We start from the raw sequence: 72,089 nt of genomic DNA on the forward strand, positions 1-72,089 counted from the left end.
CTTGACAAACAAATATTCAAGAGTTAGTGTAACTTTTATCAAAAACACTTCATAAATTGGTCCTAGTCGGTCTTTGTCTTATTCAAGACATCACAACTTTCCACATTTGATGAATGTTGTAAACCTTTAATACTTTTCACTCATTATCACAATCTTAATTTTAAGACTTGTTATTGGGACGAAATATGATTGACTTCTTGATTTAACCATTTCTTCAATCCTTGATTCCTCTTCTTAGACATACAATTGTACTAAGACTCACTTAGAGGATCAATTGAGATATGGTTCTTAATCATTAAGACCTATCATAAAGCATAAAAGCTACTCTCCCTTCTTCTTAGAATGGAGAAAGTTTTATCTTTCTGCCTACTTGATTCTTCTTATTCGTTCTGCTATTGATCTAAACCCTTTAATCAATTCATAATTACACCTAATCTTGTAAGTATAATCATATTTACCAAACCTTTAGTAAATCATGACGAATATCTTTGTTACTCTTATGGTGGACTTGATCAACACGCAACTTTGTGTATTCGATCTCCAAGTCCTTTACTTGACACTTTGTCAATGAATTAGTCTAAATTTCTAAATATGAAATTTCTCATACATCGTGCAACCAAGTTGCATGATTCCAAATTTCTGTCCAATTGAAACTTGGGCGATGAGAAACTCTCCCTATTTGGTAAATTCTCGACTTTCCATAAATAACATAATAAGAATCAAATCCATTATTGCTAATAATAGAAACATTTTAACATCAATTTTTCATACACGCCATTGTAAGGATAAATAAATAAAATTTAAAATCAAAATTTATTTTATTGCGGAAAAAATTTGTCCTTACAATGCAACTCATTGAAAAACTTATGCTAATACATATTTCTTAGCAATCTAATGGTAACTCTAAGTAGTAGCTCAAGAATCTAATCTTCGAGAAATGCGATCGAAATCCATTCCTTCACGGTTAGATTTTGCTCACTTCTTCCCTTAAGCTTCCTTTCTTTTCTTCGATCCTACAAAACATCAATTGTAATCTTATCACATTATGTATTAAGAATCTAGAATAGAAGCTTAAAAGAGTTAGTCATTGGATTTTACCTAAAGAAAATCCATACGTTTTGACTCTCCCATCTCTTAGATCTCTTAGGTAAATAGGGCAACTTTGTCTCCAATGCCCCTTCTCTTGGCAATAAAAGCAAATTGACTCTTTTGGAACAGAACATGGAACTACTTCAGACATTGCCTTTCTCTTATGATCAAACTTTTTGATCATAGCATGTCTTTCGTTGCCATTTTCTATATCCATAGAGGTCTTGAAGGCAGATTCACCAATCAACTTTGCTTTTCTATTGCGCCAAACCATTGCTGATTCAGCAGCAATAAGCATATAGGTGAGATCTATAAGGGTCACGTCGTGATTCATCATATAGTACTCTCTTACGAACTCACTATACGAGTTGGGAAGTGACTGAAGAACCCAATCAACGGCTATTTCCTCACAGACAACGGATCCCAACATTCTTAGTCTATCAATGTGCGACTTCATCCCTAGGACGTGTGCACACACCGCCTTTCCTTCTTTATGTTTACTTGCCAAAAGGGTTTGAGTGATATTGAACCTTTCAATTTTACAATCTTGTGGGTTAGGGAGAATAATTGGAGGAGGAGGAGGAAGTGAAGCATGATTTCTTGTTCCTCGATCGAATTGTGGAATATCATCTTCATGTGGAATGCTTGTTCCACGGGATTTGAGAAGACCATAGTTGTCAAACTTTGACATCTACAATACGGGAGAAAACGAATTCAAGTTAGTTGATTGATTGAGTCCTTAGTAAATCACCCAAATGAAATACTAAGGCTAAGACCCAACACAATATTCTACAACTCGGGAGAGGGATGCCGTAACCCTAATTGCAGAATATTTGAGGGTAAGTGAATGACGATTCACTAATTTCCACCATGAAAAACGAAAAAGAAATTTAAGTTTTAAATCTATGAAAACTCCTAGATCCTTTGAGATTCATTGAACTTTCAATGGCATGTTTAAATCTCGATATGCCCCTCTTGTTTGTGACTGGGATGCCGAGGATCACAAAGCGGGTGTGAATAACCATGCAAACTTACATGGTGCCCTCACATGTTACAGTCACCTATTCGATGTGTCGGTAAACCACACACGCTCCACCGAACTATGACAAGCATTGAGTCACCCTTTGCTACCTTTGCTTAGAACCATTTAGTGTGCCGGTAAACCACACACGCTCCACTAATGTCTTCGCAAGGGCACAAAGTGTAATTTCATGGAATTGCATCAATTCACTTTTGCCTAAGTAACTAAGATTGGGAATTTTATGAAAACATTTAGTTACTTTTATACTTCATTATACTTATAATGGTAGGTTTCGTCCTATCCTACCCGTTCGGCTAACGACCCTCCACTAGTCAAGAGTGCGGTGGGTAAGAGTGGATACCCATTCAATCGCCATTTTATAGGCAATTTCCTTAAACACCCCTTATAGACCAGCTTCGTGAATGAGGCCTACTAACGGTAAGACTGACTTTTACTCATACATATATATAATGTTAGACTTTTAATGTTATATATATAAATAGTATATGGTGTATTTTACACTTTTAAAATACTAGGTGGTCAAATTTAACAATTATACTTTTAATTCAATTAAATTTTAAACCAAAAACTTTATGGATTTATTAAACCTCTTTTAATTAATAAAACCATAAGGGTGTGATTTGAACTTTTTCAAAACTATACTTGAGTTTTAGAATTTAACATTCCTAATTAAACTTTTAATCAACTTTTAAATTCCAAAACTTGAGGGCAAGTTTTGAAACCTTTTTCAAAACATTAGGGTTTCAACTATTTAAATTTCAAAACAACAAAACTTTTGGGTTCAAATTTAAACTATAAAACCTAAAGGGAAAAATATGAAACTTTTCATAACAACAAGGATCAAATAACAAATAATTCAAATTAACATTTAATCACATAATTATCCATATTTGATTTATTTAATGATTTCTTGCAAAACAATTTATCAATTTACTCAAAATAATTAATCAATTATCACATAAGGAAACAATTATCTTATTAATTGATAAATATCTTCAATTAGATCAAAATTATAGTCAAATATATCATATAATCGGATTAATATTGATCTAACATGATAAGGTAACAATCCATAAGCAAAAACAGCAAGAAAACCCGAGAAACCCTCCATCTGACGAGTTGACTCGTCGAGTCACCTTGGACTCGGCGAGTCCAGCCTCCAAAACACCAAAAAATGAATTTTTCAGATATACAATGCATCAATACAATTGAAACCAAGCTAGGCTCTGATACCACTGATGAGTTTTGGTCAAAAGACATCCTATGTGCTCATACAAACCCTAATGCTCGGATCTAGGTTTCTCTATAGTACATGCTTTGAATCCAAGACTATAAACCCTAATTCTAGCATATGGAAATCAATATTAACATATAATTAGGTTTATGATATTACCTTGATTGTTATGTAGCAATAACAATCCCAATTCCTCCTTGAATTGACTTTGGAAGGCTTAGAGTCACAAGTGTCACTCCTCTAATGGCTTACAAACACCAAGAGCAAGTAGAGAAGGTATAAAGAGAGAGGAGAGAGGTAGGAATTCATCCTTAGGACTTCTTGGGAAGGCTTAGACGAATTCATGAGCCTTAGGGGGTTTATATAGGTGTAAACATTAGGGTTTTAGTCCTTATCCTTATCTAGTTGCTTGCCCACCAAGCAACCATAAGATAAGTCTTAGAAACCCTTATCCTAGTCGAATTCTAAGGCATTATCTCCTTAAATTCGTTCACCCTATATTTAAGATAATCCTTACCTTATTTTGTAACTATCACATAATTACAATTCAGCCCCTCTAGTTTAATTAATTACACTTGATCACAAAATTAATTCTCAATTAATTATTGACCAATATTAATTAAACAAATATGATTTCTCCTTTAATATATTATTCTTATAACATATTAATAAATCATAATAACCTCTCTCTCTATTTATTTCTCCAATCAAGTTGCTTTGGTGAAGGCAACCCAAAAGGACCATGCACCATCGGGTCAAGTACATACCAAAATAGTTATCGACTTAGACACTAATCCAACAGTCTCCCACTTGGATAAGTCTAATAACTATTCTACGTATGACTTCAGATCCTGATCTGCAATCGTAGCTTTCCAAAGCCGCTGTCAACTCTGATCCTATCAGATACGCGTGTCCTTAGATAAGGGATCATATATTCCTCCATTCTAGATATCATATGAGATATGATTTCAAATCATTCTCTTTGTACTATATCTCGATTCTGATTTATGACGACTGACTAATTGAACAAATCAAATTAGCCCTAGCCCGGCCGAGCATTTACGTTTGTCATCACAAAATCATCGAGGGGCCCAAAGATATCGCTTTTATCCTACTTTGAATAAAAGGAATGGATAAACTTTGATACAATGCTTGCTTGCACTCACTAAACAAATCACACACAACAATATGTTTTATAACACCAAGTTACTAGTGCGTTTACATATTATCAATGTGCAACCGATTCGCAAGATACAACTCACACATCTCGGTTTCAAGAATATAAGATGCTATCGTCTCACCAATCACTCGTGATAAAATTTCATGGAGTGATCCAAGTGAGCGTGGGTTTAATCCAATGCTCAAATTCATATTCATAAGCACTCATGAACGTTGCAGCAAACACTTGCTTATGTCTAATACTCTTTTAGACAATCCACACACCAATTCACGACAGTCTTCATTCATATCTACTTCCAACATATGAACAACTGTGGCCCGTTCGAATAATTCGATTATTCTTAATAAATTCAATTATTCTGGAAGTCAAAACATGCAAATGTGAAACACAAGAATAATACTAATCCCATATGGCCTCAAACCTTTGAGTATAAATAAAAATCCTTTTATTTATCACCATATCGATTACTCATTATTTGTCGTTTCGGGTAATCAACTTCTTACTTGAATTACAACACTTGTCCCATGCTCCTAGCATGCACACAATGTTTACCTATGGTTCTTACTTTGTGAAACAGATCAAATTGAACACATTTCCAATCATTCTCACTTCACAACTCCAAATCCTTTTTCATAAGTGTAAGAATATAAAATTCTTATTACTTATAAAATATGCTAGATTCTAACACTTTATGCAATGATCCTTTCATAATGTCACTGCACCAAAGTCACAAAGACTATTGCCAATGATATTACGAAGTCCTCTATCGGACATTGTTACAAGACAATTCCTTAGATATGATGTCTCTCACTCAAAGTACATTCCTTTGAACATCCTATTGCATAAAGGTTTCTAATCTAGACATAGATTTTCAATATTCAATTCCCAATATGGACACGCTTCCATATTTTCCATATGACAACTCATTCTTAATAGAATCTTATCTATTCGTAATAATGTCCATATGGTCCATTCAATACCATGCTTCCAACTACTCACAAGCGACCAATCCTCGTCAAACTTTGGATTGTACTTTGATAGTCGTTTAATTATTTTAGTCAAAACCAATTCTAGTCCCTTTTCCCTCTAAATGCGCTTGACATTTGGAAAATTTTAGAATGGTCAAACATTAAAGCATTTGCAATCGATCCTATACCCGAAGCGTATGGGACACGACGCATAATGTTTTATTTGCTATGTTCACAAAATTCGAATTGTGAAGAGGAATGTCGTAATCATAATCGAAATTTTAAAAACACACTATGTACCCTTGACTAAATTTATTAACATTTCTCAACCTAATTCTTTAGATTTGAAATGAAGCACAATATTCTCTCCCTTAATTATAGCAAAACAACCTTTCAACTCTTACAACTTTGCAAAGTATGACTCTTGTTTTCTATAATTAATATTGCTAACCTTGCAATACTTTCCTTAATAATCATACAATCATAACATTTATGCTCCCACTTTCATGATGATTATTATAAAACATAACACTTATGCTCCCACTAGCTTCGACATGTATTCATAAACATCTTAACTTTCAGAAAAACAATGCTTATTGAATTTCTTAAGTTCATGTTTCTCATACTTAGTGCTTTGATAATCTTTTATCAACGCTTCTTGAACTTATACACCTTTGCCTTCGATAGTTCATATGTGTGTCTAAACACTTAAGACTAATTGCCAAACCTCACAATTCAAATTATGGAAAGGGATACCGTAACCATAATCGAATTCGAGAATGCAATTTTACAATCACTATCTTCTTAAATCTTTCTTAGTGAAAGTATTTCCTCACAATCATTTTCATGAAGGGGGAAATCTTATGACACTTAGATTTAAACGGTGTATTTGTTCCTATCCATGTGAATTTGTTAAAAACAAAGTTTACGACAAATTCAAACTCATATGGATCGAACTTTCTCAATCTCGATTTCTTGCCTTATGGTAGCACAGCTGCCCACCATGTCTTCCAAGTCGTTAAGCAGCTCACTTTTTCTTATCAATGTACTTTCCATTGATCAAGGTCCTTGCCTTTTATGCATTCAAATGAGAACTCATAGGATTCACATGCATAATTAACTCGATTGGATTGGCACAGAAACAAAATAATGTCAACACGATAGGTTGTAAACCTTAACTCGTGTGCTAGTGATGATCGATAAGGTTTATTTGATTTGTTCTTGAAACCTTTCAAGACCATTAAGGCTCCCACTGACTCCTTGACATATAAGATTCTTTTGTCAATAAACATTTCTTGACAAACAAATATTCAAGAGTTAGTGTAACTTTTATCAAAAACACTTCATAAATTGGTCCTAGTCGGTCTTTGTCTTATTCAAGACATCACAACTTTCCACATTTGATGAATGTTGTAAACCTTTAATACTTTTCACTCATTATCACAATCTTAATTTTAAGACTTGTTATTGGGACGAAATATGATTGACTTCTTGATTTAACCATTTCTTCAATCCTTGATTCCTCTTCTTAGACATACAATTGTACTAAGACTCACTTAGAGGATCAATTGAGATATGGTTCTTAATCATTAAGACCTATCATAAAGCATAAAAGCTACTCTCCCTTCTTCTTAGAATGGAGAAAGTTTTATCTTTCTGCCTACTTGATTCTTCTTATTCGTTCTGCTATTGATCTAAACCCTTTAATCAATTCATAATTACACCTAATCTTGTAAGTATAATCATATTTACCAAACCTTTAGTAAATCATGACGAATATCTTTGTTACTCTTATGGTGGACTTGATCAACACGCAACTTTGTGTATTCGATCTCCAAGTCCTTTACTTGACACTTTGTCAATGAATTAGTCTAAATTTCTAAATATGAAATTTCTCATACATCGTGCAACCAAGTTGCATGATTCCAAATTTCTGTCCAATTGAAACTTGGGCGATGAGAAACTCTCCCTATTTGGTAAATTCTCGACTTTCCATAAATAACATAATAAGAATCAAATCCATTATTGCTAATAATAGAAACATTTTAACATCAATTTTTCATACACGCCATTGTAAGGATAAATAAATAAAATTTAAAATCAAAATTTATTTTATTGCGGAAAAAATTTGTCCTTACAATGCAACTCATTGAAAAACTTATGCTAATACATATTTCTTAGCAATCTAATGGTAACTCTAAGTAGTAGCTCAAGAATCTAATCTTCGAGAAATGCGATCGAAATCCATTCCTTCACGGTTAGATTTTGCTCACTTCTTCCCTTAAGCTTCCTTTCTTTTCTTCGATCCTACAAAACATCAATTGTAATCTTATCACATTATGTATTAAGAATCTAGAATAGAAGCTTAAAAGAGTTAGTCATTGGATTTTACCTAAAGAAAATCCATACGTTTTGACTCTCCCATCTCTTAGATCTCTTAGGTAAATAGGGCAACTTTGTCTCCAATGCCCCTTCTCTTGGCAATAAAAGCAAATTGACTCTTTTGGAACAGAACATGGAACTACTTCAGACATTGCCTTTCTCTTATGATCAAACTTTTTGATCATAGCATGTCTTTCGTTGCCATTTTCTATATCCATAGAGGTCTTGAAGGCAGATTCACCAATCAACTTTGCTTTTCTATTGCGCCAAACCATTGCTGATTCAGCAGCAATAAGCATATAGGTGAGATCTATAAGGGTCACGTCGTGATTCATCATATAGTACTCTCTTACGAACTCACTATACGAGTTGGGAAGTGACTGAAGAACCCAATCAACGGCTATTTCCTCACAGACAACGGATCCCAACATTCTTAGTCTATCAATGTGCGACTTCATCCCTAGGACGTGTGCACACACCGCCTTTCCTTCTTTATGTTTACTTGCCAAAAGGGTTTGAGTGATATTGAACCTTTCAATTTTACAATCTTGTGGGTTAGGGAGAATAATTGGAGGAGGAGGAGGAAGTGAAGCATGATTTCTTGTTCCTCGATCGAATTGTGGAATATCATCTTCATGTGGAATGCTTGTTCCACGGGATTTGAGAAGACCATAGTTGTCAAACTTTGACATCTACAATACGGGAGAAAACGAATTCAAGTTAGTTGATTGATTGAGTCCTTAGTAAATCACCCAAATGAAATACTAAGGCTAAGACCCAACACAATATTCTACAACTCGGGAGAGGGATGCCGTAACCCTAATTGCAGAATATTTGAGGGTAAGTGAATGACGATTCACTAATTTCCACCATGAAAAACGAAAAAGAAATTTAAGTTTTAAATCTATGAAAACTCCTAGATCCTTTGAGATTCATTGAACTTTCAATGGCATGTTTAAATCTCGATATGCCCCTCTTGTTTGTGACTGGGATGCCGAGGATCACAAAGCGGGTGTGAATAACCATGCAAACTTACATGGTGCCCTCACATGTTACAGTCACCTATTCGATGTGTCGGTAAACCACACACGCTCCACCGAACTATGACAAGCATTGAGTCACCCTTTGCTACCTTTGCTTAGAACCATTTAGTGTGCCGGTAAACCACACACGCTCCACTAATGTCTTCGCAAGGGCACAAAGTGTAATTTCATGGAATTGCATCAATTCACTTTTGCCTAAGTAACTAAGATTGGGAATTTTATGAAAACATTTAGTTACTTTTATACTTCATTATACTTATAATGGTAGGTTTCGTCCTATCCTACCCGTTCGGCTAACGACCCTCCACTAGTCAAGAGTGCGGTGGGTAAGAGTGGATACCCATTCAATCGCCATTTTATAGGCAATTTCCTTAAACACCCCTTATAGACCAGCTTCGTGAATGAGGCCTACTAACGGTAAGACTGACTTTTACTCATACATATATATAATGTTAGACTTTTAATGTTATATATATAGTATATGGTGTATTTTACACTTTTAAAATACTAGGTGGTCAAATTTAACAATTATACTTTTAATTCAATTAAATTTTAAACCAAAAACTTTATGGATTTATTAAACCTCTTTTAATTAATAAAACCATAAGGGTGTGATTTGAACTTTTTCAAAACTATACTTGGGTTTTAGAATTTAACATTCCTAATTAAACTTTTAATCAACTTTTAAATTCCAAAACTTGAGGGCAAGTTTTGAAACCTTTTTCAAAACATTAGGGTTTCAACTATTTAAATTTCAAAACAACAAAACTTTTGGGTTCAAATTTAAACTATAAAACCTAAAGGGAAAAATATGAAACTTTTCATAACAACAAGGATCAAATAACAAATAATTCAAATTAACATTTAATCACATAATTATCCATATTTGATTTATTTAATGATTTCTTGCAAAACAATTTATCAATTTACTCAAAATAATTAATCAATTATCACATAAGGAAACAATTATCTTATTAATTGATAAATATCTTCAATTAGATCAAAATTATAGTCAAATATATCATATAATCGGATTAATATTGATCTAACATGATAAGGTAACAATCCATAAGCAAAAACAGCAAGAAAACCCGAGAAACCCTCCATCTGACGAGTTGACTCGTCGAGTCACCTTGGACTCGGCGAGTCCAGCCTCCAAAACACCAAAAAATGAATTTTTCAGATATACAATGCATCAATACAATTGAAACCAAGCTAGGCTCTGATACCACTGATGAGTTTTGGTCAAAAGACATCCTATGTGCTCATACAAACCCTAATGCTCGGATCTAGGTTTCTCTATAGTACATGCTTTGAATCCAAGACTATAAACCCTAATTCTAGCATATGGAAATCAATATTAACATATAATTAGGTTTATGATATTACCTTGATTGTTATGTAGCAATAACAATCCCAATTCCTCCTTGAATTGACTTTGGAAGGCTTAGAGTCACAAGTGTCACTCCTCTAATGGCTTACAAACACCAAGAGCAAGTAGAGAAGGTATAAAGAGAGAGGAGAGAGGTAGGAATTCATCCTTAGGACTTCTTGGGAAGGCTTAGACGAATTCATGAGCCTTAGGGGGTTTATATAGGTGTAAACATTAGGGTTTTAGTCCTTATCCTTATCTAGTTGCTTGCCCACCAAGCAACCATAAGATAAGTCTTAGAAACCCTTATCCTAGTCGAATTCTAAGGCATTATCTCCTTAAATTCGTTCACCCTATATTTAAGATAATCCTTACCTTATTTTGTAACTATCACATAATTACAATTCAGCCCCTCTAGTTTAATTAATTACACTTGATCACAAAATTAATTCTCAATTAATTATTGACCAATATTAATTAAACAAATATGATTTCTCCTTTAATATATTATTCTTATAACATATTAATAAATCATAATAACCTCTCTCTCTATTTATTTCTCCAATCAAGTTGCTTTGGTGAAGGCAACCCAAAAGGACCATGCACCATCGGGTCAAGTACATACCAAAATAGTTATCGACTTAGACACTAATCCAACAGTCTCCCACTTGGATAAGTCTAATAACTATTCTACGTATGACTTCAGATCCTGATCTGCAATCGTAGCTTTCCAAAGCCGCTGTCAACTCTGATCCTATCAGATACGCGTGTCCTTAGATAAGGGATCATATATTCCTCCATTCTAGATATCATATGAGATATGATTTCAAATCATTCTCTTTGTACTATATCTCGATTCTGATTTATGACGACTGACTAATTGAACAAATCAAATTAGCCCTAGCCCGGCCGAGCATTTACGTTTGTCATCACAAAATCATCGAGGGGCCCAAAGATATCGCTTTTATCCTACTTTGAATAAAAGGAATGGATAAACTTTGATACAATGCTTGCTTGCACTCACTAAACAAATCACACACAACAATATGTTTTATAACACCAAGTTACTAGTGCGTTTACATATTATCAATGTGCAACCGATTCGCAAGATACAACTCACACATCTCGGTTTCAAGAATATAAGATGCTATCGTCTCACCAATCACTCGTGATAAAATTTCATGGAGTGATCCAAGTGAGCGTGGGTTTAATCCAATGCTCAAATTCATATTCATAAGCACTCATGAACGTTGCAGCAAACACTTGCTTATGTCTAATACTCTTTTAGACAATCCACACACCAATTCACGACAGTCTTCATTCATATCTACTTCCAACATATGAACAACTGTGGCCCGTTCGAATAATTCGATTATTCTTAATAAATTCAATTATTCTGGAAGTCAAAACATGCAAATGTGAAACACAAGAATAATACTAATCCCATATGGCCTCAAACCTTTGAGTATAAATAAAAATCCTTTTATTTATCACCATATCGATTACTCATTATTTGTCGTTTCGGGTAATCAACTTCTTACTTGAATTACAACACTTGTCCCATGCTCCTAGCATGCACACAATGTTTACCTATGGTTCTTACTTTGTGAAACAGATCAAATTGAACACATTTCCAATCATTCTCACTTCACAACTCCAAATCCTTTTTCATAAGTGTAAGAATATAAAATTCTTATTACTTATAAAATGTGCTAGATTCTAACACTTTATGCAATGATCCTTTCATAATGTCACTGCACCAAAGTCACAAAGACTATTGCCAATGATATTACAAAGTCCTCTATCGGACATTGTTACAATACAATTCCTTAGATATGATGTCTCTCACTCAAAGTACATTCCTTTGAACATCCTATTGCATAAAGGTTTCTAATCTAGACAATTCCTTAGATATGACGTCCTCCACCCCATTACGTTTCCGACGTTCGTGGTTTTGGGGTGTGACACCATGGGGCGAAGGACCCCATTGCTGCTAGACGATGGATTGCAGACATTGAGTTCGCACAACTGACCAACTTCTGCCCCAAGGGGTCAAAGGTGAGATATGCAGCAGGATGTTTACAAGACCGACCTAGAGATTGGTGGGAGTCCGTCGGTGACTCATTGGGAGCCTTGGATGTTGAGGCTATGACCTGGTCGGACTTTGTGACCAGGTTTAGTGCAGAGTTTGCACCGGCTGTCGAGCTTCAGCAGCTAGCCAGAGAGTTTTTAGACATGAGGCAGACTACGGAGACTGTGGAGGAGATCACCGCCAAGTTCCGGGAGAGGGCATTGCTGGTGTCCCAGTATGCGGGAGATGAGGATATGAGGAGGACCCGCTATCATGACATGCTACGGGCTGACATCCGGGAGCATGTTAGCTTTTCAACTCGCCCTACCCTGGAGTCCATGATTGTCAGGGAGAGGAAAAGGGAGATTGATTTGGAGCACATTCAAAAGAGAAAGGCAAAGACGGGGCAGGTGGTTGGGGCTTCGAGGAAGAAGCCCAAGGGATCAGATGGTAGGCCGAAAGGCCAAGGAGGGCCGGGCATTTGCGGGAAATGCGGCAAGTCGCATGAGGGAGCATGTAGATTGGGATCATCAGGTTGCTACAAGTGCGGCAAGGCGGGGCACTTTAGCAGGGATTGTACTGCCCCTGTCTCGGTTGTTCAGACATCTGAGTTGCTGTGTTTCCACTGCAACCAGAGGGGCCACAAGAGGGCCAATTGCCCCCATTTGACAACAACATCAGCGCTAGTGAAGGCGCCAGCTCCAACGACTCTGAGGATCACAGATAGCCGGCAGGGCAAGTCAGAGACTCTAGTGGTGAGGATCCGGGCCTTTCAGCTGACTACAGAGGAGGCACGCGCCACGCCCGATGTGGTGATGGGTATGATTTTTTTTATTTATTTATGTTTTATGTTATGCTGTTGTAATTTTGATATGCTATATGTATGTGCTCTGTTTAGGATCGTTCCATGTGAACGGTATTCCAGTTCAGGTGTTGTTTGATTTGGGGGCTACCCGATCATTTGTTTCTCTTGCGCTTAGCAAGAAGTTTCCTGAGTCTTCGGGCACGTTGGATTACCCTGTAGAGGTGAAGATTGCCGATGAGCGATCAGTGCGAGCAACAACAATGTTCAGGGATTGTGTTCTAAGGTTGTTTGAGGAGCGCTACTTGGTGGATTTGGTTCCCATTCCGTTACGTGGGAACAAAGTGATTATAGGCATGGATTGGTTGAGCTCTAATGGGGCGGTGATAGATTGCGCACAACAACTGGTGCGGATCAGGACCCCAAGTGGGGGAGAGTTGGTGATCCACGGTGAGAGGCCACCACATGGACTCGCAGTGTGTTCAGCAACGAGAGCTAGACGCTACCTTCAGCAGGGTTGCATGGGATATGTCGCGTATGTTATGGACACCTGGGAGGCGGGTAAGATGACGGTGAGCGAGGTTCCGGTGGTACGAGACTACGCTAATGTATTCCCCGAGGAGCTTCCGGGAATACCTCCGGAGAGACAGGTAGAGTTCAGGATCGACCTAGTCCCCGGTGCGGCTCCGATAGCCAAGGCACCGTACCGGTTGGCTCTTCCTGAGATGCATGAGTTATCTACACAGCTGCAAGAGCTGTTAGACAAAGGATTCATTAGATCGAGAAGTTCACCTTGGGGAGCCCCGATTCTGTTTGTGAAGAAGAAGGACGGGTCGCATCGGATGTGTATAGAGTATCGGGAACTGAATAAGGTAACGGTGAAGAACCGTTACCCACTCCCGAGGATTGATGAACTCTTTGACCAGTTACAGGGAGCATCTTGGTTCTCCAAGATCGATTTGCATTCGGGCTATCATCAGATGAGCGTCAGAGAGGAGGATGTGTAGAAGACCACGTTCCGGACGCGCTATGGCCATTATGAGTTTGTGGTGATGCCGTTTGGGCTTACCAATGCCCCTGCCGCGTTCATGGACCTCATGAACCGCGTGTGCAGATCGATGCTGGACCGGTCTGTAATAGTTTTCATTGATGATATCTTGGTTTATTCCAAGACGCAAGAGGAACACGAGGGGCATCTACGAGAGGTGTTGGAGACCCTGAGGAGGGAGAGCTTATATGCTAAGTTCTCCAAGTGTGTGTTCTGGTTGCGCGAGGTGCAGTTTCTTAGGCACCTTGTCAACCAGGACGGGATTTCGGTGGATCCGACCAAGGTGGAGGCCGTGATGAGGTGGGAGGTTCCGAAGTCTCCATCTGAGATTCAGAGTTTCCTAGGACTAGAGGGCTACTATCGGAGATTCATTCAGGACTTCTCCAAGAGAGTCGTACCCCTGACACGATTGACTAAGAAAGTCCTGGTCTTTTGATGGGGGCCTGAGCAGCAGACATCATTCGAGGTTCTGAGACAGAGATTGTGCGAGGCGCCAATCTTAGCCCTGCCAGAGGGCGTAGAGGATTTTGTGGTATATTGTGACGCGCCCATTTCAGGGTTGGGCGCGGTACTGATGCAGAGAGGTCATGTCATTACCTACGCTTCGAGGCAGCTGAAGCCTCACGAGGCGAACTACCCAACGCACGATTTAGAGTTGGGGGCGGTGGTCTTCGCCTTCAAGATTTGGTGACATTACCTCTATGGGGTTCGGTGTACCATTTACACGGACCACAAGAGTTTGAGGTACCTCATGGATCAGCCGAATCTGAACATAAGGTGGCATCGGTGGCTCGATGTGGTGAAGGATTATGATTGTGAGATCCTTTACCACCCGGGGAAGGCCAATGTGGTGGCCGATGTGTTTAGCCTCAAGGCGGCGCCGATCAGGGATATTTGCATGCGGATGATAGTGGTGACTCCGCTTTTGGAGCGGATTCGGGAGGCCCGGCAGGAGGCCATGAAGGAGGAACATCGGAAGAGTGAGTGCATAGTGGGTCAGGTTTCCTCCTTCGACTATGATAGCAGGGGATTATTGACATTACACCATAGGGTGTGGGTGCCGTACCTCGGAGGCGTGCGCCAGGTCTTGATGGAGGAGGCGCACAAATCTCGATTCTCTATTCATCCCGGGGCGACGAAGATGTATAAGGATCTTCGTCTGGACTATTGGTGGCCCTGCATGAAGCGGGATGTGGGTTGGTACGTCGAGCGGTGCTTGACCTGCAGGAAGGTCAAGGCCGAGCATCAGAGACCGCACGGCAAGATGCAGCCGTTGGATATCCCGTTGTGGAAATGGGAAGATATTACGATGGATTTTATCAAGAAGCTACCCAGGACCGCGCGGGGAGTGGATTCTATATGGATCATCGTGGACCGATTAACCAAGAGCGCCCATTTTATCCCAATTCAGGAAAGCATCTCGCCCGAGAAGTTGGACGACATCTATATCAGGGAGATAGTGGCGCGGCACGGGGTGCCAGTATCAGTGATTTCAGACAGAGATGTGCATTTTACTTCCAGGTTTGGAAGAAGTTCCATGATGAGTTGGGTACTCGTCTGCATTTCAACACCGCTTTTCACCCGCAGATGGATGGTCAAAGCGAGCGGACCATCCAAACGTTAGAGGATATGTTGCGGGTATGTGTTCTGGATTTCGGAGGTAGTTGGGATACCTACCTCCCGTTGGCGGAGTTCTCATATAATAATAGCTATCATGCAAGCATCGGCCGTCCTCCCTTTGAGATGTTGTATGGAAGGAGGAGCAGGACCTTGATATGTTGGGGAGAGGTTGGCCAGAGGGTCATGGGAAGCACCGAAGTGGTGCTCCAGACGACAGAGAAGATCCAGCAGGTCCGGAGTAGGCTTTAGATTGCCCAGAGTCGGCAAAAAAGTTATGCCGACAAGCGCCGTTCAGACTTGGAATTCCAAGTCGGGGATATGGTTCTCCTGAAGGTGTCGCCGTGGAAAGGCGTCATCCGATTCAGGAAGCAATGCAAGTTGGGCCCAAGGTTCATCGGGTCATTCAGGGTTGTAGCCCGGGTGGGCAAGGTAGCGTATAGGTTGGATCTGCCAGCCGAACTCAGCCAGATCCACAACACTTTCCACGTCTCTCAATTGCGGGAGTGTTTGGTAGACGACTCGGTAGTGGTGCCTTTGGAGGATATTCAGGTCGATGACAGCCTGAATTACATCGAGCGTCCTGTGGCAATCCTCGATAGGAAGTCGAAAGATCTAAGGAACAAGAGGGTGGAACTCGTGAAGGTGCAATGGCAACACCGGAAGGGATCGGAGTGGACTTGGGAGCCGGTGGAAGAGATGATGGAGCACTACCCCGAGCTGTTTCAGGATCGTGTAGCAGACTTCGAGGACGAAGTCTAAAATAAGTGGGGGAGATTTGTAGCACCTGGTTCCTGGCACGTAATCCTTGTGATTAATATTTTAATTTAGTTCAATTTTTTCCTTGGACTCGGCGAGTTGAAGGACCAACTCGCCGAGTAGGAGCGGGATAAGGCGCAGGGTTTGAACTTTGGACTCGGCGAGTCAGTCCCCGGACTCGGCGAGTAGACCCTGTTTGGACAAAAACCCTAATCCGGGTGTTTGCACCCTATTTAAACACTCTAACTTGGCCTCCTTTGTCCCTAACACTTCCAGAAGAGTTGTAGAGCGAAACCCTAGCCCCTTTTTGTCCTTGTGAGTGATTTTGGCCTTGTGAAGGAAGTTTGAAGCATAAGAGAAGAAGAAGGTGGTTGAAGAGTGCAAGGAGGGGAAGTAGATCCGACATCTACCTTGCAAGAGGCTTCCATTCAGGTAGAAAAGTTCCTACCTTGATCACTAGTTCATTAGATCCCCTTTTTGTCCCAAATTAGTGGCTTTCAATCCCTAAAACCTCAAAATTCATGTGTTTATGCTCTATGTTCTGAAAAGACTTAAGATTTGGACCTTATGGACATCTTAGAAGTGTAAAGTCTTTGTTGTTGGAGTTATTGAGGTCCCTATTGAATGTATGACCTCTTAAAGAGCTTGGGTTTGCCTTCTTGAGCTTATAGGGCCATGCATGCACGTAAAGTTTGCAACTTTACGTGATAAGCATGCCCTAGGAACATAGATCTATGGTTTGGAAGCGTTGCATGTCTCAGATTTGGTCTGTATGGGAAATGGGTCGAAAGGACTCGACGAGTCCCAAAGTGGAACTCGGTGAGTTCCATGAATATGGCCTTAGACTCGGCGAGTTTGATGAACAACTCGGCGAGTCCTATGAAGATTGCCTGTAACTTGACGAGTTATTCTTCAAACTCGGCGAGTCATATGAACTTTCACTAAGTAAGAGGGGTTTAAGTGTTGAAGGTCCAACCCTTCGTATCTGTACGCGGAATTAGCAATTTAACGTGTAGCAATAGTCCCAGAACCCCAAATCCTCTTAAGGGATGCTCTGGTGAGGATTTGGAAGCGAGTAGGAGATCTGCTCGTGGGACTCGGCGAGTTGTTCTTGGACTCGGCGAGTCAGATCAGAAGTCGGTTCTATAATCCCGAGTAGTGAGTTAAAGGTGACTCAGTGAGTGGGAAGAGGGACTTGGCGAGTAGGACCGGGTTAGTAGGAGAAGGACTCGGCGAGTCTGTGCCACGACTCGGCGAGTCCAGTCAACTGGAAGTTGACTTTGACCAAGGAGTTGACCTTGGACCAGGGATGGGTCAGTCAATTGACCTAAGGGTATTTATGAGTGGCTAATCTATGTCTATGGATTTGTAGCCGGAGGATTACCGGTGCAGCAGCCAGACGTCTAGCAGTCAGAATTTCGGTAGCTACTTTTCGAGGTGAGTTTCCTTCCAATAGTAACGGGTCTAAGGCACCAAGGCCGGCCCGTATAGACGATATGTTAGTGTCGGAGTGTGGGCAGAGCCCGTATCTCATGGTTGAGTTTGATTATGATATATGCCAATATGATAGAAATGTTTATACTCGTTGTCTGTGTGATACTTGTATGTTCTGGTTTAGCAGCTGAGTGTGGGCGAGGCCCGTATCTCTCTGATAGTGGAGTGTGGGCGAGGCCCGTATCTCCTAGCTGTTCATTGTATGTTTGTATGGTATGAGGTATTATGGGGGAACTCACTATGCTTCGTGCTTACGGTTTGCAGTTTTGTTTTTCAGGTACCTCTTCTTTAAGGGGGAAGGAGCTGGCGCGGTAGCGGCACATCATGCACGCATCTCGTTTTCCGCACGATGAGTCATTCTGGGATTTTGTACTCTGATAGTTGATTGTTTTCATGTTTTGGTTTTCAGACACGATGTATGTTATGAAATGATTGGACCAGACAGTGTTTTAATTAAAATCGTTTTCTAAGTATTGATTTAAAAAGAAAAATTTTTGGACGTAAAATTTGGGTCGTTACACACATGTGTCCCACTACAATTTCTGTCCAGTAATCCCCATCGATACCACCTACTTCTGGAACCTGTTCTCGCTTACCTGCCTTTTCACTGCCTACTTTCTTCCTTGTTGGTGTTGCACAAGTGGTTCTACTACAACTCCTCTTCTTGCAGTAAGTCTCCTGTTTATTTTTACAGGTTTTTACTTCCATCTTATGTCTTTGCTTTTACGGATTTACAGTGAGTACCACTCCAGCCGATTCTTCTACCACAACCCCTACCGCTCAACAGTTGGTATACGCGGTAACAAGTGTCTATAACCAGTTTAGTTTCAAATTAACTTCTGATGGTTCTAAATATAAACTGTGGTGTCGTATATTTAAAGACATTTGTCAAGGCGCCAAGGTTCTTGGACACATTACTGGAAAATCAAAACCAACAGGTGAAGATGATGAAGACCGACACTCAATTGGTTCTCGTGTGAAATCATGGTTCTACTCGACTTGTGATCCCAATGTGTTGCAGGTTATTACTACTGATAAATGCACTGCAAAGAACTTATGGGATAACCTCCAGGAATTCTTTCTCAATAATAAAATGTCTTGGATGTTGCAACTACAAGAACAGTTTCGTAACACCAAAAAAGGTGCATCCTCTATTCATGACTACTGCCACAATCTCAAACACCTTGCTCATGCTCTACATGATGTTGACTCAGATATATCTGAAGTGGAGCTTGTTATGAAAATTCTTCGTGGTCTACCGCCCTCCTACCAAAGTATTATCGACGTTGTCACAAATACTAAACCGTTCCCATCTTTTTTAGAAGCCAAAAATATGCTTCTACTCCATGAAAATCGTGAAGACAACCACGACATGATGCAAGACCTGACAAACATCACAACAACTGCTCTTTATTCCGTTTCACAACAATTCGGAAAATCAAAAAATAAATGGAATAAAAATCGTAATAATAACCGGGTTTCTTCTAAAAGAGGGGGAAATTCTAGTAATTCTACTAGTGCTAACCAAATAATCAGGCACTTCTCCAAGACAAAATTCTCAATTTGCAGGTATAATGGGGTCTCATCCAAGCACTATTGGTCAAACATCTCCACATCAGCAACAATATTCTTTTTATGGTCAAAATGGTGGTCCTAACTCTCCTTGGGGATATGCGATGCCCTCAAATGGACAACCACAATTTCCATATGCTGCTGTTGGCACTTTTCCTGCACACGAGCAAGCTAACATGGCCCAACAAGCACAGTTGCCAACCTATTTTTCTGCTCAACAACCCAGCACTGCATACCCATCGGTCCAACAACATGCTGCCCTTTTTGGGCAGCCCATTTCCATGCAATTTCGGCCCAACAACCAAGGTTTAGCCTACCAACAACATAATAATATTTCTCAAGGTCCGGGTTCGACTTCTTCAACACAACCCACAGATTTAGCATCGATTTTTCAAGCAATGTCCATCCAACCGCCACCGGATAATCAATATTACATGGATACGGGAGCAAGCTCACACATGAACTTCAACCAAGTTAACATGTTTTCTATATCACCATGTAATTCTAAGTCCATCATGGTCGGTAATGGTGCTATTATTCTGGTTTCTCACATTGGCCAAACATATCTTCCTTATTCTCAAGATAAATTCTTACTTAAAAATGTCCTTGTGTCCAATAAAATAATTAAAAAAATAGTGTTTGTGCGTAAATTCACTACTCATAATTGGGTTTCTGTCTCTTTTGACCATTTTGGTTTTTCTGTAAAGGATCTTAATACAGATGTCGTCCTACAACGATGTGATAGTGTTGGTGATTTGTACCCGTGCACTCCTTCTGTTCCTACGGTTTCTGCTACAACTTTTACCACGGTTTCTCTTCCCACATGGCATCGTCGTTTAGGACATCCCGGATCTTTTGTACTCAAGTTTTTGCAGTCTCATCATTTTATTCTAGTAGCACTAATAAAGTTCCAATTTGTCTTGCTTGTCAACTTGGAAAACATTGTCGGTTACCTTTTTCTTCCTCTTTATCTAAAACTACTCGTGTGTTTGAACTTATTCATTCGGATTTATGGACATCTCCTATTACTAGCTTGAGTGGTTTTAAATATTATCTATTGTTCCTCGATGACTTCTCTCATTTTTTATGGGTTTTTCCTCTTCGTGCAAAATCTGAAGTATATTATATTTTTTGCAATTTTCGAATGTATGTTAAAAATCAATTTAAAACCGATATTCAATCCTTTCAGTGTGATAACGGCCGAGAATTTAATAACCACTTACTTATTACATATCTTCAATCCAATGGCATTACTATTCGTTTCTCTTGTCCATACACGTCCTAACAAAATGGCAAAGCTGAACGCTCCATTCATTCCATCAATAATATTATACGTACACTTCTGTTTCAAGCTTCCTTAGCATCTTCATTTTGGACCGAAGCTCTTCTCACCGTTGTTCACACCTTAAATCTACTTCCCACTACCACTCTATCTTTTAAGACACCCTTTGAGGTCCTCTTTGGTTTCTTCCCTAAGTATGACCACCTTCATGTCTTTGGATGTCTGTGTTATCCTAACATATCGTCTACTTCCCCTCACAAACTCTCTCCTCAGTCTACCGCTTGTATTTATCTTGGTCCCGCTCCGGATCACAAGGGATACAAGTGTCTAAAGCTCGTCACTCAACGCATTATCATATCTCGTCACGTCATATTCGATGAAGATCGCTTTCCTTATTTTGATTTTCATCCATCCCCTTCTGAGTCTGACTATAACCACTTCATTCTCGATGATGATCATCCCTCGACTCTCCCCTTATTCATGATTACTCACTCCGTCGGTCACGTGGCATCTATGCCACCACCTTCCTCTCCTACTCCTCCTCCTCCTCCACCACCACCACCGCCCAGTCACCCTATGACCACTTGATCGCAAACAGGCTCTCTAAAACCTCGTACTATCCTTAATCTCTCTGCTACCTCTAACTTCTCTCCTATTCCCAGATTCACTGCTCAAGCTATGAGTGATCCAAATTGGAAACTCGCTATGGATGTGGAAATGTCAGCTCTAACTGAAAATCACACCTGGGATCTTGTTGTACGCCCTCCTACTGCCAACATTGTTGGTTGTCTCACGGTAATCTCGATCGCTACAAAGGGCGCCTTGTAGCTCAGGGATTCTATTAGCAACTAGGTCTAGATTTTGATGACACTTTTAGCCGTGTTGTCAAACCAGCCACCGTTCGTACTGTTCTCAGTATTGCTGTCTCTTATCACTGGCCTATTCACCAACTTGATGTCAAAAATGTCTTCCTTCACGGTGACTTAAGTGAAGAGTTATACATGAAACAACCTCTCGAATATGTTCATCCTACTTTCCCTGATCACGTATGTCGTCTTCGGAAGGCCCTATATGGCCTCAAACAAGCTCCTCGTGCGTGGTATCAACGATTTGCAGTATACATCTCTTCTCTTGGATTTATCAGCAGTCGCTCAGACAGTTCCCTTTTCACATTTCACCATGATTTGGAAACTATCTATCTTCTTCTTTATGTTGATGATATCATCCTCACGGCTTCCAACCCATCCCTCATCACGAGATTCATTACGCGTCTCTCATCTGATTTTGCCATGACAGACCTCGGTCTACTGTCCTTTTTTCTCAGAATTTCTGCTACACGCTCGACAGATAGTCTGTTTCTTTCACAGATGACATTTGCTAAGGAGATCCTATCCCGCGCTGACATGACCTCCTGTAATCCGTGTAGTACTCCCACGGACACCAAACCGAAACTCTCTTTATCCGGGAAACCAGTTTCTGATCCGACCTTATACAGAAGTCTTGCTGGGGCTTTACAATATCTCACCTTTACTCGTCCAGATATTGCATATGCGGTTCAACAGATCTGTCTCTTTATGCATGATTCTCGAGAACCGCACTTCTTAGCCCTCAAACGTATTCTGCGTTATCTTCAGGGTACTCTTCATCATGGTCTGTTCATTCATCCGTCTCATGTCGATCGTTGGGTTTCTTATTCTGATGCAGACCGGGCTGGCTGTCCTTTGACACGCCGGTCTACATCTGGGTTATGTGTTTATCTTGGTGATAATCTGGTCTCATGGTCTTCAAAACGTCAACATGCGTCTCGGTCTAGTGTCGAAGCTGAGTATCGGGGGGTAGCGAATGTTGTTGCTGAAACTGCCATAATCTTCTTCTTGAACTATCTTGCCCTCTGTCTCGTTCTACAGTTGTGTTTTGTGACAATGTAAGTGTCATGTACTTAGCCTCTAACCCAGTTCAGCACCAAAGAACCAAACATGTGGAAATTGACTTACACTTTGTTAGGGAACGCGTTGTCATTGGTCAGGTTCGTGTTTTGCATGTTCCATCAGCACATCAATTCACAAATATCTTTACTAAAGGACTACCTACACAATTATTTCTTGACTTTCAGGACAGTTTAAGCATTAGGGAACCTCCCGCTCAAACTGAGGAGGAGTGTTAATTGTATTATTTATTTTCATGTTTAGTGTAGGTATCATATATATTGTATAGATAAGGGTCCTTTATGTAATTATCTCATACTCTATATTATTTATACTATGAAATATAATGCAAACCCTAAGGGTCACTTTGCACACAAACATCTAGATGTGTTGGGTTAATGAGATATTAAGTCATCGGGCATTTTAGGAAAGCTAGATATTTAAGTTTTATTTTATTGTTTTAGATTTTGAATAGGTTTCTATTTCAATTAGTATATATAGTTGTAATAATTTGCTTTTTTAATAACCACGTTTTTTGTGAATCCTTTGGAATCAAGTCCTTCGTTCTCTTTTAGCCACTGTTTTCTTTTTCTTTTTTTCTGGTTGTTCAGCAGTCCTTGCAACACAAGGAAATTGTTTATTGTTTGTTATCTACAAGATGCTCATCCAGATATGTATCAATGTTAACAATCTAACATAATTACTTTGCCTCCTAATTTTGCAAAGAGTGAGAGGAATGGGGCAAAATGCAACTCAAAAGCTTGAAAGTCTTCTCTAATAAATGAAAGTTTTTTTTGCCACTTGTCACATTCTTATTCATTTTGCCATATGCCATTTTGTGGTTATTTTGAATTAATTTTTATTCCATATGTAATTTTGTGGTTTTCCTATTTTATTAAATTTCATATGGTATTTAAATTTGATAATAAATGTATATCAATTTCATTAATGGACTTTCCTTATAATTTTAAATTTTCATAATAAAATCTCATTAATTTGCTTTGATTATTTTATCTAAATGATCTGTTTAAATTTAAAAGAGAAAAAAAACACTTTAATTTTAGTAATTCAATATTTTATCATTTTTCTAATAAATTCAAATTTCTCAAATGTTTATACATATTTAATTGTTTTAAATACACCCATGTAATACATGGGACTCACACCTAATTTTATAATACAAAAAAGATGGTAATTTTGTTGTCGGTTATGTTAATAATTTTTTTTTTTGAACTGAATGGTACCCTCATAGTTTTTGTTTGCTTTTTTTTTTCTCTATCTTTTTAGGCCGATAACTAAAAGCTATAGATCAAGCAAATAGATGATAACTCTCATAGTTTAGACATGAAATTGAAAGCTAAAGTGTTGAAAAACAATAATATGTAGAAAATGTATGCATGATATTTATTATTATCAAGAACGATTCATGTTTTTATGAGATTGACAATAAAATGATTTGGGTTTTCATTTCCAGGTTAAAGGATTGGAATCGTTTGTATATAGTATTATAGAACACGATTTCAAATACAACTATCTTTTAGGTATGCCTTTTTGAAGATGATTTCCATTTTCTTTGAATAATTGCTTTGCATATATATATATATATATATATATATATATATATATATATATATATATATATATATATATATATATATATATATATATATATAGGGCGGCTCAATCATTTTAGGGGCTCTAAGCAAGCCAAAAATTTGGGGGCCTTTAGCCTTTACTATACTCGGAAATCAAAAACAGATGAGATGAATATGTCGCAAAAAATAGAATCGGTAGAAGAATGCAATGTCGTTTAAATTTCATGAGTGCAGCAATCGTTGATTTATTCTTCTGCTTCATTTATTTTGTGGTTACCGGATTAGATTTTTTAATGGACTGAACTTTTGGATTTTAAAAAATATGGGGCCCCTTAGAATTGGGGGCCCTAAGCCCTAACTTAAAAAACATCTACGTAGAGCCGACCCTGATATATATATAAAAGATTATAGAACATGATGTCAAATACAATTATCTTTAAGGTATGCCCTTTGAAGATGATTTCCAATTTTCTTGGAAGAGTTTTTGATTTGTAATTTATGACTAAAAATATTATAGTTCAATACATATAGAATTCTATATATTGAAGAATTGTTTTGCAACATGTGTCGTATAAGGGATTAATGGGGATATGCCTATACCATAATCCTTATATATGTTATAATATTCTCAATATTGTTTTTCTTTCTGGACGGTGGTGTCCACGAATATTAACCTAGTTTTAAAATAAAGTAGAAATGCGAGGTAGCTTGTGGCCTAGTGCTTAGTTTGTTTGTATGATTATTTTGTTATGCACCAAACCCACTGTTTTTTTCTGATTAAATTAATCTGATGGAGTGGTTTAACTAACATTCCTTTCCCTCTAATCCCTTGTTAATATATACAGATCCTAATTTGAGATTTATTTCTTCTAACACTGAGACGAGAAATCATGTTAAACCACCCAAAACAAGTGGTTGTTAAATACAAAAGTGGGTTGCAGGAAAACACAAGAGCCGATGCCAATGCTAAGTCATCTATGCTGTTGGCATACACTGGAATTGTTCCTCTAATTGCCCGAATGTGTTTGGCGGGAAATGGGAAGAAAAGGGTGGTGAGTTGGGAGGAGAAGTCGCAAGAGATGTGGAAAAAGGAATTTTTTCATCCACAACCCAAACATTAAGGATAAATGTGTCAGAGTCTAAATTCTGTCATTGGTATTTTTAATTAAGCAATTATTTATTTACCCTTGTTTAAGTATACTTATGATTAAACGTGTGTGTGTGATTGTTTGGAAGTGCTTTGTATAGATATGTGTTTGTATAATTGTATTGCTTGTATTTGCAAAGAGTATCTAAATAAATATGCTATGCCATTTTGTCATAATGACATGCATGACATATAAAAAGCACCACAATTAGAAAATGGGTAAATTTTGAAAGTGTTTAATACTCTCTTCCGGATCGAAAAAACTGAACCGTTCTCATATTTATCCGAAAAAAGACCGGACCGGTCGACACCAACCTAGGACGGTTGGGGACAGCTAAATGCTCACTTCTAATTTGAAATATTTATTGACGCATTACGGTTTTGTCATCACTAATAAACTATTTGAAATGTTTGGATAATATAATATCAAGATGACTTATCCACTTAAATACAAAGTTTTTGATAAGTTACCCCCTCCCTCTATATTATGCAAAACTTTTCATCAAAAGTGGAAACCTAAATACTTTTTACTCTATGGTAATTTTCTTTTAAGTCAATAAAATGTAAGATAATATTTTCTTTGTAAAAAATATTATTATTACATTTTGGTACCAAATAAGCTAATAAAAAAAACATTTTCTTAAACCTTGTTTAAACACCCAATAATCTAATAAACATTTTTTATAGAAAAGTACAGGTAGCAATCCTAAACATCCATTAATAAACAAGCTACAGAGTTTTCAAAAAAAAAAAAAAAAAAAAAAACATATTTATATTCAATATAAATGTATACTCAAATTCAAATAGACGTTGTGTTTCATGTATCCAAATGTTTGCAAAATTTACATAATATTTGCTCAAACAACTCCACCAAACTTGTAACCATGGTTGGTCTAGCATTCCACTCCACATTGTTTAAGAATTGGACCCGTTTGTTTGGGCAAAAACGGGTCGATCCGAACCCAAACCAACGAGAAGATTGAAGCCAGAAGAATCGACCATAAAACGACAATGGTTGGAGTCCGGTTTTGCCTGCCCATCAAACCCTTTAGGAAAGGATATAGATGGACAATGACCCAAAACGAGAAAAACAGTTTACCAAACAACGGGCCCCATGATCCATACCCGTTGTTGATTGCATCTGATACTCCAGCCACGACTCCGACCATGTTCATGATGATTAGAGTCGTTGGTGGTATCAGAAGTGTTGTCCATTTGAATAAGTACAACTCCCCAAACTCAGCATCATCGGCTGATTTTGATGTGACTGTAAAATTGGTATCAACTCCACCAAGAACCTTGAGGAGGCCTTGGAAAACTGCGAAAAGATGTGCAGAGACACCACCGATCACCCAAAACTGTTCATTCCTCCACCAATCTTGGATGCTAACATGACTCCACCGGAGTTCGAGTACACCCGTCACTATGATCGAAAGAAAAAGGGCAAGAAACCATACACTTGCAAGATTGTTGAGCTGCAAAAGGATTAAAAAAACTCGGAAATTAGTTAAAAGACCAAACCACCACCCCGGTCAAGAATAAGCTATAGTAAATTCGAGTAATTCGGATGTTATAATACGAAAATCAACAATGATGAAAGGGTTAAAACGGTAAGTTTTGTTGTTCAATATCAGTTCACCCCTTGGTTTGCACAAGAAAAGAGAAAAGAGGATTGAATTTATTTATTTTTTATAATTTTGGATGTTAAAAGACAAAAATACCCTCGGTCAGGATTCACTTGTTTATCAAGAGTTTACCGTGGGGATGATGAACTTTCCGGTGAGAAGACAGACGGCAGGAAGCGTACAATATGCAAGCAACGGGATGGAAGTGAAAGGGTAAACGATGGTGTTGATGTAAGCAAGCCTCTCCAGTGTTTTCAGCTTCCCTGCCCATGCGTACCAGAGCGGGCAATGCCGGCTCAGGAAGATCTCAACCGAACCAAGAGCCCACCGGAGCACCTGGTGCAAACGATCAGACAAATTGATCGGCGCAGACCCCTTGAACGCCGGCCTCTTCGGCATACAGTACACCGATTTCCATCCTCTACAATGCATCTTGAATCCCGTTAAGATATCTTCCGTCACCGATCCGTAAATCCATCCGATCTGCTCACAAGAAAGGTAACAACATCAAACCTAAATACAAAATTCGATTAGGGTACATGGTTTTCAACGATTTTTTTACCTCTTTGCCCCATTCCGTCTTCTCTTCATATCCACAGCTGATGACATGAATGGCTTCTTTGATCAAAGAATTGCTGTTAGTTCCTTCAGGAATTCCTCCGGTTTCCATTAGAGTTGTAGTGATGAAAACTGGAGATTGCCCAAATCGTTTCTCGAAATTCTTCTGTGACATTAACGACGATTTTTCCAACTCGTCGTAACCCTCAAGCCCTTCTTCGATACCCTCAAGATCATAAACGGGTGCCAACGATTTCTTAGAATACTTCTTCTTGCCACGAAGTTTTCCCAACCCAAATAAAGCTTTCAGCCCTTTCTTTTTTGATGATTTATCCTTTGACTTCTTCCTCGAACCACCGCAACAGCAGCAGCACCACGAAGGCCAGCAATCGCAGGTCATCTTCTGTCGCTTTTCCGATACCGGAGGGTCGTACCCGTATAATGCCTGGCGGTTGAATACACATCCTGTGCCGACATACACCGGGCCTTGTATTCCGTCAAGTCCTCTCATGTTGATCTGTGGAGTTTCAACATTAATATGGTTCGCCGTTGCTGGACTGTAATGTTACTTTGATGGTTATTGAAACTTACATCGAAGAAGACGACGTTGCGATTGGCGTATCGATCGTGGCGATCAATTCCGTCGAATCGTTGCGGGAATTGAACGTAACAGAGCTTCTTACCGAGCTGTGGATCCATTAAGAAGCACATTGCTTCCCTTACAGCTTTGCTGTTGTTGATGTAGTGATCACAATCCAGATTCAGCATGAACGGCGCATTTGTAAGCACGGCAGAAACTCGAATCTGATAACCAGAAAAAGCAAAATCAGTCGTGCCAACACGAAGCCTTAATCCCTCAGATTGATCACTTTCTCGAGATCAAACAGTTAACTTTTTGTACTTTTTATAAACTTCAACTACGAAACTTTATACTTACGAGGGCATTCATGGCTCCAGCCTTCTTGTGATGATTATAACCAGGTCGCTTTTCACGGGAAACATAAACTAATTTCGGCAACTCTTTCCCTTCTACATCAAGCGCACCTCCGCTTCCGAGATAAACCTGTGAATCGTCCGTCAAACACAATTTCAGATAGAAATTAAACGAGAAAATCGAGTTCAAACATTAGATATAAGAGGGTTCATGATACCTGAATCATCCCGGGATGATCACGACTATCATTCCCAGGCCATGGCGTCCCGTCTTGCATCACCCAGCCTTCTTCTGGTTTTTTCAGAGCTTTTGCGACAAGTGCATTGATTCGCACCTTAAACTCCTCGTATTCTCTCTGCGCATATTAAAAAAAAAAACAGTCAAATTCTCGTTTGTGATTTTGGAGAAATTTAGATGGACGACTATTTCATACTTTCATGGCTCTACGATCCTTAACGAAGGTAGGCTGCACTTTATCCTTCAAGTAATCAATCTTCTCTGAGAAATAAAACTCCGGCGCCCTAGGCTCAATGCTATACTTTTTGGCAAACGGGACCCATCTTCTGGCAAACTCTGCGGTCTCCGATAACGTATCAAAAAGCAACATAGAAGCACCATCATCCGATACATAACAACTCACTTTCTCAGTTGGATAATCAACTGACAATATCGATAGAACCGTATTTGCAGTGATGATGGGTGGTTCCTTAAGCGGGTCAACCGAACTCACAAAGAAATCAACCGGCAAGAGCCCACTGGGTTCACCCTCGCGCTCAAACCTCAACGAGAGGCGATCCAGGTAGGTTTCACGGTTGATTGGGAACCATTTTGGGAACTGATCGAGTATCCATGATAAAGCAAACCAGATTTCACATATGACTGAGATGAGCCATAGAGGGTAAGCATCATATGCAGGTGTCATGATTCGGAAACGGAAGAAAAAGATGAGAATCACCAGACGTAAGATGATGACTATACGGTATGGATTGATTAAGCTCGATGAGATCGGGACTTTTCGCCATAAGGGTTGTCGAGCTTCAGCCATACTGCATACACTTAATCTTGTAAGCTATATATGAGTTTTTTAGACTTAATGCAGAAAGAACGACTTAATAGAGAAAAATGTCCAAAAAACATGGATTCAAATCCACCGGTTACACTTACAGATAGTCATCTTCTTCACCGGGATCGTTACCATCGTCAGCTTTTGTTACTAGGCCTCTCTTTTCTTGCCGGGTTTTCCATTTCTCTACTCGATCTTTCCATTCATCATCTCGATCACGATCAAGATCCTTTCCAGCAACTACACACATATCAAACAGTCATTGCATAGAACTAGTGAAACATTCACCAAATGAAGTTTTTAGGACATGTGATTTGAGTACAAGACCCAAAATGTGTATATTGAAATAGGATAAATGACTTGTTCAAAACTTACATTTTTTTTATATCAATTTATATAAGGAAGTAGATTTTAAGCATTTAGTCATGTCACAATTTGTCACCAATATCTTATACAATTTGATAAAAATATGTAAGTTGGTTGCATGAATTTTATTAATTAAGTTCTCAAAATATCATATAGATAACTGATTATCATATACAAAATTATTTTACCGCTTCCGGCAGAGGAGAAAGCAAAGCCGTTGGTATTGTATTGTTTCGGAGGATGAGAGTCGCCATTTTCCTGTAAAATGTCACAAAAAGATAAAAATTCAACTTCTTTTATGAACATTTTACCATTGATAAAAATACAACACTTAAACATGTTTTCCTTCAATCGTTTCATTTGGCATATTGATAATAAAATACAACACTTTTTGATTTATAATCACGGGATTCTGCGTAAACATGAAGAGAGCTTCATCTGCTATCATGCTTTTTAGCTATCCGAAAGGGTTCTAACTTATAAATATCATTTTTGCTACTTGTTGATAGTCATAGTTACATGTTAACAACACTAAGTTAAATTACCGATGATTTATCAACACGATTATGATCTCGGGTTTCTTGATGATCCTTGGTCTGAAACTCCTCATCAAAATCATCTCCATCATCGCTTTCTTCATCATCTCCAACGACCCGTGGACAACCTATTAACAACACAACTCCACACATTTATTACCAACACTAATAGACAATCAGACAACATATTTTGCAACGGAATCCATCCGTCGCTAAAAAACTAGAAACACTACATACCTTTGTGACGTTTATAGCGAAGGTTGCATTGAGGGCAACATTGGTTCCCTTCACTTCGCTCATAAATGTAACAAGGGCGACACACTGGGAACCTGCATTCGCGACAAGCAACAAACAGTTGGCCAATCTCGTCTCCGCACACACGGCATATGTTGGAGTGTGTATCGGGATCTGGAAGGTCATGGTGGCCATGGGAGCCTGTAAAGAGGGCAGCCATGGCAGTACCCAAGAAAGAAACAAAGAATGTGTGTGTGAATGAGATGGGGAAGAATAATGGGGGGTTTTGAAGGGGATGTGTGAGTAAGTGTGTGTGTGTGTATGGGTAAGCCTACCAACTGATGGTTGAGGTGTCTAAGGTTTGATTAGAAGAGAAGTTTAATTGTCGTTTGAAGGTATCTTACATTCAAAGTCTCCAAAAGGCTTGTTCACAATAGTTGTTTGTATTATTTATACATATATAAATATACAAGGATATATCCCTCATGATTTGATGATAATTAAACGACTTATATCTGTATCTAACCAATAACCATCGCTAGAATTTCATTGACACGTTTTATTAAATACTTTGCAAGCACTTCAACTCTAGGAAAAAAAATCTGATAAAAACATCTCACATCTCATTTTCCACAAATGTTTCTTCAAAAGCACTTGACCAACTACCAAATGCCGCTAAAAAAGGGATAGAAATTGAAAAGATCATAGCATCTGAAAAAAAGAAATATAACACAAACCGAGGCACCTTTTGCCATAAATCTGATAGCAACATTCCAGCCTTTCCGATGATGTATCGGAAAATCGACATGCGTCGGTGATAAGTCCCATTTCTGTTCCATAATATTCATAACATTGATATTCTTGTTGAAATTATAAATTATAAATATATTATATTTTTAGATTTCAAAAGAGGCAAACGATACAAAAGTCACTAGTCATTGGTCGTGGTGGGTTTGAGAAGGTCAACCGATGTCATTGCCGCCATGAAGCAGTTACATGTTAATTTGTGTCAAGGAGCTTCCGAAATTTAGACCGAAGTTGAATCGCTTATTAGGCTGAGGCAATGTAATTTAGCATCGTTTTTGGGTTATTGTAATGAAGGAGAAGAGATGGTCGTTGTGTATATGCCATTGGGAACCCTTGAAAGCTTTCTTTATAAAAACTATCGTATCTTCTTATTCATGGTTATGGTTGTTACTACTCAAGATGTGTACATGGGAGTTTGCGGATTAGGTTATTTCCATATTGTCTTGAACCCCAAACACACTTAATGTAATAAAAATAGAAAACTACATAACCATTTCTAGCATTTTGTCAATGAATATCTACATATTTGATCAAAACCAACCTACAAAATACATTTCATAATATCATCAGGTGTATACCAAAGTGATTACCATTTATAGCATTTAGTGATATCAAGATCAATCAAAGGTTGTTTAGTCTAAATATACCAATATGATTAACTACGTACAAATAATGACAAATTAAACAAAAATTATCAAAAAAATTTGAAGTTGATAAGTCATATTCAACTTGAAAAAAAAAAATAATAAGTGTTAAAATCAAATAAAAATAAAAACTAATAATAAAATGACTTCAGTGCCCGGTGTGCCACCTCAATGCCTAATTCCAACTCGACATGACAAGTGGATAACCATAAGAGTTATGATGAAATGGTATAACACTAAATAAAATTACAAAAAATGATCTTTGTTTTAAAATAAAAAAAATAATTGAATTTTAAAATCGAAAACAGAAAATGATAATGACACTTCCTCCATAAGCAAATACACAGGGACGGATTTACTATGGTGCCCGTAGTGGCACCGGCAACACTTGCTTTTTCCGGACGCAATGCAAAAAATTTCGATTTTTTTTTTATTAATGTACACCCACAAAAAATGATTATATTATTGTTATAGTTCAGGAAAAATATCAAAAGTTGAATGGTGGAGTTGGTTTAATGCTACTCTTAGTACACTTCTTTTCCTAAATGCCTTGAGTTCAAGTCCCTTTCTCTGCAAAAATTCTTTTTTATTTTCACGCCAATTCTGGTTCACAAAATTAATTTGGGCGACTTTGTAATTCTCAAAATTTTGGCACATTTCCAGTTCTCAAAATTTTGGATATCTTTCTCCCTCTTCACGATCAAAGAGACCACAACATAGGTACACTATTTCTCTATTTCTCTCACTTTAATCCGAAAATACAAACTTCGTCATGGAGAGAGATGAAGAACGATGACCCTATCCAAGAGACCATCGGGAGAAAAGAAGCATCGTCACCAGAATTCATCTAAGCACTAGGTATATCTCCACCATAATAGAAACAACACTTCCATTTTTTAATGTTCTAGTGTTGAACTTTAATGGAGTTAAGACTTACCTTTTTGATGTTTTAGGGTTAAATCGTTAATAAAAAATTATTGAACATGGCATCTTTTGTGTATTCGGAAACCATTTTAGGCGAGAACTACAACTTTCGAATTTCTAATGAATAAGGGTTTCTTTGTTTTTGAAAATACATTGTGACATTTCTGAGTTATTTACATTGGTTTTCTCTATTAGATATTTGTTACCTGTGAGTTTCTTGTTGATCTTATTTAAGAGGGTATGAGTTCATAACAATTTTTCTCTGAAGTAGACTTCTTTTTTTCTTCATCATAATTGCTAGATCTACACATTAAAGAAGAAAGACCGAAATGAAAAATGATTATGACAAGGTAGGCAAATTTCTTTAAATGTACTACAGATATGTTGGATGTATTACCTGAATAGGGTTATTGTCACTGTAGCCCAACAATGTTTCGTATATTTGTTTAAATGGTCCCTCGTCACTTTTTTTTGCCTTTAAAGGGTACGAATTCATTTTTTTTAGGGTTTAAAAAGTCCTTTTAAAAAAAATGAAGGGGTCACCCGGTGAACCCCTTCCTAATCAGCAGGTTTAAAGTTAACAAAAATGTCACCTCATCAAGTCTCTTATCAATTAATCTCTCTCTCTCTCTCATCCCTACATCGTCGGAAAGCCCGAATTCCCCGTTTCCTTCCACCGATGACTGCCTATATTATTCCCTTTATTCATTCCCAGCCAAGAACATATGGCTTCCCATCAAATTCACAGCAGCAATCGGTGGTTGCTACAACCCCAAAACCACCTTGCACCGTCACACCCTACCACTATTCCACCTCCCTCTCTGTCTTATAATAAAAACCCATTTCCTCTATCGATTCCTATCAAAAAATAACCCCAGCACCTATTCCATTCTTCAATTTTTGACAAGAACAATAAAGAGAGAGAGAGAGAAGGCGATTTCATAGATTATTTCCTCGCACATCATATTCGTCACAAGCAGCATCATATAACTCATTCACAGTTTCCTACCTAATAAACTCATGCGGATTCCCTCCAGACAAGGCGATTTCAGCTTCCAAATGCTTAAACATCCAAACCCCAGATCGAGCAGACTCTGTGATAGCATTTTTCAAGAATCAAGGCTTCACGGAAACCCAAATATCTCATTTAGTGCGAAAGTTTCCTAGGGCTCTCACATGTAATCCCCAAACAAACCTTTTTCCCAAATTTGAGTTCTTACGTTCTGTAGGACTTTCAGATTCTGATATTGTCAAGATACTAATTGCAAGACCCAAATCCTTTCGTAAAAGCTTGAAGAATAGTATAGAACCTACCTTTAACTTACTTAGATATCTACTCCAATCCAATGAAAAAACTCTTCTTGCAATCAGGAGGTGTGTGTGGGTCTTGGATTTGGATTCCCAAGCAAATGTGATTCCAACTATGCAATTATTGTGTGATGTTGGTGTGCCCGGATCAAAGATGCTTTATGTATTAACTTACCACCCTAGAGATATTTCAGATACTAAAGAACAGTTCAAAAAGGTCATGGAAGAAGTTGTGGAAATGGGCGTTGATCCTTTGAAAACAAATTTCATGTCAGTTGTTCACGCACTTAGGTCAATAAAGTCCACTTGGGAGAAGAAGATGGAGAATTTTCTTCTACGTGTTGATGATCGATGACTATTAACACCTCCACGGCTGGCCAAAGACAAGATCCCCTTTCCTTTCTGTCCCATCGACCCTCATTGCCAAACCACCCGAGCCCGAGCCTGAGCCCTGTCGCTGATCGTTTCCTTGATCAACACCACCGAAAACCTTTTCACAACTCGCTACCACAACCGAAGCAAGAAACCTCGATGCCTTCCCCTTTCTTCCTTCCCTTCGGCCTCGTCAAGCCCCATAGGTGAACACGATCGGCCAAGGCATCCGGAGTAGCAGACTACGCACCTACGTGCTTCCTTCTAGTCAATCATCGGTCGTTCCCCTTTGACTAATCGATTTCTAGACCCTGATTTCCTGTTTTTTCAATCGATCGCACATATGCGATCGTTTTTCCCCTTGGAGCGACGAGGATCAATCCTTTTCCTCCCCAGTCGATTTTACTTCCGATTTCGTTTGGCAGGTGCAATCATTTTCCTTCCCAGTCGATTTTACTTACATGGCAACGATGAGTCGACTCACCAATGAGTCATTGTTGACTCACCTGCTTAGTTGGCAGGTGATAAAGGCAGTGTAACCTTCAAAAATAGGTAAAGGTACGAAATTAAACGGTAAAACACAAGTTCATACCCTTTAAAGGCAAAAAAAAGTCACGAGGGACCATTTAAACCAATATACGAAACATTGTTGGGCTACAGTGACAATAACGTTACCTGAATATGTTTGGTGTATTACCTTAATACACAAGTCAGTATGGCTTATTATAGAATTGAGTACCAACTGTACCTTTGATTTGTCATAAACCTCGAGAGCCTTTGAAAATTATGATACACGGAGCTCCTGCTTCTAGTAAAGGAACACAATGTCAGCTAATTTTAGTAAAGTGAGTCAATTTTGGGAACACCTCTACATGCTTTTGTTCACTTCCAATTTTAATTGCCTTGGTAGTACTTGTTTGTACCCTCTTTCTTCTCTTGGATTGTTTCATTGAGAGTTAGACTTATTTGTATTTACTTGGAAAGTAAAAATATAAATATGTGATTTTCTTTATCAAAGCTTTTGTTCACTTGGTAATAAATAGCATGGTAATAAATAGCATCAAAGTATCGGATTAGTTTTTCCTTATTTTTAATTCTCTAATTTGATTGAATTGCTCATTTCTCCCTCTCAAGTTTACCCTTTCCTTATACACAAGTTATGAGTTTGTTAATCTAGACAACCCAACACGAACTCGTTTTCCACTTCTAGGTCTACGTTATTATATTTGATTGGGTTTTTTTTTTTTTTTTTTTTCGTGCAACTACAGCTAGATATTCCTCCATCCGGCCCTGCAAATACATATTTGTCATGGCCTTGGCCTTGCTTTATTTTGTATGATTGTAAATGAATTTTTGTCATATCTCAATATACGATCGTCCGATCAACTGATTTGCATAATCGTCAAAGGATAAGCGACACAACTATCACCGCAAAAACAAAAAAAAATTGCAAATCCGATACATATTTACAACAGAACTAAAGATAGTCAAGGTGCAGTTTTGGCAAACAACATACGGTGTCTACAGGATGAAACTTAATACTTGTACGTAGCTACCTTCGCTTCAATAATACACCAAAACTGCACAAGAATTAAGAATATCGCCACTTTAGCGTTAGACACGACAACATGATATGCATTTGGCATGCATTACACAGAGACTCATAACAATGGTTCAAAAACTACGATTTCTAATTCCACTCACTGACATAGAAAAAGATGGCAACATAAAAGCCCTCCTCCTCATCCCATCATCGCAAATAGCCCTAGAAAGAAAGTTTGTCCAGACGCAACCTACTAATGAAGTTCATAATCCAAAAGCAAGTGATGGTACATGTATTTACAGTATGTTACGGCTCTTATGACGACGAGTCGTTTAATTTAGCACGTTTTGCAGGTTGTGATTCCAAGGGGTCCACTTCTACCTTGCTTGATGGTGATCCAACTTTAACCGGGTCCTGTTCCGTTTCCGGTTCTGTTAAAACCGGAGAACTTGAAATCTCATTGGTCAATAATTCGGTTTCTGATTTTTCGGGGGTGTGGGTGGATGATGAAGATTTGAGGTTGTCAATGCCGAACTTGCATTGCTTCTCAAAGATCATTTGGAGGTACTTCCCTTGTTCTTCTATTCTCATCTGTAGGTTTCTTTGAATCTGCAAAAACATATTATTATTATATTCTCATAATCTCTACGTTTTCTTTTCTTTTTTACCAATGAATTTGTAATGACTAATGATTTATGATTATACCTCCAGTTGTTCGTGTAGCCTTTTTTGAACTTCCACCTGTAATCGTAATGCTTCCGTCATCTCCAAACTCCTGTTGTAAAGGTAACAGAGTTGAAAGTTAAATATATTAGTATCATAATTAAATTAGTTATGTAAAAATAGCAGCTGAGTATAAGTAATCCCTAAATTTATCTGAATTTTGTAAGTAGGACAAACTTAAGCATTAAGTCAACTAAGAATTTTCTACAGATGCAATTCTTTTTTCCAATTAATATGTAGTGAAATATGGACAAGTGCTTGTTTTAGGTATAACATTAATCCAGTGACCATATGACTAGTAGGCATAGTAATATATGTTGACAATAGACAGTTTTTAGTGAAGTTAAAAGGTAAATTAAATAAGTAACTTACGCTTTCAAATCCAAGGATGGTAAATCTTGCATTGAAGTAGGCTTTTTCTCTGAAGGTCCTGCAACAAGTGATTTATCAAATTCATAACTATAGAAAGCATCATAGAATTTTGAACTGATTCATATTTTTCCTCTCAGCAAATTAGATTGTTCTTTTAGACTTTTGTAAGATCACTCAATTCCAATGTATCGTGCTTTGGAATCAATATTTGGCGTGGCTCTAAAGTATGTTTATCTTGTGTCGTTCTTGATTCTTAATAATGCTTCCAGACAACTAAGTGTCCTATGAATCATACAGCCCAACTGACAAACCCAAATGCATGAACAAAACTCTGAGGAAATATTTAGTTTACCTTCTGATGAAGGTTCAGGTTTGTATCTAGCTGTTCGATATTTCTGCACACAAAACCAAACATATTCTAGATTAAATAAACCACATTCCCTTGAAGTATGTCATACATCAGCCAAAAAAACAAGTACCTGTAGATGACTTTTTACATGATAGATGGTTAAGCCTTCAACTTTCATTTGTTTCAATACTCCCTTGGGGGTAGCTCCTGTGATTAAAAATATAAGTTAATTACAAAAACAAAAAAAAAATTGCATGATAAAATATAGCAAGGTGGGAAATTAATATACTTTCACTTCCACCCAGCTTGTTAACTGCCTCCACGAATGCTTCATGGAGTTCTGGTGTCCAACGCATTCTTGGCTTGTTTTGGGATTGGGAGTGGGACCCACCCCCACATGATGATGGTGTCATTGGGCTGCATAACTCTCCAGGTGATGCAGGAACCATCTTTTTGACTTCCATTGACTTTGTGGATGATCCCCCCACAGGAAGTTCCAGCTTAAATTAACAAAATTTACATAACTAACACTTGTTAGCATATAAATAATGACATAACTTTTAAAAGTTTCAGTGATTGATATACCTTTGGCTCTGTATCAACTAGAATATCATTCCAATTTGGGGTTGCAGCATCATCTTCTGTGATTAGCTGGTCAGCCCAATCCTGCCAATCATTTGGTTTGGCAAAATCCTCAGGTGGCAGGTCACAAGAACCATTTTCAGTGGGAGTGGGTTGTAAATTAGTTGGCTCAATAGGGCTACTTTCAGGGTATTCAAGAAAATCTGATAGTGAATCTGTAGACCAAGAACTCGTGTTGTTTTCTTTCATATACTGGCGGAAAGCAGTGGAGCGAAGAACTCCTGAGGATTGAGTAATGAAAGGTGCTTTTTTCGAACAAGTTTCGTTAGGAGAAATGGAAGAGAAGTGAAGATCTGAAGACATCCCTGAAGACGATGAAAAAATGTGACCAACAGTACCATTAGTTGAAGACAGTTGAGAGTCCAACAATTTGGGATGCTTCTCTTCCAAAGTGGTATGATGAACAGGGAAAGATGATGATAGAGCTCTGGTTGTTCCATGGTTGCTAAGTTGTGTTGGACTTGATCTCTGAATGGATAACGCGTGTTGTGTCTCCATAACTTTAGTAGCATAAGTTTAGCTTTAACAAAACTCCATAACAGAACTTTTGAATGTCATCATTCCTCCATCACACCTACAGCCCATCAAACAGACTAAAGTGTTAAACAGCCATCACTTTAACAAACTAGAAGACCATACAAATTACAGAAAGTAAATCAATTAACAAGCAGCATTTTGATTTCAACAACAGAATTCAGTGGGCGTGATGTATCATGTATATAAAATCAATAGAAGCGTCAGTTACCCTAATTGAACGCCAATCATACGACCCCTAAAAAGGCAACTTTCAACCACTTAAGTAACAAATCGCATCACAACTTGAAAAACTTCACATCTTCACGACATTATACATAACTAGAATGCAACTGAAATCACGAAACGCACATACCTTAGATCATAACCACAAAATCCCACAATCCGAAAACCTAAACAGTTTCAGTTGCTCTTTCAATTTCGAGGTTTCTAAGGAGATTAAGATATTGCAAATCTGACGTTTTGAGTGGTTATCTTGAACACAGAGACGTTTGTCGTATTAACTTCGTCACCGGCGTCTCGACAAGACACGAAACTGACGTTAATTAGTGGGCGACCTCCTTGTTCAATTTGGCCTTTGCTTTCTGTATGCAGCAACAAGGAAGAAATTTTGAATGGCTTGCTCGCACATCGGTGGCGCGTGGAGACAAAAAGGATTATGTAGGAAGATAAGTGGCGGAGATGCTGCCGACCCCACCACACAACACCATATAAGCGGTTGCTGTTTGTTCGGTAAGCTCCAAGCGCGTCGAAAACAGATTGGTTTTATGGCTTCAAAATTACTAATAAAAAAATGTCAAAAGAAAAAATATAGATATATTTATATATTAATGACGTATGGAAGAAAATATCAACGAGGCATTGCAATTATTTTCGTCCACCAAATTTCAAGGAACATACGATTCATCTGAAATAATTTTAATTTATTAAATTATCTAATTACATATATACATTAAGTAATTAAATATAAAAAAATAATTTTTTTTTACCAAATGTAGGTTATTTTTATTATACGATTTTAGTTATCATCATACAACGAAAGAAAAGCTAAACAGACAAGTTGCGTCGCTAAGCCCCTTTGTATGGTAAAACCAATTCTTTTGAAGACTACATCCATAGATCTAGGGGATATAACATTGCTATGCATGATCCGTTGTAGTCTACTAAGAAACTCCACCGCATCCGGCGCAAGGAAACCAAACTTATCAAATGCAAATGGTATGAACGCGTGTTAATTTTTCATGCATGGTTTCTCATGTTTGGTGGCCATGCATTTAGCAGATTTTAATGCAGTCTGTTTCGCCGTGAAACACCCGACCCTCAAGCTTACGAGAAGGGATACCCCTGTAAGGTCAACACATGTGTGTTTCCCTCCAACCCATCAAAAAATCAAAACGTCAGCCGGTGTAAGGGTTGACCTTCCTTCTGTTGGATCAATCAGGAAATTCACAAGAGCCTCTTTCTAATACATAACTAAATTGTTTTATCAATATCTGTGAATAAATAATCAAATTTTATAACATGGGTTCTCAACCGCTCAAAGAGACTTCCTATTTTGCAAGGAGAAGAAGAGTTATCCCTGTGGACAAAACATTAAAAAACTTAAATACGTAGCATATGTCACATATCTTGATCAACTCTTAGTTGAAATCACAATATCTTATCTGTCACGTATATTGATTAACTCCTAGTTAAAACTTCAATATCTTATTTGATAGTTCACCAGATAGTTGATTTTGTTTAACTGTATAATATAATTGATAACAATTATAAATATATAATATAATTGATAACAATTATAAATATATAAATATATAATTACTTTATCTTATTTTTAATAATATCCAAAAAAAACCCCCACATTTTATATGATGAAACAACTATCATTCATTGGTTTGCATACCCTACAATGAAACGCCATCAAGCATTATTGATGTATATGAAATTCTTTATACTTTTAGCTCCATAAAAGTGTTATGGGACTTCATAAAACCTTTGAATATATCAACACCCTTGGTCCCATTGAAAATAATAGTAAAGATAAAATCCAAAATGTAAAGTTACATTCTTTAAGATGAATTTATTTTATTTTTAATTTTAATAATAATAGCAATATTTTTTGTTTTCTTTATAGGGAAGGGTTATATGGTGTAACACCATAAATTTCAAAACAATTTTTCGCATTTTATAAAAACATAATTCATTCATTATTTATAAAAACATCATTGTTTAAAACTCAATTCATAACATATATTAATCCCAAGATCTCATAACATAAAAATCTCGTGTGTGTACTGATCAAGTCGGCGCCTTGATCCTCACTAGTACCTGAAACACATAACACGAAACAATGTAAGCACAAAGCTTAGTGAGTTCCCCAAAATACCATATATAACACATATTAGCCACTCGAGACTATAACTCTGTGGGTCCGTGCACCCAAACTCTGTGAACCCTCAGGTTCTATCTCTGTGAACCTTCAGGTTCTAACTCTGTAAACATGCACAACATAAATCACATAGAATAATACAGTGCAACACATAACACATATATATCATACAAATACTGTATCGCATAACTCTGATTACCTACTCAAGGTAAAGTATAGTGAGAAGACTCACCTCGGATATCTCAGTAAATCTCTGACTCGGTAAACTCTGGTCTAGCCCCTGCCTAATCACATGAAATAAATACTCTAATTAATACAACCCTCAGGGCTAGGCTAATCTCTCTCTCTCTCTCTCTCTATACATCCTCTAAGAAGGGTAAAAGACTATCCTACCCTTCCGATGACTCTAAGGTCCAAACATTGACTAACCCTAAAAGTCAACAAAGTCAACAGTCAACCTTGACCAAACTCGCCGAGTGCACAACTGTGACTCGGCGAGTCCACATGTTTTCTTCACTCTCCTAGTCCTCATTCGACTTACTGAGTCAATCCTCAACTCTGCAAATCATCACCGATCACAATTTGTGAAATGTCCCGACCCAACTCGCCGAGTCCGGCTCCTGACTCGGCGAGTACCATCGTGCACTCTGTCCTCTAGATTCCCTCTGACTTCACCGAGTCACTTCCCCAACTCAGTGAGTCACCAACTGTGTGATTATCGGGAAAACCCTCATCCTACTCGTCGAGTCGGCTATTGGACTCGGCGAGTTCATGTCATGCTCAAGCTGAACTGACCTCCTGAGGTCAGATCCGCTCCTCTAAACCGTAGATCCAGCTTCCCAAAGCATTATAATCACGTAAAGCTAACATCTTGGTGCTCATGCAAAGGCTCAAAGGCCTTATTTGAAGATATGACCTCTAAAATGACATCCTAAGCTCATAACCCCCATTAACACTCATAAAGCTCAGGGGAAAAGGGTCTCTGGACCTCTTTGGGTCCAGATCTACAACACCAACACGAGAGGGGACCAATTACTCCATATAACCATCCTCTAAAGGGGCTAAAAAGCCCTAACTCTAAGAATTACACCATAAACTAAAGAAGGGTCGAATGAATACCTCAAAATGAAGTCTCTGAGCCCTGGAATCACTGGATTAGCACCCTCTTCAGCGTCCTCTTGTCTTGGTCCTCTTCTATTTGCAAAAACACTAACAATGATCAAGAAATGACTCCTTTCCTCTCACAAACGCTCTAGGTCACTTAGGGTTTCTCTCTGGGGTCTAGTAGCCGCAAATGACGGCCATAAGGCCCCTTAAATAGGCCTCAAAACCGAGGAATTAGGGTTTCATTAAACAGCGTGGACTCGCCAAGTCCTTGGGGCGACTCGCCGAGTCCAGCCATCCACCCGGATAATGATTCGCGTCTCTACTCGGCAAGTCTACGCATCAACTCGCCGAGTTCTTCCACAAAACTTGAAATTCAACGAATAAATATAATACCTAAAATTCCGGATGTTACATATGGATTCAAAAAAAACCTAAAAATCATAAAAATGTATAAAAAAAAATACTTAGACATCACAAATCTTTTTTTTAAATTTATATACCAAAAAATCGCAATTTTTTTAGAAATTCGCTGAAAAAAAATCATTTTTTTGGTTTTTTTTTCAAACAAAATTTCAGCGAAAATACATAAATAGTTGCGAAAATTCGTAATATAAAATCAAAAAATAGATTTGTGATGTCTAAGTATTTTTTTTATGCATTTTTAAGATTTTTAAGGTTTTTTTAGGGTTTATGGTTTTCCATAGAACCGAATTTTCGCAGCTATTTATGTATTTTAAGATTTTTAGGGTTTATGGATTCTGTTGCAAAATATGTTGTCTGATTTTTAAGGTTTTTTTAGGGTTTATGCATTTTTAAGATTTTTGCCATATTTATACTTATTTTTAGGCAATATTTAAGTACATTTTTATTAATAAGTTGGTAATTTATTTAGAATAATGGTACTTATGAGCTTAAATGTTATTTGCAGCCAAAAAGAAGACATTTTGAAGAAAAGGGACTAAAAGCGTTAAAGAAAGAAACTTTTGGAATTAAAAGATTAAAAGAGAAGAAAATCTGGAAAAAAACGTTCTCACGACGTGAGACTTAAAGAATTCACGACGTGAAGAGTTGGTTCTAGAAGATATGTACGCGGGTGAAGGAATCCTTGACGGGCAAGGTTATCTGAAATTCACAACGTGAATATCTTATTATTATGATCACGACGTGAATTTGTGAAAATCAGCAACTATATAAATCCTTGACCATTACGAATAGAGGGAACTTTTTGCAAGAGAGAGGAGTTCCAGAAGACGATTTTGAGCAGTGAAAAGTTCTGGGAAAAGGCTTTCAACACCAAAAGAGTGAAGGTCTATATTTAGATTATTTAATTGATAATTAGGAACATGTTTTATATCACTTTGATTTGTGTTAGTATGTTAGTTGCTATGACGAGCAGCTGAATCTAGCTACTCTTGTTTAGCTAGATGAAGCTTTTAACTTATGAATAGCTCAATTTTATGGATTTATTTAGTTGGTAAAATTGCTTGTGTTTGATTTGTATTACCTAGCATGCTTGTGTTTGTTTCTCTAATTGTTTGATTGCATGTTCTGTGTAGCTTAGTGACCATTAACTGCATGAACTTGTTTACCTAATGATTTAGTGAACATTGAATTGTTAGAGCTAGGATTGACCAATCTTAGTTAGTAATCAGAGTAAATAAACTTAGCTGTGTTAGAGAACATGCATTGTGACTATAATTGCGTTTATATAATAAATCTTACATAACATATTTATATTCAAAATTAGTTATGTGTTTAATTGTGTGTGAACATACATAGTTTGACATGAATTACTTAATTATTGGTAAAGTTAGAACTAAATTACTAATACAATTAAAACCAACTAGATAATCCATAATAATTAGCTAGCCATAAGAAAGGAGTGGATTCAAACTAAACAAGAGTGTGTTTTTACTTATTGAATTTGAGTTAAGTTTGTCTGGTCTTGTAAAATCAGATAAAACCCCCTTTTAAACTTGTTAATAATTAGGTTAATTTAATAGTAAGTAAATTAACTAGTAACACCGTTCTCTGTGATCGACACCCGACTTACCCAAGCTATACAGTAATCCGACTAGGTACACTGCCTATAAGTGCATAGTTAGTTTAAGTTTGTTAGGTTATAAATATTAAAATTAGTGGGTACTTTTGTGCACATCAAGTTTTTGGCGTCGTTGCCGGGGAACGGCTTAGATTATTAGTTTATTTAGTTGCATCAGATTAATCGACCCTTTTTGTGGAATAAAATCTGCAAAAAGTTAATTAGTTATTTATTTGTTATTTTAGCTTAGTTGGTTAGCATATAACAAAAATTTTGTTTTCTGTTTCTATCACAGAATTCACGACGTGAGTTTTAATAAACTCACAACGTGAAAGCTGCAATTTCAGTTTTTAGTATTTTCTTATTTTAGTTCAGTTTTACGTTTTTAGTTTAGCGAGTTGCAGGAGTTCATGACCAGAGGCTCAAACACACCCTTGGTGCCACCACTTGAAGATCCCGAGTCTGCAATTCACAAGAAAAAGACGCCACTACAAGAATTAAAGTAAGCTTTTTCAAGGAAGTCGGGAAAGAAGACAGGAGAGTCAAGTTCATCCTCGAGGCACAAGAGCAATCTTGAGCACTTGGATCATAAACCCGTCCAAACCGAGTCCGAATACGATACCGAGCCGGAATTTGAAGAACATACGAGCGAACCCGAGAACGAGCTAAGGAACGAGATGGCAGCAATTGAAGAGATGCCCATGGGAGCTTACAAGAAACAGATCCGAGAAGATATGGATCCCGGTTTAGTCCAACCCGCAATACCTGCCACTGCCACATTCGAGTTGAAGGGGCACATCTTGACTGCACTGAAGGATATCCCATTTTTTGGGAAAGATCATGGGGATGCTTTTAAGCATCTAGATGAAGTCAACGACATTGCGAATTACTTCAATGTCCCAAATGTCAACAGAAACACCGTCTTGCTTAGGATGCTTCCCATCACTTTCAAAGGAGCTGCTAAGGAGTGGTTAAAGTCACTTCCACCGAGTACAATTACCACTTGGGCTCAAATGCGTGAGCAATTCCTGGACCAGTTTGCCCGCCATCCAAGATAGCCAAACTCAAGAAGGCAATAGCCAACTTTGAGCAACAGCCGGTGGAGTCATTATACGAAGCATGGGAGCGGTACAAGGGCTTGCTCAGAAATTGCCCTCGGCATGATCTAAATGTGCAACAAGAGATGTCGATCTTCTATGATGGGGTCAACGTTATGATGAGAAAACTCCTTGAATCTCAAGGACCTTTGACAAAGAAAAATCCAAGGGAGGTTAAGGAGCTGATTGAAGAATTCGCGAAGCACTCTCGCGAATACCACAACCCTAGGCAAGATGGAATCAAAGGCGGTGGAGGGGCCCAAACTGAAGAAATAGCAGCTGTGATGGCTATGCTGAATAATTTGGATCGAAGGATAACACAAATGGACCAGTCAATACATGCCATAAGAGTGGGTTGCGAGAGATGTAGTGGTCCACACTTGACCAAGGACTGCAATTTAGATGAGTTTGGGAATAGAAAAGCTCAAGTGTGCTACTCAAGTGGGGACAAGTTTGATGAGGATTGGAGGAAACCAGAGAAGGAGTGGCTGCCATATGAAGAGTATAAGAAGCAAAAAGAAGAGAAGTATAGGCAGATAGGTCGAGGCTTCTATCAAAAGCAGCAGCCACCAGCCGAGAAGAAACCCGATCTAGAGACTATGTTGATGAAGTTTATGGAAGCTTCGAAAAAGAGACACGATGCCACTGATTCTGCTATTATGGAACAAACTTTAATAAAGAATCAGCAAGCCTCCATCCATAACCTTGAAGTACAAGTTGGTCAACTAGCCACTCTAGTTCATGAGAAGTTATCCCCGAAAAATACTGAAACGAAAACCCAATCTCATGTAATGGCCATAGACACTGAAGAAGAAGCCATCTTTGAGTTCCTGGAGGCATTGGAAGAAGAACCACAAAAGCCCGATCCAAAGCTGAATAAGACCAAGCTCGAAAATCATGAAGCTGCTGAGCTCCAGAATTCACGACGTGAACCATATAACTTCACGACGTGGGCCCGTCATGAACAGAAAAATTCAGTAATTGGTTCGGTTTATCAGCCGCCTTTGCCTTTTTCTTCCCAAGCTACCCTTAGTCCACTGGAAACAGAGCATAGAGAGTTTGTCAAGCATGTGAAGGGGATCCCGATTAATACTCCCTTTGTCGAATCCTTATCCAAAATTCCCGAGCATCAGAAATTACTGCAAGATTTGATAGACACTCGCAAGCAATTAAAGAAGCATTCTAAGGTGGTTCTAAGTGAATAAAGCTCAAAAGCTATGTTGGGAGAGACACTGAAGAAGATGGGAGATCCTGGGCGCCTTACTCTTCCGTGTGAATTTGGCAATAAAATGAAGGTTAATGCTTTAGCCGATTCTGGGGCTAGCATTAATTTGATGCCTTATTCATTTTATCAGAAGTTAGAAATTCAGAAGATGAAGGCTACAAAAATGACTATTCACATGGCGAACCGTTCAGTGACACAACCCCGGGGCATCGTGGAGGATATTTTGGTGAAAATTGGAAAATTTGTTTTTCCAATAGATTTTGTAGTTTTGGATATGAAGGAAGATCCCGATGTTCCAATTATCCTTGGCCGTCCATTGCTTAACACTGCTAGAGCTTTGGTTGATATTCGCGAGTCTAAGCTTACCTTAAGCGTTGGTGATGAAAAATAAGTTTTTGGGATAGAATATGGCTCTCCAAAGGAACATGTTCAAGAAGAGGTGTTCACAATCAATGAAGATAATGAACTAGAAGAACTAGAAAAGCTTATGGAAGAAGAGATCAAGGGAGTTCATCAAGTCAAAAGAACAAAACCAAGAGCATCTGTTCCATTTTTGGTTGAAGTCATAGCTTACAAGAGTCCACCTTCTTGGGTGAGCAAAGAAGATGATGAGATGACAAGTGATGAAGAGGAGGTCACTTCAAGAGTGACAAAGTCGTTGGTGAAAGAGGAGGAGGACGCTATGGAGTGCAAGGAAGAAACTAAAGGGACCAAACGCAAGCTTGAAGAAGAGGTGAAAGCTAAAAAAGAGAATTCAAAAAGGCATACAAAAGACGAGTTCAAGCTTACAAGAGGCGATTCAAGGAACAAAAGATCCTAGTGGTGGATTCTTCCGAGGACTCAACGTAGGAGGCACGGAGTCCAGCTCAAGACTCCAAGAAAAAGAAGCGCTTTTCGGGAGGCAACCCGAGTTTGGTTTGCAAAAAATTTTTTTCTTCTTTTCTTTTTGCATTTTAGTTTTAAGAACTTAGATCATGTCATCCAACTCTATTAGAACATAATTAAGTACTGAATGTAGGGACCTTAAAATGGAAGTAGTAATAATTGAGAATTTAGTTTAAAGTCAAAATTGATTTTTCCTTCCAGACCACATTCACGACGTGAAGTTTAGAAATTCACGACGTGAATAGTGAATGAACCGGGATAGATACTCCATGATATGGTTTAGCCCATTAGACTAACAAGCCCAAGATCAGTCTGTGAGTATATGGCCCAATTTTAGCCCAGACGCTATTCACGATGTGAATCATTCAGAATTCATGACGTGAATTTTTGAAAACACGGGACCACAAAATAAATCCCTAGAAACCAGTAAACCCTCATTTATTTATTCTTCATGAAGTGGAAGCGGAAATTGGTCCCCCCTTGGTCCCCATTGCTACGATTTTAGCCGACAAATCTACACGTTTTCTTTGTGCTTACATACTACTTCCATCAAAGGTAACAATTTCTAATTATTAACCTTCATTTATCTCTAATAGTTGAAATTAGGGCTAGGGTTTGTTCATAGGTTAAATTGTATGAAATAGCTCTAAGATTCGTAAATTACCCTTGGAATGTAGTGGATTAATGGTTAAAAATGCTATAGGAGTAAACCCCAAACACTATCATGGCCGATTCATACAGAATCCCGAACGAATTTTTGAACCTGTCTATGAATTCACGACGTGAATTCTTAAGAACTCACGACGTGAATACTGAACTGAGAATTTTCTTTGTTTCCTTTATGTCTAAATTGTGGATTATTGTTTTGGCTGTGGTTTTTCCTTGTTTTTGCAGGAATAGCTCCAAGAAGAGAGATTCCAGCTGGGGTTGCGGGTTTGCACCCGTTTTACAATTTTCCCGCAACAATGTCCCGAGACGTCTTGACCCGTTGGAACAACAGATTGGGGTGGCTCTACAACAGAGAAATCACAGTTGCTCGAACAATCAATTGGACACGGTTGAGGGAAGTAGGGCTCGTAGACCGGGTGGGCCCATTTTTGACAAAGATATTTATTGGAGATGGGTATTCGTTTACCTGTTCTGGTTGGCATAATCTGTTCCGGGTACAAGAGCGGGTCTACAAGGAATTTTGTGTTCAGTTTTTCGCAACGGTGACATTTTAGGAAACTGTTCAAGATCCACATTGGCCACAGGCATTGGTATTTCGTTTGGGGGGTGAGTACCGGGAGTGCAGCCTGGTTGAATTTGCTTGGAGAGTCGGACTATATGATCGACAGGAGGCTATGACTCCCGAGTTTGGCATGTTTTTGAGTGGGGCTGCTAGAGGTTATGCGGAGGGTGTCATGGGGTATTCTTTCTGAAATAATATTGCATCCGGAATGTTTAACTCCGGAGTGTCTCCCGAGAGCAGTATTCGGTCCTCGATCCATCGCTTACTCCACCGGTTCATCACATTTTCCATCAACCATAAGAGGCATGGAGACAAAGTGACAAACATAACTTATTCTTCTTATGGTGCATCTTACAGCCTGGTGTCTGTTGCAACATCCCGTATTTTCTAGCCCGTTTTCTGGCTAGGTCTGTCGCGAGTTCACGCCCTGGGAGCCCCATTTGTGGGGGGGGGGGGGGCATTTTGTTACCCATTTGGCCCGCTCGCATCATTAGTTGTTCCTGATATTACTAGGTCCATGACGTGTGTGGACGAGCATGACTTTGGCATGGGGTATTTGGAAACTATGCGGGTGGTCAGAAATTTTGGGTCGCATTGGGGCATAGTACCGTTAGATCGCGGGCAGCCAATACACCCACCTGCTTCCATGGTTGGTACACCTTTTGGGAGTGATATGGCTGGTTACTTTGACCAGTTATCGTTGAGTGTCAATTGGATAGGTGGCACTATGGAGAATGTTGTCCGCCATCTTGGGGTGGAGCAGCCGCCTCATTTAGGGTATCATTACCCGATTTGCCCACGATGGTCGGAGTTTGGTGGACACGGAGGTGATGGAGCTGGAACCAGTGGAGCACATGATGATGAGGAGGATGATTGATATTAGTTTTTTTTATTTTGTTTGGTTTAGTTTGTTTTTATTTTTATGGGATTGTAAGAACTATTTTGAATATTATGTTACTTTTATTCTTCGTTGGTGGTTGTTTCTCAAAAATTGCTAGGAGCGCCTTGAGAGGATAGCAAGGTATAAATGCGTACGTTTTTAGCCGGGAGTGTTTAAAGCCGAGAGTCGAGACCCATATTTTCAAAATAAGTGTGGGGTGAGTCAAGAGAGTGGAGAGTCAGCAAAAGAGTCAAAACTGATGAATTTAGAAGAGTCTTAATACATTAAGACATTGGATACATTAAGACATTAGAAGAATAATTGGCTATGTTTTTCTGACTGCCCAGCTTTCATGACGTGAACTTTTATTATTCATGTCGTGAGTCAGTTATCAGGAGGTTCTCAGAATATGCGTAGTTACGATTTCAAGTCGTGAATTGTCTCAAACTCACGTCGTGAATATGAGATTTTTACAAGTTCAAGGCCCTTGACATTTTAGTCTTCTATGGGTTGATGCTATTCTTCTTGTCATTATTCTCACAATTATTTTGGCTCATTTTTACCACCATACAATGTGTCGTATGCTTTCCCACATTAGTCGTTCTACTTTTGGAGATTTATACCACATTTGAAGACGATTGAAGGCTCGATTTCATGTTTTGCCGGTACATTCTTATTTCTCGAGTTCCAGATCCAAGTTTCGATTTCTTAAGAGTCCATTTCAAGATGCACGTTTTCCACACTTTTGGAGATGTTTACGCCACTATCCCAGGGGAGACTGTTCCTTTTTCTCCCTTTTCTTTAATTTTGATTTATTTTATGCATACAATGAGGGCATTGTATGAAATAAATGTGGGGTAGGGGTAGAAAAAGTAAATTGCTAGATAATGATAGAATTTGAAAATTGAAATAATTAAATCTAGTAATAATAATTTGAACTGTAGTTTCTAGTGTTATATGGGATGATCCGATAAAAGTTCAAATGTTTAGTTGAGCCAATACACGTTATAGTGCATTTGTGGCCTCCTTATTTAAGTGAAATCATGGAACAAAAACATAACCCCGCTTGGTTTGAGGGATGCAATATGTTTAGCAGCCTAAACCTGAAATGTATCCAGGAAAATTATTATCATTAACCAATAAAGGTTGAGGTTGAGCGCCTCTGCTTAAGCATGTAGGTTTTGAGTGAAAAAAGTGAGGTACATGTAATGAGAAAAAAAAATTACGAGAAAAGTTTGAAGAATTTTGGAGCAATTAAAGTGAAGATCAAAAGATCAAAATTCCAAGAATTCAAAAAGTTGAAGATACCAAAAATCAAACAAGGTGGTGAATTCAAAGAAATCAAAGATCAAATTATCAAGGAAGTGAAGAATTCCAAAAGAGCTCCATAGTGGTATCGCAGATTGTAATTCTAGATTGTGTATGCTTAGGTTGCTCAACTAAAAATACCTTGAGGATAAGGAGGTTTTCTGCGGATGGATTCGGAGGGTTGCATAAAATGAGCATTGTTCGGAAAAAGTGGGCGAGTGTTTATGAAGATTGTGAGTATTTAAAGTATGGGGGGTACTTTAGGAAAATTTTAGACACAAATGCATGCGTTGAGGTCTTGGCATAATGGCTGAGCTGGAGTCGGATTGTTCTATGTGATGTTAGTAATCAATGGTTAAGTTTAAATTTGCTTGAGGGCAAGCAAAGTCTAGGTGTGGGGTATTTTGATATTGCCATATTTATACTTATTTTTAGGCAATATTTAAGTACATTTTTATTAATAAGTTGGTAATTTATTTAGAATAATGGTACTTATGAGCTTAAATGTTATTTGCAGCCAAAAAGAAGACATTTTGAAGAAAAGGGACTAAAAGCGTTAAAGAAAGAAACTTTTGGAATTAAAAGATTAAAAGAGAAGAAAATCTGGAAAAAAACGTTCTCACGACGTGAAGAGTTGGTTCTAGAAGATATGTACGCGGGTGAAGGAATCCTTGACGGGCAAGGTTATCTGAAATTCACAACGTGAATATCTTATTATTATGATCACGACGTGAATTTGTGAAAATCAGCAACTATATAAATCCTTGACCATTACGAATAGAGGGAACTTTTTGCAAGAGAGAGGAGTTCCAGAAGACGATTTTGAGCAGTGAAAAGTTCTGGGAAAAGGCTTTCAACACCAAAAGAGTGAAGGTCCATATTTAGATTATTTAATTGATAATTAGGAACATGTTTTATATCACTTTGATTTGTGTTAGTATGTTAGTTGCTATGACGAGCAGCTGAATCTAGCTACTCTTGTTTAGCTAGATGAAGCTTTTAACTTATGAATAGCTCAATTTTATGGATTTATTTAGTTGGTAAAATTGCTTGTGTTTGATTTGTATTACCTAGCATGCTTGTGTTTGTTTCTCTAATTGCTTGATTGCATGTTCTGTGTAGCTTAGTGACCATTAACTGCATGAACTTGTTTACCTAATGATTTAGTGAACATTGAACTGTTAGAGCTAGGATTGACCAATCTTAGTTAGTAATCAGAGTAAATAAACTTAGCTGTGTTAGAGAACATGCATTGTGACTATAATTGCGTTTATATAATAAATCTTACATAACATATTTATATTCAAAATTAGTTCTGTGTTTAATTGTGTGTGAACATACATAGTTTGACATGAATTACTTAATTATTGGTAAAGTTAGAACTAAATTACTAATACAATTAAAACCAACTAGATAATCCATAATAATTAGCTAGCCATAAGAAAGGAGTGGATTCAAACTAAACAAGAGTGTGTTTTTACTTATTGAATTTGAGTTAAGTTTGTCTGGTCTTGTAAAATCAGATAAAACCCCCTTTTAAACTTGTTAATAATTAGGTTAATTTAATAGTAAGTAAATTAACTAGTAACACCGTTCTCTGTGATCGACACCCGACTTACCCAAGCTATACTGTAATCCGACTAGGTACACTGCCTATAAATGCATAGTTAGTTTAAGTTTGTTAGGTTATAAATATTCAAAATAATACTTGGTAAACTTACTTGATAAGTTAGCTAAAATATATATAATGTCATATAAAAATTTGAGTTTTTTTTATACTTAATAAATAGTATTTGAAATAATTTAAAAAAACTCAATAAGCTCGTTGAAACATTGGTTATATTAGCGTTACAAAAACTAGTTTATAAGTTATTTTTTGTTTTTTCAAACATAACAAGGGCAATTTTGTCTACTTTGATTTCTTAGTTCTCTATTTTTAGGACCGCAAAAAGCCAACACAACTCTGATTCTTTCTTTCTATCTTGATTATCTCAATTTTTTTCAATATCGGTTTAGAAGAAAATGTTAAGGATTTCAATAGAATCTAGCTGACTAGAGCAGATTCCAATAACTGTTATGTTTAAAGACTATCATACTATTAGATTTCTAACAAAAAAAGGTATATATACACATTAAAGTCCTAATATTTTCAACTAGTTGACAAAAAAGTCCTAAATTTTATTTTTTTACAGTAAAGTCTTAATTCACAATTTGACAAGAAGTCATAAACGTTATTTTTTTTTACAGAAAAATCCTAGTTACCAGCTAACTGGCAAAAAAGGGTAAGCATGTCAAGAATTTTGGTGGTTTGGAATTTATTGTTAAAAAAAATAAAGTTTATGACTTGTTTTTATTAAATCATTGAAAATATTAGGACTTTAATGTATATATCCTTTTATTTAACACACACACACACACACCTCACTATATATATATATATATATATATATATATATATATATATATATATATATATATAGTGAGGTTCAATAGAGAACCATAATTAACAAGGAACCAATCGTGAGCGTCGGAAATCATAATGGTCAACGGTTAAGGAAATAGATGTACATTGGACGCACGCACACCAGATTATACCAAAAAATCCACCTCCTTACCAAAAAACTCACCTCTTTTTTTCGTTAAAATCTTTTTAGACCATATTTTTTATCGAAAAAAAAACCGAATATACCGTTGTTCTCGATTTTTCGTCCTCTTGTAGTAAAATCGTCAAAACGACGTAGTATTGGAAGTTCTATACCTAATAATATATACATGACAACCACTTATTCACTTTTCTATATATATATATATATATATATATATATATATATATATATATATATATATATATATATATATATATATATAAAAGTACAATTAAAGAATTAAACCATTTAATGTCCATGATTTTAAAATTAATATTGTAAGGTTTACATCTATATTTTACAATATTGTAGAATTCAGATCTGTATTACTATATTTTAGGATTCATATTTTTTATTTGTTATATCTTAATCATATGTTAGTACAACCTTATTGTTATAATACATGTTACAACTTACAAACGAATCTGCATCGTTATTTAACGGGTTTTAAAAATACCTGCTGTGAAAGTAAATTATATATTGTAATTAAATTGCATTAAATAATTTACCATTTTTTACGTAATTCTTCTTTATGTTTGACCTATTCTTCCTTGTCCCACACTTTTAGGGTTTTGTTTGTGCGAAATAGAGATTCCTTATAATCTAGAGAGTGTTATGGAAGATATTATTATAAAAATAGGCACTATGTTTTATTATATTCGATGATGATGTGTGGTTTGTTTTATATATAACTAGGTGTGAAATCCATGTATTACATGAGTTTATTTAAAAAAATAAATAAATATAAAAATTTTACAATTTGAAAGTTTTGAATTTATAAGAAAAATGAGAAAAATTTTGAATTATTAAAATTAATGAAGCTTTAATGTATTGAATACATTACATATATAAATTCTTTCTAATAAATACCTTACATATATATTACCTTACATATTAAATGTGAAATTTTAATTTAATAAAATGAAAAATAAAATAAAATAACATGTGGAAAATAGAAAATTTTAAAATTTTAGAAAATGTCATGTGTCTAAATGAAGGAGAAGAGAACATATGGCGAAAAACATTCATTTATTATAGTAGATTAGATGACATCAAATAACAAAAATTAGATAATCAATTGTAATAAAATGTATTAAGGATGAGCAAAAGTATCATTGATAGTGAACCGAACAAGTATCTTATAGGGTAAATCGGTTCGATGCTTGGTTTCTTCAAATCAAAAAAATCGGTTTTTGGTACCATCGAATTAAGTGAAATTCGGTATGGGTACTGGTACCGGTTTCGATCCTCGTATGAGATCGGAATGAGCTTATTTTTTATGCGTAATTGCATATTCTCTTCTTGGATACAATTTAGGCTCTAAAATCACATTAATTGGATTAGTATTGACTAACAATGCTTTAAAGAGTATGTTATTGTTGTTTTTTGAGTAGCTTTAAGTTTATGTATTATTTTTATCATCATATCTCTTTCATACGAATTCGGAACGAGCTGATTTTTTTGTGCATACTCTTATCTGTGTTGGCTACATGTTATGTTTTGGAATTACCTTAACTAGATTAGTATTAGATGAGTTGTAGTTTCTTAAACAAATGATGTTATTTTATGTTTTTTCAACAATTTTAAGTTTATGCAAAAAAAAAAAAAAAAAAAAAATCATTTTTGAACTTACATATCTCTCTCATGTGGGCTTGAAATGAGTTGATTTGTTTTCATTCATATTTTCCATTGTGTTGGCTACATGTTAGACTATGGAATCACCTTATTGGATTATTACCGTATGAGTTACAAACCTTCAACACATGGCCTACTCGTGCTCTTTAAAATTTGATACTTATGGGTAATGGTACCGAAGTGCTGCTACCGGTATCGACATTGTTACCTATCATTTGGATCAGGATTTGGTACCCTCAATTCGGACAATTCGGTTTCAGGTACTTTTGGTTTGGTATTGGTACCACGCCCACCCCTAAAATGTATCAGCTATTGTGTAACTTAGGTTATGCTACCAACTTGTCATCCCATACTATGCCCTAAAGACCGACCATATAACAACAAGAAACCAATGAACATCGAATGATGGTGATCTTATACAAAGTAAAAACAATAAAGATGTTTTTATTATAGCTAATTAATATTTGTTTGATCACTTAATAGCATTGGAACATATAATTTTTCTAGTTTTGTTTTGATCACTTAATATATATTATTGGTCATCATCATTTGATCATGTTTTGTAATACCCCTTTTTTAGGTTTAAATATTTGTTATTTATATAACTATTACATATTAACCGACATTTCATTTACAAAAATAACTTTTATAACAATTATATAATATTTTCAATGTCTTTTTATTTATATAACTATTACATATTAACTTTTTTAGTAAATAAAGATATGACATCTTTATATCTATTTTTTTGTTTATTAAGACATTTTGTATTAAATGATATGTGTAACCAATATATTTTGTACTAAATTAAAAGATATATACACTAAAGTCTCAATATTTTCAATGATTTGACAAGAAACTCCTAAACTTTCTTTTTTTTTCATAGTAAAGTCCTAACTACTGACAATTTTTAACATGCTTACCCTTTTTGCCGGTTAGCTGGTAATTACGACTTTACTGTCAAAAAAATAAAGTTTAGGATTTTCTTGTCAAATCGTGAATTAGGACTTTACTGTCAACAAAATAAAGTTGAGAACTTTATTGTCAAATCGTTGAAAATATTAGGACTTTAGTGTGTGCGTGCGTGTGTGTGTGTGTATATATATATATATCCTTTTTTTGTTAGAAATTTATTGATATGATAGTCTTTAAGCATAAAAGTTATTGGAACTCGCTCTGATCAGTTAGATCTTATTGAAATCATTAACGTGTTAAATTGTTTTTTTATAATCTCAACAAACCGGCATTGAAAAAATGAAGATAATCAAGAAAGAAAGAAAAAACCAATGTTGTGTTGGCTTTTTGCAGTCCTAAAATAGAGATTTAAAAAACCGAAAAAGACGAAACTATCATTTTTACCCTTCTCCACATTCACACCCTTTTTACTAGGCGTGTGTTGTTTGTGTTTGCACAATCTGTCACCTCTTTTCAGTTCTAGATCTGGTGGTGAACCAAAAAGAAAGCTTTACAAGTCTTTTTACCCTCTTTCGCTCTCTCTTTTGCATTTTTTTCCCGTGATCGTGATTGTAGCAGGGTAAAGATGATGATAGTAAGAAAAACACTGGTGTTGCAACGAAAATCACAATTAAAAGTTCTTGGGCTACAAATTTGGTCTCACGAGGCTGATAAAATTATTTGTTTCTAGGAAACCAATACTATACACTAAAGTCCCAACGTTTTCAACGATTTGATAAGAAAGTCATAAACTTTATTTTTTTTTACAATAAGGTCCTAATTACCGGATAACCAACAAAAAAGGGTAAGCGTGTCAAAAACTGTCGGTAGCTAGGACTTTACTGTCAACAAAATAAAGTTTAAGATTTTATTGTCAAATTGATGAAAATATTGGAACTTTAATTGTATAAATCTCTTAAAATAATATGTATTTAAAAAAAAACTAATTAAATAAGATGTTTTCACATGGGAGAATTGGTGAATGTTTATGAAATGGTGACACCAAAACAAAAAAAAAAAAATAGTAAGTAAAGTTTATCCACAAACTAAATTTGTAAAGCCAAAAACTATTTTATAAAATTGATAATTATTTTATTCTACTTACTAAAAATACTATTTCTTATATCACGCATCTCATTTTGATTATTTTAGTGATTAACCATTTAATAATGTTCAAATTGTAAGACAAATCAAATTCAATTAATATCTTATATTTGTTGGATAATTATTATCAATTATAATATGTATATTGTTTCAGATGCGGAATCCTATCTGTTTTGTTTTCATCCTGATGGGGAAGGGGATCCGTATATTCCATATGGACGTCACTCCCAACAACTTCAAGGATTGTTTATGTTTGTGCTGCTAAACGTTTTTTGCAAGATAAAAATTTACAACTAGATAGCGTTCATATATACTATTGGATTAAAGTTCATATTAATTATATACTATTCGAATAAAGTTTATATATAATTAAATGTTGGATATATATATATATACAACTCTCAATATTTTCATCAATTTGACAAAAAAGTTATAAACTTTATTTTTTTGACAATAAAATCCTAAATGACGGTAGTTTTTGACACGTTTATCCATTTTTTTTCTGATTAACCAGTAATTAGGATTTTACTATAAAAAAAATAAAATTTACGAGTTTCTTGTCAAAATCGTGAATCATGATTTTACTGTCAAAAAAATAAACTTTAGGACTTTAGTGTATTTCGTAGCCAAAAACTTTTAATTTTGATTTCCGCCGTAGCACCGCTGTTTTTGTTCTCATCATCGTCTTTATCGTGATCACAATCACGATTAGAGGAAACAGATGCAAAAGAAAGAGCGAGAGAGGGTAAGAAGACTTGTAAAATTTTCTCTTTGGTTCACTGCCAAATCTTGAACTGATAAATGGAGACATCCCTATTCTAATAAAAGAATAGTTTTAATATCCTTTTGACATGTGTCATCATATTAGGCTTCTTAATTAATACATATTTTATTTATTTATTGTCATGTGTCACCATATTAAGCCACTAATTAATGCATACCACTTGTCAATCTATTAATTCTCCATTTCAAATTTCAAATTTCAAATTTCTCACTCTAATTAAGTTAAATTAATAACATTAGAATAAAATTAAAATAAAATTAATACAAATTATAGTTGATATAATATTTCATATATTTATTTAAATTAGCGATTATAATTTTATATAACTAAAAAAATATATTTTAATTAGTAATTTATTTAAAATAATTAATTAATAATTCTTGAACTTTCACTAAGAAAATTTAATTAATTTTATAACCGTGGTTTCCACGGGTTATAAACTAGTATTGTATAAACACATACAACACATGTCTTGTCAAAAATGTGTGAATGTGGAGAAGGGATAAGAATGACAGTTTCGTTTTTTCCGGTTTCTTAATTCTCCATTTTTAGGACTGCAAAAAATCAACACATACCTGGTTCTTTCTTTCTTTATTGATTATCTTCATTTTTTTTTAAATGTCGGCTTATTTCGATTAAAAAAAAAACCTACTTAACAAGAAGCAAATGTTAAGAATTTCAATAGGATCTAGCTTATCAAAGCATGTTTCAATAACTCTTATGCTTAAAGACTATCATACCATTAAATTTCTAACCAAAAAAATGATATATACACTAAAGTCTCAATATTTTCAACGATTTGATAAAAAAATCCTAAACTTTATTTTTTTGACAGTAAAATCATAATTCAGGATTTGACAAAAAGTCTTAAACTATTTTTTTTTTACAATAAAGTCCTAATTACCGGTTAACCGGAAAAAAAGGTAAACATGACAAAAACTGTTGGTAGTAAGAACTTTACTGTCAAAAAAATAAAGTTTATGACTTTCTTATTAAATCGATGAAAAATATTGGAACTTTAGTGTATATATAACTTAAATGTTCTATACTTTTCTTTAAAAAATCACTTTTTAGTAAGATCTTATATGATTTAACAAATCTTATTATATTTATTTTAAAAAGGGAAATTGACTTATCAACATAATTACTTTTTCGTTTTGTTTACACTTAAGTAATTTTTTTGTATACATTTAGGTAACGAACTTGTTGCAAGTATAACCGATCATAATGTTAATATGTATTTCCAACAAGTTTATTATCTAGATTTGTATAAAAAAAGAAGTTACCAAAATATGAACAAAACAAAAAAGTAAATATCCTGATAATTCAATTTCTTTTTTTTTTAACTTTTAATTTTGATTTGGTATAAAATTTAACCTAAATGGTAATTATTTTTACAACCACACCATTTTGGTAAATATCTTTTTAAAATACACTATCATAGTTAAAATAAATAAATAAAAACTCGAGATTTGACAGGGTAAAAAACATTATCATTTTATAGAATTTTATTGTTTTAGATATTAAATATAAAAATTAAAAATTACTATGTATACATGCAAAAATTGAGAATACATGCTGGCATACCAACTCGACAATAAATATGACAATCACCATCCATGTCACACCAGTTGTTCACACTGATAGTTGTGTCCACCAAAACACTTGAGATTTGCATACATGCAAAGCATGTTCAATTCGTTAGAGAAAAACAAACAAGAAGTTAGGAACTAAAGAATTGTAATAGAGACTAAAAGTACATAGATGGAGACCAATAACATGAAGAACAACACCATCTTTAATGAAGTTTGCTCCATGTATTATATGAATTTAAAATACAAAAAATAAAAGTAGTTTATATCTATATTGATAGCTATTTGATAATTATACTACCAAACATGGCTCCCAACATGTCGTGGCCAATTTAAATGCTAAAAAATGATCATAAATATTGTTTTAAGGAAATTTAATTGAATGTATTAATATTGCAAACATTATGATCAACCATCTTTATAAAAAGGGAAATTAACTTATTAGGGTAATTACATTTTTGTTTTTGTTCACATTTTGGTAACTTTTTTTTGTACACATCTCAGTAACGAACTTGTTGGAAGTGTTCACATATAACCATTATGATTGGCTGTAATTTACTACATACAGTCATATAGTCATATGTGAACACTTCCAACAAGTTCATTACTTAGATGGACAAAAAAGGTACCCAAATGAGAACAAAACGAAAGGTAATTACCTTGATAAATCAATTTTCATTTAAAAAATAAAGTTCGAGAATTCCATGGAGCTTGGTCTAGGTTCTCATGTGCTTCTTGGTCGTGTGGCCATGATGAAACATTTACGTGCTACAGAAAAATCTAAAATAAGTGATGTGGTTTAAAAAGCTAAGTTTAAACGGGGTGTTTAAGCAAACAAAAACATTAAATTCTTTCATGGTCTTATTAATAGCTAGGAAACGATGCCAACTCTCTATTCAAGGTATTAAACATGAAGGTGTTTGGATCAGTGAGCCAAACAAACTTTCTACAATTTGTTAAAAAAAATCACAAAGTTTAACAATATTAAGTGGTTAGACGTAGTAATACGTTTATGACTCTTTCTTCTTGTAACACCCCAAAAAATTTCAAACTTTTTCAAATCTATGGTTATAAAATCTTTTCAGGAATTAACCCACATTTAATAAAAACTCGATTGCACAAAAACATTTACAATTAAAATATTGGGTGTTACTATTAAGCATCAATACAACTGTAGCAAGCAAATAATAATTACATCAATACAATTAATAGAGAGCTTAATAAGTTCCATTCCATTCTTTGTCTATTTGTAACACCCATAAAATTCATGTCAATTTAAAACTTTTTAAACCATTTAAAAAAAACTCATAATTTTAGGTGCACGATCACGTCTTTGCCTTCCCGCGATCATCAAAAGTACCTGAAACATAATCAACAACTGTAAGCCCGAAGCTTAGTAAGTTCCTCCCCCCCCCTAAAAAAAATGCCAACGACTTACACATATAACTATGTCATAGCAAACATCATGCATAATGAGCCATCAGCCTGACTGGACCGCCTCGCAAGGCCATCAGTCTATCTGGACCGCTCTTCGAGCCATCAGCACGTTTGGACCGCCTCTTAGGGCCTTCAGCCTATCCGGACCGCTCGTCGGGCCTTCGGCTTGACTAGTACGCCCTAATCGGGTCTGCAGTCTATCCGGTCCGCCCTGGGTATGTTGGCACAAGCACAAAGCATGACCGCCTCAACCCAACCCCTAATCAAACAATCATGTCAAAATAAATATCCTACGCTAGCTAGCATGTATAGATAGTCACACATATATAAAAAATCACTAACATAGCATCATCCTATAACCAAGATATCGATCTAACAGATCACTAACATAGCATTATCCTATATACCAGGATACCGACCTAACCGGACACTAACATAACATTATCCTATATACCAGGATACCGACCTAACAGTCTACTAAGCATATCATCATGCAATAAACTCGGATACAAATCCAAAAAGGGTTGGCATTGGCGCCTTCGACCCTGTTAGTATAGTAAGGACAACTCACCTCACAAGTAGCTCGGAATGGTAATGATCCACTTCCATAAATTTCCAAATTGCTAAAATACCCCCAGAAGTCAAACTGGTCAACCCTTGGTCAAAGTCAAAGTCAACGGTCAAGGTCAACAGTCCATGTTGACCCAACTCGTTAAGTGTGGCTAACTGACTCGTCGAGTTCCTCTGAACTCAAGAAGTCGTGAAAAACCCTATTCGACTCGCCAAGTTTCCAGACAACTCGTCGAGTCCCTGTGGTGTCTAAATGTCGACAAAACCCTAACAAACTCGTCGAGTCATCGCACTCACTCGTCGAGTCCATGCAGAAACCAAAAACGACCAATTTTCATCCGACTCGTCGAGATGACCATGCAACTCGTCGAGTTCCTTCAGTCCATTTCTCATTTAGATGCTTTTACGTTAAATCAAAGCTCCAAACTGTAGATCTAGGCTCTTAAGGTGTTGTTATCATGTAAAGTTGCTAAATTTACGTGCATGCAAGGTTCCATGAAGCTAAAACACTCATAACTAGCATTAGAAGAAGTTTTTGGACATGAAGGAGGGCCAAAGCTTCATAAAGCTTGAGGCTTTATGTCCATAAGGGCCTAGAGGAGTCCAGATCTGAAACTATGCCCTTGTGACAAGCTCAAATCTGACAGTGACACCATTTTTACACCAAAATGCCCATTTTCTCACATAAGAAGAGATCTAACAAATGGAAGGCCAAGGTACAAGCTTTTTACCTTCAAATGCAAGCCAAGACAATGTAGATACTGGATTTGCCTTCTTCTTCTCGTTCTAAGCTTCTAAAACACCAAGCTTCTTCAACAAATGCACCAAAAACACACTTTAGCCTCTCAAACACTCAAGAATAGGGACTAATTAGGGTTTCTTCGGGATGTCAAAAGGTGGTAAGGGGGGGTGAAGGAAAGGACTTAAGGTCCTTTAAATAGGATGTAAACCCTAGAGTGGGAAAAGTTTACAAGTGATGCTAATTGGGATAATGATATTCATAATCGTAAATCCACTACTGGGTATGTGTTTTTCTTGGAGATTTGTTGATATCCTGGAAGAGTAAGAAACAAGATGTTGTCTCTCGCTCTTCTATAGAATCTAAGTATCGAGCCATGGCTATCATCACTTGTGAGATTGTTTGGTTGAGATGGTTTTTTGCAGATATGGGCGTTCACTTCTCTCAACCAACCCATTTGTATTGTGACAATGAGAGTGTGATAATGATTGTCAATAATTCAGTTTTTAATGAGGGAACAAAAAAAATTGAGGTTAATTGTCATTTCATACATCATCATCTCCAGTAGGGCATTATCTCTCTTCCTTATGTTCCTTCCACTTTGCAGATTATTGATATTATTACAAAGCCATTGACTGCTCCTTGATTTCATTTTCTATCTGAAAAACTCTCAATGCTTATTGACATTGCATTGTGAGTTTAAAAAGAGGGGGGATGTTAGCCTAATAAGATTTTGGGCTTTATTTTGTATTGTTATAATGAGAGTGCGATAATGATTGTCAATAATTCAGTTTTTAATGAGGGAACAAAAAAAAATGAGGTTAATTGTCATTTCATACGTCATCATCTCCAGTAGGCCTGGCAATTGGGTTGGGTTCGGGTTGGCGGGTTGGAATTTAGAAACTCAACCCAACCCATATAATATATGGGTTGGCGGGTCATGGGTTGACGGATTGGAAACATCAATCTAACCCAACAACCTTAACCCGTATAAGTATATGGGTTGGCGAGTTCATGTGTCAGTGGGTCGAACCCAACTCGTATAACCCATTTAATAAGCAACACATTTTAAGATCACACTGAAAAATCCAAATAAAATGAAGTCTAAAAGTCATAAACATTAAACATAAAGTCATAAACATCCAAATAAAACTATAAAAATCAAAACATTCATGAAAAGTTTTAAGGATACGATAAATAGAAAATAACAGTATAATATCATCTTAAATTGTTAAAAATTAAAATAAGTAGATAATTAAATATATTAGGCGGGTTGGCGGGTTGACCCGCGAACCCAAACGCGTAACTCAACCCAACCCATTAAATAAACGGGTTGACGGGTTGGTGGGTTGGCGGGTCAGAAATCTCAACCCTAACCCATTTATTTTCGTGTCGAGTTACGAGTTGGGTCGAGAGTTGCCACCCCTAATATCCAGTAGGGCATTATCTCTCTTCCTTATGTTCCTTCCATTTTGCAGATTATTGATATTATTACAAAGCCATTGACTGCTCCTTGATTTCATTTTCTATCTGAAAAACTATCAATGCTTATTAACATTGCATTGTGAGTTTAGGGGGGGGGGGGGGGTTAGCCTAATAAGATTTTGGGTTTTATTTTGTATTGGTTATTATGTTGGCTCATTAGCTAGTCTATAAATTATGTATTTACCTTTCTTTGTAATTATACTTCTCATCTACTCTAATAAATAAAGTTTTTTTTGCCACATGTCACATTCTTATTCATTTTGCCGCCTGTTATTTTGTGGTTATTTTAAAATAGTTTTTTTTTCACATGTCATTTTATGGGTTTTTCCATTTTATTAAATTTATCATAATATTTAAATATAATAATAAATGAATACCAATTAATTTCATTAATTGACTTTCTTTCTAATTTTAAAATTTCTAAATTAAAGTTTCATTATTTTATTTATCTAAATTGTTTGTTTAAATTTAAAAAAGAAAAAACACTTTAATTTAAATAATTCCATATTTTTCTTATTTTTTTTATAAGTTCAAACGATCAGGAAAATCCCAACAAACGGAGTTAAAAGCTTTTTTAAAGTCAACTTTGAAGTTTGAACACCATTAATTTCTTTTTATGCTTTTTGTGCCAATCAGTAATTTCGTTGACCGTGATGTCTTTTACTTGTTCTATGTCTTTTACTTGTTACATTACACTTCCCTCTCTAACTCTCTCATTCTTTGTTTTTCTTTGGCGGTCGATCCTTCAAAACGTACACACACACATACACACACTTAACACAAAAATATCCCACTTTGGTCTTCTAGTCTAAAAATGAACTTGAATAAAATAGGCTGCCCCAAAAAGATGAGAGGTTGATCAACCCTCTTCATGTTGTCGACAACATGGGCTTTAGCCCATGTTTTACATTTCAATCCCTCAAAAATTTCATAATGGCAAGAAATACCCACAAAACCATTTTCTTTGCATCTAAAGGTTCTAAGTTTCCAACTTCAACCCCAAATTCATCTATTTATGTAGCTTAAGTCCTAAAATCACTTTGTTGTTGTTGTTGTTGTTATTGTTATTAATTTGTATTTATACTTATTTACCATTATTAATTAATTAAACACAAAATAGGGGATTACAAAATCTTAGCTAACCTATTATCTCATGTCATTGATTATATTGTAAGTAATGAGCAGTCAACTTTTGTCAAAGGTCGCTAAATCCTTGATGGTCATCTCACGGTCAACGAAATTACTGATTGGCACAAAAAGCATAAAAAGAAATTAATGGTGTTCAAACTTCAAAGTTGACTTTAAAAAAGCTTTTAACTCCGTTTGTTGGGATTTTCCTGATCGTGTGTGATGTCTTTTGTGGGGTCCATAGGTAAATGGATTTCTTGTATTCATGGTTGTCTTTATTCCGCTACGACTTCAGTCTTAGTTAATGGTAGCCTTATTGTTGAGTTTTATCTTCATATAGGGTTAAATCAAGGTGACCATACATCATCCTCCCTCTTCATTCATGTGATGGAGGGTTTACATGTTGTAGTTGAATATGTCATTGTAGTGGGCTTCTTTAGAGGAACTAAAGTTCATTCCATGCAAATTTCCTATTTGCTTGTTGATTACGTTCTTTTTCTTGGCAAGTAGTCTCGTGGTAGTATTGTTAAGCTTGTCCAGTTAATTGTTTTCACGATATTTCTGGATTGAAAATTAATCTGCATAAATCGAGCCTCTTTGGAGTTGGAGTCGATTTTTTTGAGGTTCGGCGGTTGGTTACTATCATATCGTGTAATTCATAAAATCTTCTATTTTCTTATATGGGCCTCCCAGTTGGTTCTAATATGGCTCGTCTTCATGGGTGGCAACCAATTATTGACAACTAGGCGAATCCCCGCGCGTTGTGCGAGAATAAAATTATATAGTTAAAATAATAACTTTTACCAAATTACTATTTAGTATTTCTACTTTGAAACAAAATGTTAGTAGTAAAGCAAAGATATAGTTAACATATTAGTTTTATTAAACATTATAGTTTAATTTTTAAGTCATTGTGATATATACACTTATTTGATAATTTTATAAACCGTTTAAAATTGTGTAAATTATATATCAAATGAATGATAATATAACGGGTAACAATACGTAAGAACAAAAATATGAACTGCAACTTTTAGTAACATAAAAATAGAAAAAAACATCTATTATAACATTTGTATCATATATATATATATATATATATATATATATATATATAGACACACACACACACAACGAATAATAAAAAATATGACAAATAAACACTCTAACTTTTAATAACATAAAAACACTAAAACATCTATTATAACATTTATATTAACTCTTCATATTTAAATCACAAATCTCTTCAAATACAATAATGTTTTTAATGAGCAAAACTTTACACATTATAAAAGAAAGTAAAATAAAAAGTTATTAGTGATTACTAATTAATAATCATAAGTTAAAAACTCTTGAGTTGTAACTAATAAATATACTTAAATAAGAAAACTATTGAGTTGTAGTGTGAGTTTCAAATGAATGTGGTACTTGGAAATGTATTATTATTATTATTATTATTATTATTATTATTATTATTATTATATTCGTCTAAATAATTGGTTTTGATGAATCATTTTAATCCCTTCAATTATTAGACATACATATATTTAATTATAAATTTATAACATAGGTGCATATACATGTTAAACAAATCACATATAATATATATATTTTCGTAAATGTCATATGTAATTCTTTTCGTAGTAATATGGATAAATTACTTTCATATGAAGAACATATCATCATAAGTCTATTATAATTACATATCAAACGTTCAAAATTTTGTTATCTTTTAAATATGTTGTGTAGGATAACCCAACAAAAAAAAAATAACAGAAAATAAACATAATCAAAATAGAAAAACTACAATAATATAAATAAGAACATTGAGTGGTTGAATATATATAAATAAAGATGTTACATAAACATACATTTAAATCAAAAGAAAAAACTAACATTTGTCAACTTTACTCAAACAAAAAAACCTATATCCATTTTATGAATCTTCTTTCTTCATTTAACACCATTTAACCAAAGAAACTTGATGACAATTCTTCACTAATCTGCAATCAAAATATTTTTCTTGAAAAAGAAGAATCAGAAAGATATTCGAAGCAAAACATTGATATTTGGAGAGTGACATTCAAGATTGAGTAATACACACAAATCACATATAAAGATTAAACGAGAAACTGAATATAAAGAAAGAATATAAAAGCTTCATTTGTTTTAGTTGAAAGAAAAAATCATATTACAATTACCATCGATGAGACATAACTCATTTTTTCAAATCATCATATTTGGATCGTGAATGCTTCAACTATATGAAAACTTTTGAATCACAATATCTTCAAATCCTTCTTACATGTAAGTTTTTACATAACACAGAAGACACAAAAGATTGGCCTTTTATAGTAAACTTTTCACTAAATGCTAATTAAACATAATATAAGTTATAAAACTTTTGAGTGTTAAATCATAATTAAGAAAACTTTTGGGTTGCATTAGTTAAAAAAGGGGGTTTCAAATGCATGAGAATCAAGAAAAAATTCTAGTTTTATAAGTATGTATGTTTAAAGAAGAAGTTGACGAAATGGAAGGCTAGCATGCTTTTGATTGGGGGTAAATCAATTTTGGTATCCTTGTGTAACACTCGTTTTTCGTTTTGTAACTTTTCGTAAAAAAATTAAGAAATTAAAATAATAAAAATAAAATGTAATAATAAATTCTAGACCTAATGTGTAATACATTTTAGGTTAAGGGTTAAAAGTATTAAATTTAAAACCTTTGGATGTGAATATAATTTTTCTAGGGGCTAAAACTGCAACTATGGAAAAATATACAGGATAAAATGTAAAATGGAGATCTCATTTCCATATACGACAAGATTCATACTGGAATTGCCCAGAGTCATTTCTAAGGTGGTGTTTGTTTTTTGTCTTCAGATCTTATTGGCTTCTTTTGTCTGCGCCGCACATACCACACACAAACATTAGTCTCCGCAAACTGTTTGTTTTTTAAAAGACGACAGACCTAAAAATGTTTATTTAATCTTCTTGATACAAATGTGGACCGGAGTCTTCTAACTTCTTCACACCTTGTATAGCCTAAAGAAAACACATATATCTTTCTTAAAAAAAACTTTATATTTATCCCAACTTTATCTATCATAAACAATTTGGAAAAAGAATGTTACAATACTTCAAGAAAAAAAAATTTGACGACACGACTATGACATTTATGAAAAATTTATAAATAAAGATTTACTTCCAATAATAATCGGCAACGTTGTTTATACATATATGGAAATAATCATAATGTCGGGATAATATTTTTTATGCCAAATTTTATTAAAAAAAATCATACAAGATCATCCATTTCTTTGGAGAAAAAAATAATAATCATCTTTTTATTAATTTAATTGAAGAAAAGTAAAATGAAAATTTTGAAATTTTTTATTTTAAAATCGAAGTTTATTTACATCTATTTTATATGTTAAATTCTTTAATGCCTAATTAAAATCTTTAGGTGTAACTTTGTGACAAAAGTTTGTTGGTTTTTATCATATATATATCCGTTAGTTCGTATCATTTTATTTTGTATTTATTTCTACAATAATACATAAATTTTGATATAGATTTGTTAACTATTTATAATAACATCATAAAATTTTAGTTTATTTTTAGCAGCTTACAGAAGTTAAAAAACAAACAGTCTTCTTCTTTTCTATTGTTGACGTTTCATCCACCTCAACTACTGCAGATATGGACGTCAGACTACATACATGTTGCTTCATACCAATCTAATCCTAAAAGTGGTATGTAGCACCTGGTTCCTGGTATGTAAGATTTATCTGAGTATTTTGTATTATTGGCCTTGGACTCGGCGAGTTGGAGGCCCAACTCGCCGAGTAGAGACGAGACTTGGGACGCGGTTAAGTTGGCGACTCGGTGAGTCCATGCTGTCTGATGAAACCCTAATTTCCAAGGGTTTGCACCCTATTTAAACGACCATTTGTGCCCCCACTCCGCCCCCATCACCCTCAGAAGTTCTCCATACAGTATAACCCTTGTTCTTGTGAGTTTGAGGCTTTTTAGCGTGTTTCCTTGAAGATTTTGGGGAAGTAAGAGGAGTAGATCAAGAGGAAGGGAAGGAAGCCAAGCATCTCCGTGTTCTCTCAGTAATTCCTTGGAGGTATAACTCGTTTTCCCTCTGTTTCTATGCTTATTACTCCATTAAAGTCCTTTTTGAACCATGTCCCAAGCTTGGTTGTGCATTGTTGGTTGATTCAAGTTGTTAGCCTTTATATCTAGACCCTATTCAGTCCCTGGAGCTTGTATATTATGAGTTAGCGGTTGAGTGTGGGCAAGGCTCGTATCTCTCCGAGAGTGGAGTCTGGGCTAGGCCCGTATCTTCCAGATAGTAGAGTGTGGGCGAGGCCCGTATCTCCCGGTTAGCGAAGGGTGGGCAGGGCCCGTATCTTCACGAGTGTGGGCGAGGCCCATATCTCCCGGCTAGCGAAGTGTGGGCAGGGCCCGTATCTTCACGAGTGTGGGCGAGGCCCGTAACTCCTAGCTGAATGTTGTATGTTATATGCTTGCATGGTATGAGGTATTATGGGGGAACTCACTAAGCTTTGTGCTTACAGTTTACAGTTTTGGTTTCAGGTACCTCTTCATCGAAGGGGAAGGAGCTGGCGCGGTAGCGGCACATCATACACACACACTGGTTTCCGCATTTACGAGATTCTCTCTGGGAATTATACTCTGATATTTTGATTGGTTGAATGATTTGGCTTTTAGACATGGTTTACGTTGTGATGTGGTTTGATCAAACAATGTTTTAATTATTAATGTTTTCTAAAGTAATGTTTTAAAAACGAAATTTTTTGACGTGAAAATTGGGTCGTTACAAGTTGCTATCAGAGCCCTGGTTTGAGGGATTCGGACACACCTTCAGGGGGTGTCTGAACTCAAATCGAGGGGTCAAAAGATTTTGAAAAAGAAAACATTTTCTAAAAGGTCAAGTAAAGTATTTTAAGAAGAAACGAAGTGTGTGATGTGCACAACCGGCTGAGCTCAAGTAAGTACTCCCCAAAGTACCTATACAAGCTTATGTTGTGTTTATCAGTTTCAGTAGAACAGCATGCTAGAATAGGACTAAGGATCTAGTAGTGATGCCTTATGTGCCTGCTTTATGAGCTTCAGTGTATGAAAATTGCATGCTAGAATCGAGTAGACAACAGTAGGAGAGCCTGTTAGGTTATGCCTGATAGTATGAGTTTAGCTCTGTATGCTAGATCAGTTTCTCTCTATGAGAGCGGATTTGCCAGAGATTGTTCCCTTAGTTCGAATACTGCTTGCTTTGTGCTTTGAGGGACTCTTAGTGGTGGGAGTTAGCCATTAGGTGAATACGTCACATCACATGTGATCAGGGTTGAATAATCTTAGAGTGCTAGATTTGGCCCTATTGCGCAGCTCTCGTTTGAGTCTAACCGTTGTAGGGATGAGCCTGCTACTCGAAGGATTATCCGAGCCTCACCACATGTGATGGTATTCAGGTAATGGTTAATTAGCACTACTAAGAGGCCTTCAGCAGCTGAGGACCTGGTAGGGTGGAGCCTGAGATTTCCCTAGGGCAAGCCTAGGATGAGTATAGCAGTGATCAGCCGTAGTGGAAGGGATCTGGTGGAGTCGAGGCAGTCCTTGAAGAAGGTACGGATAGATGTGGAAGGTAGTATGGGCCCGTACTACTGAAAGCAGAGGATCCGTACCCGAACCAAGGAAGGCCAAGATAAGACCAGGGAACTTGTAAGTAGTTGTGATCCCTCAAGAAGTATCAGTATCACTAATGATTGTTATTATGTATTGCAGAATGGTGGTACTACGATCGAGGCTGATAGATGGTGGTTCAGGAGAGGGGTCAGGTTCGGGATCAGGTTCCGAGCCAGTAGATGAGGGACTACGCGAGTTCATCGCGTCAAAGATCACCAGGGGTATCCTTGAGTCGACCCCCATTATCTTCGGGTCGATCAAGGAAGGGATCATCGAGTTGATGGAGGATCGCCTCAGGGCGTTCAGGAGTGACATGGCATCTGGCCAGTCGGGATCTCGTACGCTGTCCTTTAAGGACTTCAGGGGTAGTGGTGTGCCGGATTTCCACGGGGTGAAAGACCCCATTGCTGCCAGGCGATGGATTGCGGACATCAAGTCTGCACAGTTGACTAGCTTCTGCCTCGAGGGGTCGAAGGTGAGGTATGTCGCAGGGTGTTTACGAGACCGAGCTCGAGACTGGTGGGAGTCAGTGGGTGACTCGTTGGGAGCCTCAGTGATCGAGGCTATGACTTGGTCGGATTTTGTGACCAGATTCAGGGCAGAGTTTGCACCGGCTGTCAAGCTTCAGAAACTGGCCAGGGAGTTTTTGGACATGAGGCAGACGACGGAGACTGTGGCGGAGATCACCGCCAAGTTCCGGGAGAGGGCTTTGTTGGTGTCCCAGTATACAGGTGACGAGGATATGAGGAGGACCCGTTATCATGATATGCTACGGGCTGACATCCGGGAGCATGTTAGCTTTTCAGCTTGCCCTACCCTGGAGTCCATGATTACCAGGGCGAGGGAAAGGGAGATCGATTTAGAGCACATTCGGAAGAGGAAAGCAGAGGCGGGGCAGGTGATTGGGGCTTCAGGAAAGAAGCCCAGGGGATCAGATGGGAGGCCGAAAGGCCAAGGGGGACCTGGCCGCTGCGGGAAATGCG

The 72,089-nt window shown here is 36.6% G+C and overlaps 3 protein-coding genes and 1 non-coding gene across 5 annotated transcripts; 1 reads left to right on the top strand and 3 right to left on the bottom strand.

Annotated features, from left to right (window-relative positions):
- The first annotated feature begins 18,812 nt into the window (after nt 1-18,812).
- LOC145075350 (uncharacterized) lies at nt 18,813-22,883 on the top strand. The gene is made up of 4 exons (XM_079021627.1): nt 18,813-18,891; nt 18,983-19,564; nt 19,671-20,538; nt 21,833-22,883. Exons 1-4 carry the CDS (start codon nt 18,813-18,815, stop codon nt 22,881-22,883), a joined length of 2,580 nt encoding a protein of 859 aa, XP_078877753.1.
- A 3,491-nt stretch (nt 22,884-26,374) lies between these two features.
- CESA4 (cellulose synthase A4) lies at nt 26,375-31,214 on the bottom strand. Its single transcript, XM_079019137.1, has 11 exons — nt 30,942-31,214; nt 30,714-30,832; nt 30,357-30,426; nt 29,904-30,042; nt 29,173-29,785; nt 28,957-29,094; nt 28,743-28,868; nt 28,397-28,609; nt 27,810-28,322; nt 27,380-27,730; nt 26,375-27,097 (listed from the first exon to the last, which is right to left on the bottom strand). The coding sequence occupies exons 1-11, from the start codon at nt 31,156-31,158 to the stop codon at nt 26,516-26,518; spliced, it is 3,081 nt and encodes a 1,026-aa protein (XP_078875263.1). The 5' UTR covers nt 31,159-31,214; the 3' UTR covers nt 26,375-26,515.
- A 5,226-nt stretch (nt 31,215-36,440) lies between these two features.
- On the bottom strand, nt 36,441-39,893 carry LOC145072373 (protein PHOSPHATE STARVATION RESPONSE 1-like). 2 transcript variants are annotated; one of them, XM_079018786.1, is made up of 8 exons: nt 39,512-39,893; nt 38,566-39,196; nt 38,270-38,480; nt 38,111-38,187; nt 37,984-38,026; nt 37,632-37,689; nt 37,242-37,311; nt 36,441-37,145 (listed from the first exon to the last, which is right to left on the bottom strand). In XM_079018786.1, the coding sequence occupies exons 2-8, from the start codon at nt 39,118-39,120 to the stop codon at nt 36,852-36,854; spliced, it is 1,308 nt and encodes a 435-aa protein (XP_078874912.1). In that variant the 5' UTR covers nt 39,121-39,196; nt 39,512-39,893; the 3' UTR covers nt 36,441-36,851. The 2 variants fall into 2 exon arrangements, with proteins under 2 accessions (XP_078874912.1, XP_078874913.1); XM_079018787.1 differs by lacking the exon at nt 39,512-39,893 and adding an exon at nt 39,368-39,505.
- Nucleotides 39,894-45,753: 5,860 nt separating this feature from the next.
- Nucleotides 45,754-45,860, bottom strand: LOC145077486 (small nucleolar RNA R71). Its single transcript, XR_013693229.1, has one exon. It is a non-coding gene; the product is annotated as a small nucleolar RNA R71 (small nucleolar RNA).
- Nucleotides 45,861-72,089: the final 26,229 nt, after the last annotated feature.

This window comes from Lactuca serriola, chromosome 9 (assembly GCF_051521515.1).
Source record: "Lactuca serriola cultivar US96UC23 chromosome 9, Lser_US96UC23_V15, whole genome shotgun sequence".
NCBI classification, from domain to species: Eukaryota; Viridiplantae; Streptophyta; class Magnoliopsida; order Asterales; family Asteraceae; genus Lactuca; species Lactuca serriola.

Excerpts from the sequence above, each read along its gene's own strand:
- CESA4 (XM_079019137.1), bottom strand. The coding sequence starts at position 31,158 with ATGGCTGCCCTCTTTACAGGCTCCCATGGCCACCATGACCTTCCAGAT. Across the intron at positions 29,095-29,172 it reads AGGATCGTAGAGCCATGAAA|AGAGAATACGAGGAGTTTAA; the intron begins GTATGAAATAGT and ends TAATATGCGCAG. Across the intron at positions 28,323-28,396 it reads GCAACGTCGTCTTCTTCGAT|ATCAACATGAGAGGACTTGA; the intron begins GTAAGTTTCAAT and ends GAAACTCCACAG.
- LOC145075350 (XM_079021627.1), top strand. The coding sequence starts at position 18,813 with ATGTCTTTGCTTTTACGGATTTACAGTGAGTACCACTCCAGCCGATTC. Across the intron at positions 19,565-19,670 it reads AAATAAATGGAATAAAAATC|GTATAATGGGGTCTCATCCA; the intron begins GTAATAATAACC and ends CTCAATTTGCAG. Across the intron at positions 20,539-21,832 it reads CCCGGATCTTTTGTACTCAA|CCGTGTTGTCAAACCAGCCA; the intron begins GTTTTTGCAGTC and ends TGACACTTTTAG.
- LOC145072373 (XM_079018786.1), bottom strand. The coding sequence starts at position 39,120 with ATGGAGACACAACACGCGTTATCCATTCAGAGATCAAGTCCAACACAA. Across the intron at positions 37,312-37,631 it reads CCATCCTTGGATTTGAAAGC|GAGTTTGGAGATGACGGAAG; the intron begins GTAAGTTACTTA and ends CCTTTACAACAG. Across the intron at positions 37,146-37,241 it reads GGCTACACGAACAACTGGAG|ATTCAAAGAAACCTACAGAT; the intron begins GTATAATCATAA and ends ATGTTTTTGCAG.